The sequence below is a fragment of the Danio rerio genome, chromosome 18 (assembly GCF_049306965.1).
Source record: "Danio rerio strain Tuebingen ecotype United States chromosome 18, GRCz12tu, whole genome shotgun sequence".
In the NCBI taxonomy this organism is placed as follows: Eukaryota; Metazoa; Chordata; class Actinopteri; order Cypriniformes; family Danionidae; genus Danio; species Danio rerio.
Window position 1 is genome coordinate 53,197,501 of NC_133193.1, and position 67,500 is coordinate 53,265,000.

General features: G+C 36.0%; 3 protein-coding genes across 28 annotated transcripts in view; 1 reads left to right on the forward strand and 2 right to left on the reverse strand.

Moving 5' to 3' along the window:
- The window catches only part of abcc8b (ATP-binding cassette, sub-family C (CFTR/MRP), member 8b), a 47,385-nt gene extending 34,568 nt beyond the window's left edge, over positions 1-12,817 (reverse strand). For 11 of the 21 annotated variants that reach the window (XM_073929739.1, XM_073929740.1, XM_073929738.1 and 8 more), the window contains exons 1-6: positions 12,546-12,748; positions 9,282-9,441; positions 9,051-9,192; positions 6,147-6,268; positions 4,812-4,978; positions 621-863 (exon numbers count right to left, since the gene is read on the reverse strand). In XM_073929739.1, coding sequence (XP_073785840.1) covers positions 621-863; positions 4,812-4,978; positions 6,147-6,268; positions 9,051-9,192; positions 9,282-9,441; positions 12,546-12,578 — 867 coding nt within the window. In that variant the 5' untranslated portion in view covers positions 12,579-12,748. Of the gene's footprint in view, positions 1-620; positions 864-4,811; positions 4,979-6,146; positions 6,269-9,050; positions 9,193-9,281; positions 9,442-12,545 lie in introns of all 21 variants that reach the window. The other 10 variants (XM_073929746.1, XM_073929745.1, XM_073929744.1 and 7 more) reach the window with 5 other exon arrangements.
- Positions 12,818-15,018: 2,201 nt separating this feature from the next.
- scamp5b (secretory carrier membrane protein 5b) lies at positions 15,019-26,174 on the forward strand. Of its 6 annotated transcripts, XR_012393895.1 has the most exons (9): positions 15,019-15,185; positions 16,662-16,711; positions 16,817-16,936; positions 18,047-18,074; positions 19,352-19,508; positions 21,313-21,414; positions 21,558-21,675; positions 24,557-24,845; positions 25,058-26,174. XR_012393895.1 is itself a non-coding variant. In XM_073929755.1 (8 exons), the coding sequence occupies exons 5-8, from the start codon at positions 19,390-19,392 to the stop codon at positions 24,743-24,745; spliced, it is 528 nt and encodes a 175-aa protein (XP_073785856.1). In that variant the 5' UTR covers positions 15,019-15,185; positions 16,662-16,711; positions 16,817-17,202; positions 18,047-18,074; positions 19,352-19,389; the 3' UTR covers positions 24,746-26,174. The 6 variants fall into 6 exon arrangements, 3 of the variants coding, with proteins under 3 accessions (XP_073785856.1, XP_073785855.1, XP_001343683.1); XR_012393894.1 differs by lacking the exon at positions 18,047-18,074; XM_073929755.1 differs by having other exon boundaries at positions 16,817-17,202; positions 24,557-26,174.
- Positions 26,175-54,686: 28,512 nt separating this feature from the next.
- Positions 54,687-67,500, reverse strand: part of loxl1 (lysyl oxidase-like 1) — a 23,812-nt gene continuing 10,998 nt past the window's right edge. The window contains 6 exon segments of the mRNA NM_001043325.1: positions 54,687-54,837; positions 54,923-55,038; positions 57,735-57,830; positions 58,197-58,353; positions 62,075-62,212; positions 62,817-62,925. Of these exon segments, the coding sequence (NP_001036790.1) occupies positions 54,831-54,837; positions 54,923-55,038; positions 57,735-57,830; positions 58,197-58,353; positions 62,075-62,212; positions 62,817-62,925 (623 nt within the window). The 3' untranslated portion in view covers positions 54,687-54,830.

A 67,500-nucleotide genomic window follows, 5' to 3' on the forward strand; every position in this document is an offset into this window, starting at 1 on the left:
CTCCGCCTTAAAGCACTGATAGCCCTGCCCTAAAGGACTAATAGACATAAAGAACTGTTAGCCCCGCCCTAAAGGGCTAATAGACCAAAAGGACCTAAAGGACTAAAAGCTCCGCCTTAAAGGATTAATAGACCTAAAAAACTGATAGGCCCGCCTTAAAGCACTGATGGGCCCGCCCTAAAAGACTAATAGACCTAAAGAACTTTTAGCTCTGCCCTAAAGACTATTAGCTCCGCCTTAAAGCACTGATAGCTCCACACTTTAAAGGACTAATAGACCTAAAGCACTGATAGCCCCGCCCTAAACAACTAATAAACCTAAAGCACTGATAGCCCCGCCCTTAACCACTAATAAACCTAAAGCACTGATAGCCCCGCCCTAAACGACTAATAAACCTAAAGCACTGATAGCCCCGCCCTTAATGATAAATACACCTAAAGCCCTGATAGCCCCGCCCTTAATGATAAATACACCTAAAGCCCTGATAGGCCCGCCCTAAAAGACTGATAGCTCTGACCTAAAGAACTGTTGGCCCCGCCTTCGAGCACTGATTGCCCCGCCCTGAATGACTAGCTGATGATTAGTGCGTATAATATAAATGCTGATATAGTGGCATGTACCATCTGCGAGTCGAAGGCCTTGCGGAGCTGCTGGAAGTTGCTCAGAGCCCTCATGGATTTGGGCAGTTTCCCGATGGTCTTCAGGTCGATGGGCCGCTGGTGTGCGGAGGTGATAAACGTGTTCATCCACCAGTATGTGCTCTTGGACAGCAGGTTGACGAACGGCTGAAGAAAGCGAACGCCGAGATCCTGCAGGTCATCGGGAGGCTTGACCTCAGTGGGACACGCAAACCACATGTAGCGCTGGAAAAACCAAAACACAACCGTTAGACAACACTCAGACCAGGGGATGCAGTTTCATCCTCAACACTAGTTCCTCAACACTACAATTCGGCCTCAACTTTCCCTGTGTTTCAGCAAATGTGATGATTCTTGCAGACAAATCTTATTTTGGAAAAACTCAACAATACACTGCTCAGACTGACTCCCCTTTGGTTATGTTGGGGCTGTTTTTGCCCCATTGACTTCCATTATAATCACATTTATTGATTGTAAAGCAATGACAGCAGATACTCATGCATTCTTGATTGTTACTAGTTTTCACTGTTGGGAAGAGGTAAAACTTTTAATTTTAAACAGCTCTTGACTTCCATATTAGGAAAAACAAATAATATAGAAGTCAATGGCTTTTTCTGAATACCTTCTTGTGTATTCAACAAGAAAGAAACTCATAATTACTATTTAAGAATCAGTAAATAGTGAGTAAATTTCATGTTTGGGTGAACTATCCCTTTAAACCATTTGCATTTAGACAAGAGAATCAATGAGGCATTGATGGAGCCGAGGTTTATTTCCAGAACCTTTACTTTCTCTGTTCCAGCAGAGCAGCAGTTCCCCCAAAAATGTACAATTCTGTCTTCATTTACTCGCCCTTCACTTGTTCCAAACATTTATGAGTTTCTTTCTTCTGTTGAACACCAAAGAAGGTGTTTTAAAGAAATCTGGAAACGTAACCGTTGACTTTATTAGTAGAAAATACAAATATTATAAAAGCCAGCAATATTTTTTTCATAATATCCTCTCATAATTTCACTAATAATAACTACTTTAGGGTCAGTAAACAATGAGTAAGTTTTCATTTTTGGGTGAACTATCCCTTTAAATGATTTATATTTAGACAAGAGAATCAGAGAGGCAATGATGGGGTCGAGGTTTATTTCCAGAACCTTTACTTTCTCTGTTCCAGCAGTGCAATATATATATATATATATATATATATATATATATATATATATATATATATATATATATATATATATATATATATATATATATATATATATATATATATATATATATATATATATATACAGTTGAAGTCAGAATTATTCGCCCCCTTCAAAATTATTTTCTTCTTTTTTAAATATTTACTAAATTATTTTTAACAGAGCAAGGAAATTTTCACAGTATGTCTGATAATATTTTTTCTTTGGAGAAACTCTTATTTGTTTTATTTTGGCTAGAATAAAAGCAGTTATAATTTTTTAAACACCATTTTAAGCTCAATATTATTAGCCCCTTTAAGCTAATTTTTTTCTCGATAACCTAAGGAACACACCATTGTTATACCTTGCCTAATTACCCTAACCTGCCTAGTTACCCTAATTAACCTAGTCAAGCCTAAAATGTCACTTTAAGCTGTATAGAAGTGTGTTGAAGAATATCTAGTCTAATATTATTTACTGTCATCATTGCAAAGAGAAAATAAGTCCATTAATAGAATTGAGTTATTAAAACTATTAAGTTTAGAAATGTGCTGAAAAAATCTGCTCTGCCTTAAACAGAAATTGGGGAAAAACTAAACAATCGGTTTAATAATTTAGGGGGGCTAATAATTCTGACTTCAACTGTATATATATATATGCACATGAAATAAATATGTAAATGCACACTTTTATTTTGTATGTGATTGGTCAGGATTAAACAAACAGCAGTAATTTAATGATTCATCACTGCTGGAATTGTATCATGAAGCCGATAGTTCAGTCCTGTCCAGCAAACAGCCTGACTTTGTAATTGAGTGAAATGTTATTAAACAGTCATGAGGCCGAGCACGGTTCACTTATGAGACGGGATTATCCTCGTGATGAGTTATGAACGTTCATTTTTAGCAGTCATTAGTTCAAGACCTGGATTGAGTCTCTGTTCTCCTCAGAAACAACACAAACATCCCCATAAACAGCTTAGCAGAGCACGCGGAGAGTGCAGGATTTCCCCCATCCTGAGAGATCTGGACAAACAGCTGTCGGACGGCAACACTGCTTCATTGTGCAGCGCCTGCCGTGCCTTTTTATTGGGCAGTACAGCACAGTCAGGCCAGATTCTCAGCATTCTAATCTCACTTTTAGCCGCTGCACTGCTATTATGCAACAGAGAGGATCATGTCATACCAAAAACATCAGTGTCCTCACCGATAACTTTATTGTCTGACTTGAAGGTCGGTTTGGTTACTGCACTTTAGCAGAGATACTGCACTTCTTTTATTTCATAGATTTCACACATATTAATTATTTTCCAAATGCAATTTGGTTTATGTATTTATTCATTGCACATATAATTGAATATAATATTTATGCATTGCACACAGTTTAAAATTTTATTTATTTATTTATTTATTTATTTATTGCATACATAATTAAATATTATTAATTATTAAATATTATTATTATTAATGGACTGTACATAGTTTTGAATTAATTAATTAATTTATTTATTTATCTATTGCATATATATTATAATATATTATTTATTCATTTGTCAGATATCCTTTATTTTCTAATTGCAATAATTGTGCAATTTTAGTCAACAAAGATTAATTATCAGAATGTTTTTTTTTGCAATAATTACACACTTTAATTATTAAAAACATTTTCTTTAAGTATAAATAAACTTCTGACGCTTATCACAATGTAGTTTTATTTTTATAATACCAAAAATGTGCAATTAAATGATAAAAAAACACACTGACTTTAGTGCATTGCATCTATTATCAAATATATTGTTTATGCATTGCACAAAGTTTTGAACTCACAGCAAGAAGGTCACTGGTTCAAGCCTCGGCTGGGTCAGTTGGCATTTCTGTGTGGAGTTTGCATGTTCTCCCGTGTTGGCGTGGGTTTCCTTGGGGTGCTTCGTTTGCCACACAGTCCAAACACATGTGCTATGGGGAAATTGATCAACTAAATTGACCATAGTGAATGAGTGTGTGTGTGAATGCAAGAGTGTATGAGTGTTTCCCAGTGATGGGTTGCAGCTTTAAGGGCATCCACTGTTTAAAACATATGCCGGATAAGTTGGGGGTTCATTCCTCTATGGTGACCCCAGATTAATAAAGGGACTGAGCCAAAAAGAAAATGAATGAATGAATGAATGAACGAGTTCATTTATCTATTTATTTTATTTTATTTTATTTTATTTTATTTTATTTTATTTTTTATTTTGTTATAATTATTTTTTATTTAATTTTTATTAATATTTTTCTATTTTTATTTATTTATTTATACTTATTTACTTATTTATATCTATCAATTTAATTTAATTTAATTTAATTAAAGAAATTATTAATTACATTATAAATATTTATATATATATTCATATTTTGTATAATTTGTAAATGCAACAAGGTTATTATTGTTGTAAAATATTTGTAAAATGTTGTATTTCAATGTGTACAAAGTTACAAACTGAAAACGAAAAATAAAAATATTATGGAAAAAATTATTTATTTATTTATTTATTTATTTATTTATTTATTTATTCAATTATTCTTTAATCATTTATTTATTTTATATTTATTTATTTACAACAGCTGTACAATTTTATAATCAAAGATTATAAATTCAAAATAAAAAGAAATTCTTTCACATTCATTACACTTTTAAAGTTTATCAGAAGTTTAACTAATTATTTGCTATTAATTATCAATTTATTTAGCACGTTTTTACTCTCTTTTGTGTCTGTAATTTGCACATTTGAACATCTAAAACTCTAAAACTACAGTTGCCGTTTCTACATGTCTGTGCACTGCACTTTGCCATTTAATTATGAAAATGCACTCCTGAGGTCAGCAGTTTAACAAGAGCACTCGACCTATAGACGAGTTCCATTAAACACCGTGTGCATTAATCTGTCTATATTGCATTATTCTGCACAGATGGATGTCTATAATCCTCTATGTGACTTTGCACTGACCCTGCGCAGGATGACGTTGACCTCCACACCAAGCATCAGGCCGTACAGCAGCGCCAGCAGACCCGTAATGCAGAACCGCAGCTGCCGGAGGCCGATGCCGTGATCATCGTATTTCACAAACTTGATGGTTTTGGTGACAAAAGCCAAAGTCCAGTAGATCAGCAGTGCTGGAGGAGAAAATAGCAATGGTGGAGCAAACACACAAAGCAGACACTGGAGGAAATGCAGAGACCCTAATAACAGACCAACTGAATCAGTGAGTTTACAGGAGACTCACTCTAGATGGATCATTTGAATCAGTGAGTTCACGGAGACTCACTCTGAATGGATCATTTGAATCAGTGAGTTGTTTACTATAGACTCGCTCTGAATGGATCATTTGATTCAGTGAGTTGTTTACTAGAGATTTACTCTGAATGGATCATTTGAATCAGTGAGTTGTTTACTAGAGACTCACTCTGAATGAATCATTTAAATCAGTGAGTTGTTTACTAGACACTCACTCTGAATGGATCATTTGAATCAGTGAGTTGTTTAGAGAAGACTCACTCTGAACAGATCATTTGAATCAGTGAGTTGTTTACTAGAGATTTACTCTGAATGGATCATTTGAATCAGTGAGTTGTTTACTAGAGACTCACTCTGATAGAATCATTTAAATCAGTGAGTTGTTTACTAGACACTCAATCTGAATGGATCATTTGAATCAGTGAGTTGTTTAGAGAAGACTCACTCTGAACAGATCATTTGAATCAGTGAGTTGTTTACTAAAGACTCGTTTTGAATGAATCATTTGAATCAGTGAACTGTTTACTGGAGATTTACTCTGAATGGATCATTTGAATCAGTGAGTTGTTTACAGGTGACTCACTCTGAATGGATCATTTGAATCAGTGAGTTAATTACTGTAGACTCACCCTGAATGGGTCATTTGAATCATTGAGTTGTTTAGAGGAGACTCAATCTAAACGGATCATTTGAATCAGTGAGTTGTTTACAGGTGACTCACTCTGAATGGATCATTTGAATCAGTGAGTTAATTACTGTAGACTCACTCTGAATAGGTCATTTGAATCAGTGAGTTGTTTAGAGGAGATTTAATCTAAACGGATCATTTGAATCAGTGAGTTGATTACAGTAGACTCACTCTGAATGGATCATTTGAATCAGTGAGTTGTTTAGAGGAGACTCAATCTAAATGGATCATTTGAATCAGTGAGTTAATTACAGCAAACTCACTCTGAATGGATCATTTCAATCAGTGAGTTATTTGCTAGAGACGTGATGTTTCTCCATCTGGAGTGTGAAATCCTGCGCTCAGGTGTGTGTTTGTACCTATGAGCAGCTTTGGGAAGTTGGAGGTCTCGATGTTGTGGTAGTAGATGATGGATGTGATGGCGGCCAGTATAGCCAGACCAGCCGGCATGTAGAGGTGAAGATGACGAGACTGATTAAACCTGAGGAGTAAAACGGTGCAGTTAGTAAGTAATACACAACTGCATGTGTTAAAGTGGAACAAATCTAGTGAAAATCTTGGGCTGTGGACAATGTGAAACATGTGAAACATACTCTGGTGAGTCCACTTTCACTGTCTTTCCCACATCCAGGAGAGTTACGGTGTGGAGAAGCCCCAAAGAAGGGTCCCACCCAGACTGCTGATGCCCAGAGTGAAGCAGTGATGGTTTGGGCTCAATATCATGGCATTCCCTAGCCCTAATACTTATGCTAGATGAGCACTAGATCAATGCCAAGGACTACCCAACCATTCTGGAGGACCACGTGACCCAATGGGTCAAACATTGTATCCTGAAGGTGATAGTAGCTATCAGGATGATAATGCAGCAATTAGTGGTGGGCAAAGCGAGGCTTCGTGAAACACTGAAACAGTCGAAGCAAATGTGTCGAAGCTTCGAAACGTTACGAAACCCCACTCTACGGTGACACCTAGTGGTCATTTTATTTGTATTGCACTGAAACAGCTTCATCAAAGAACAGTTGAGCAGATTGAGGTATGAAATCCCACTTTGTAGCCTTGAATAAACAAGTGGTTTAGTCGAGCGGTTAGAGTTTGTGACCATCATGCGGGGATAGTGGGTTCAAATCCAGGCTGATACAGTTTTTTTTTAAATGTTGTAATACCAGTTGGTAATGCTTTGTTCTTGTATCGTTTTGTTTCAACATTGCTCTGACATCTGAGTAAACACCTTGGGTCCGTTCTTCGTATGTGGATTACTCAGTTAGCTGGATTTGGATATTGACGATTTGACATGATCCAGGATCGTTTCGTTCTTCAAAGCTGATCCGAGAGTTGTTGTCATAGCAACAGTTCTGCTAGCTCAAACCTGATCGGGAGCAGGTTCAATTCATATAAACAGGATTAGATCGGCTCAGTTCAAGCAAAGATAATACAGTAAGTATGTTCCCAATTCTGATATTTTCTTACAGTAGTAGTTATATTCACTTGGGAAAATGGTATATATTTTTAACTATATATATAAAGTTATAGTCATTAATAAAATAAATAAAGTTATATATATTAATAAAATTATGCAATCTGCACCCTCGAAATGAAAGTACAAAGACTGCCATCTGGTGCAAAGAGAAAACTTATTGATATGAACTTTTTAGATCGCTTTAGTACAAATTGTGTATAACAGAAATGCAGAATATGTGACTTTTTTAAAGCAATAATACATTTTAGCAGTCTGTTTTTGATAGTTAATGCCAGTTAATATGCCAGTGATTTGATGCTTCACAAAAGTTGCAGACGCCTTTAGCAATATGAAAACGCTTTTGTAAACAACCAGTTATTCTTTACACCGATTAAAAAACGGCTACTATAATAAAGAAAATCTTTTCTAAATGTAGAACTAAATACACTGATTTGCATTGAAATACATGATGAATACTCTTGACACATGAAAGTGTAAACCCTGCAGCTCACAACAATGTGGAAGGTTATTGCGTGTCATATTTAACAAACCGTTTACTGCTAATTTGATGTAATTTTGCTCACATGGATAATTGAATATTAATCAGATGATGTCATCATTACGCTGCTGTGCCGTCAGCCAATCGTTGCATTGCTGATCATGATTTCGAGGATCGATAGATCTGTCCTTCACAACACACGCAGCGATCTCAGATCAGTTTATCCAGACATTCTAATCTGATTCGCGAACTTGTTTGAAGATCAGTTATCAAGATTAAAAGATCCGGGATCTGCCAAATCATCTTAGATCATTTAAGCGAGGTACGAAGAACGCACCCCTTGTAAATAAATTTGTATTGTTTTGGTCATGAAACAGGGTTGTTGCTAGATCAGATAAAGTTGTGGCCAGAAGTTAACAATAAGTATTGATATTATTAATTAAATTTCCCATTGTATTTTATTAATGTCCATCCAAAACCTAAACCCATCACTGTACTGTAAAAATATTCATTATTGTTTTACAGTGTTACAAAAATAATGCTAAATTGATGGCGTATCCGTAGCTGTATCCTATCTAGACTACACTATAAAACAGAAACATGATAAAATACATAAAATCATGATTTTGGAGTATTTGTTATAGTCGGGATTCGAACCCAAAATTAATTTGAAGCACAGCTGCAACGTGCACACGCACAGTCCATGAGGCCATACAAGATAGCCATCTCAATTAAATTTGACCATGTTAGTCAAATGGAGATTCTCCAGGTCTCCAAACGCTTCTGAAATGATCAATGCTTTGAATCGCTTTAATCATGTGACCAGGTGTTTCGAAACACTTTAGTCACGTGACCTGGGTGTTTCGAATCATGCTTCGGTGCAGTGGTTCGAAACACTTGCGCTTCGGGATCCTGACAAAAAACGTCAGATTCATGTCAGCCATCCCTAGCAGCAATACACAGCAAGACTGGTTTGATTAACATGAAAGTGAAGTTGAACAACTTCCATGGCCTGCACAGTACCCAGATCTAAATATTATTAAGCACTTTGGGGTGTTTTGGAGGAGCGAGTCAGGAAAGGTTTTCCTCCACCAGCATCATGTAGTGACCTGAACACTGTTCTGCACGAAGACCGGCTCAAACTCCCTTTGGCCGCTGTGCAGGACTCCCAACACAAGCTGATACTGTTGTGGCCACAAATGGAGGCCTGACACCGTACTAATAGATTATTGCACTCTAAAACAAGACCTTTCAGTTCCATTGTCCAACCCCTGCATTATTACATGAATAACGTGAAGTGTTTCTGACCCGTCAGAGACGATTCCCTCCGCGATCTCACACACCAGCAGGAACAGCAGGATGGCGGTCAGCAGCCAGCGCAGGTTATGACCGGGGAAATGCAGCCATGTGCTGTGGTGGATGTGCACCTTAGAGCTCTGACTGCCCCAGCCTACACAACACAACACAATAACACACAACACAATAACCCAACACAATGTGCAGCATGCGCATAAAAGCATGTGATCCAGCTCCTCTCACCGATGAAGAGGATGGGGAAGGTGCTGAAGAGCAGGAAAACGTGAGGAACCACATCGAGAGCGTCCAGAAAGCATCCGTTATTCAGCAGACCGTTATCCACCTTATAGGCGGAGGAGTTATCAGAGCCGCAGAACGACAAGGTGGAGTTGGAGACGGGCGTCTGAGGAAAACACCACACACACACACACACACACACACACACACACACACACACACACACACACACACACACACACACACACACACACACACAAACGCACACGCACACACACACACACACACACACACACACACACACTGAGAGCTTTACAATGGGTTTATACTGCACTAACTTTCGTGTGGTACAAACCTTAGAACTATACACCTGACCGGAAACTGTGTGTGGTTTTACTTCACAGAAAATTATGCTAAGGTGTAATATACACCCACCGGCCACTTTATTAGGTACACCTGTCTAACTGCTCGTTAACACAAACGTCTAATCAGCCAATCACATGGCAGCAGCTCAATGCATTTAGGCATGTAGACATGATCAAGATGATCTGCTGCAGTTCAAAGTGACCATCAGAATGGGGAAGAAAGGGGATTTAAGTCGCTTTGATCGTGGCATGGTGGTTGCTGCCAGACGGGCTGCTCTGAGTATTTCAGAAACTGCTGATCTACTGGGATTTTCATGCATGACCATCTCTAGGGTTTACAGAGAATGCTCCGACAAAGAGGAAATATCCAGTGAGCGGCAGTTCTGTGGGTGCAAATGCCTTGTTGATGCCAGAGGTCAGAGGAGAATGGCCAGACTGGATTGAGCATGGTGTCAACGCCACAGCCTACCTGAGTATTGCTGCTGACCATGTCCATCCCTTTATGAGCACAGTGTCTCCATCTTCTGATGGCTACTTCCAGCAGGATAACGCAGCATGTCATAAAGCTCAATCATCTCAGACTGGTTTCTTGAACATGACGATGAGTTCACTGTACTCAAATGTCCTCCACAGTCCCCAGAGCTCAATCCAATAGAGCAGCTTTGGGATGTGGTGGGACAGGAGATTGGCATCATGGATGTGCAGCCGACAAATCTGCAGCAACTGTGTGATGCTATCATGACAATATGGAGCAAAATCTCTGGGGAATATTTCCAGCAGCTTGTTGAATCTACAACACCAATTATTAAGGCAGATCTGAAGGCAAAAGGGCTCCAACCTGGAACTAGTAAGGTGTACCTAATAAAGTGTATTTTTATTTATTTTTTGTTTTTTAAATACCTCATTCTGTGTGATTTATGAGCCTTTTAATGGTTTTGCTACAGTCAACCATACAACACACACACACACACACTTGCGTTGTGCCTGAAACACTGGGGTCTTCTGAGGTAAGCTAATCCTCACAGCCATGGTTTAAATAAAATAAACAAAAGCTAAATTGAAACAGCAGTGTGTATTTTAAGTCACCCTTCTGCACTTATTTATTATTATTATTATTATTATTTTGGTCTTTGGCCTTAGAGATTATATATATATATATTGTTTAAGGTCAATATTATTAGCCCCTTTAAGCTATATATTTTTGATAGTCTACAGAATAAACCATCATTATACAATAACTTTTCTAATCACCCTAACCAGCCTAGTTAACCTAATTACCCCAGTGAAGACTTTAAATTTCACCTTAAACTGAACACTAGTGTCTTGAAGAATATCTAGTCTAATATTATGTGCTGTCATCATGACAAAGAGAAAATACATCAGTTATTAGAGATGAGTTATTACAGTTTTTTTTAAGTCGCTTTGGTGCATTTCTCACAACACTCTTTACATTTGCACAACAGTTTGTGCATTTTTCAAAACAATTAGTGCAAACTGCGAAACCTAGCTGATAACCTGCAGAAGCGCGTCACTTGCTCAGAATGGAGAGCTCATTCCTCAAAAGCCAGTATTGATGTAAATGAAAGTGTCAGTGTCATCAAGATGAAGATTCCTGGTACCATTGAACATGAACAAGATAGTCTAATGGCTTTGTCTTGTTTTCATTAGGACAGTTTACTCTGTACATGTTTTCCCAATGCAAAAAAGTCAGACTTCTTGACTATGCTCAAGACAGCACTATATACTATATGCACAGCCATTTGAAGGCTACAGTAAAGTTAGAAATCACTGCATTTAGTGAGGTATCTGAGAACAAGACACTAAAAATGTATGTTTCATATTTTTACTCTATATGCTCGTTGCAATTCTAATTTTGTTCACAGCATTGTGCAAAAGCATAAATACCGCCTTTTTTACAACACACATAGACTCCCAATGGGCAGAGCTGTGCACGACTGTAAACAATATTACAGTGCATATTTGTAACTGAACCTACAACATACATATGTCTATAAATCATTCAGGAATTTTAAAATACATTTTTAGGAAAAAAGTAATCTTTTATATATATATATATATATATATATATATATATATATATATATATATATATATATATATATATATATATATATATATATATATATATATATATATATAAAATTAGCTTGACAAATTTTGACACCTAGTCCGACATTTTTGTAATGACTTAAGTAATGCAATGAGGACTATTAGTTTTAGTTATAGAGTGACTATACATGACATAAGTGAATGATAATGTTATAAACAGCAGAGGGTTGTGTGAAAGCAGTTGATGCATGTCCAAAAGCATTTGCATTGTGCTGGAAGGAATGAGAAACTGCTACTGTGATGTGCACAGACGACTAATTGTTTTGAGGAACGCAAATGTAAATAGTGTGAGAAATACACCAAAGCCAGTGAGAAAAACAGTATTTAAAAAAATACAAATTGCAAAAAGAATCATTCCACATGAAAAAAAAAACAATAATAAATACTTTAGTGCTTTTGAGCTGTACTATAGTAAAGTACTTCAATCAAACTGTTGTGGGTAGTTCAATAGTTGCTATGGTAACTCAAGAACTACAATAATATAAACAATTGACCCAATACTGTAGTTTACTACAACTATATAGGTATAGTATACCACAATCACCACAGTTTACTGTAGTAAAAACTAAAGTATACTACAGTGTTTATTACAGTGTGCTGTAAGTGTTGTGAACAATAATACATTTACTATAGCATGGTTAAAACACTATAGCTATATGCAAAACATAAATAAGCAAATTGAACGTGCTTTAAATTGGATAAGTGGACGTTTGTGATAGTGCCTCAATGATTTGAATTCAATCGAATTATTAATTAGAAAGCAACTTAAACTCACCGGTCTGTAGGCTCGCATCATCTTGTATATCATGTTATTATTTAGTCCCACGATTGTGTTGCAGAACTAAAGCTGTTTTCAACTTATCCAAGCTGTCCGAGCAGAAACAGAGGCATCCTGAGAGCTCTGCGCTCTCTGAATCTCTCATCTGAATGACACGAGATGAGGATGATGATGATGCTCTGAGAGACAGATTATGAGCGAACACACACACATACACGCACGCACGGTAATCTCCACGCGCATCCTTCTCTAGTTGCATGCAGTTCATCAGATATTATGTCCCCAAAATAACTAGATAGATAGATAGATAGATAGATAGATAGACAGACAGACAGACAGACAGACAGACAGACAGACAGACAGACAGACAGATAGATAGATAGATAGATAGATAGATAGATAGATAGATAGATAGATAGATGGATGGATGGATGGATGGATGGATGGATGGATGGATGGATGGATGGATGGATGGACGAACAGATGGACAGAGGATGGATGGATAAATGAATGGATGGATGGCAGGATGGATGGATGGATGAATGGATGGATGGACAGATGGAAAGATAGTTATTTTTAATAGTGCGTTTAAATGTTTCCGATCATATACATATTGGATGAATATGTTTTAAATAGTCTTAAAGTTATATAAACTCAATTCAAAGATTTAAAAAATATATTCAAAGATGATTTCTTACTACTTTTTAAGTTAAATGATTGTAAACAATTTATTTGGGCTGAATTTAAACAAACTGATTAAGTTGAACATTCCTACATTTAATTGTCTGTTTAAATTCAACAATTTTGCAGACATCATCTTTTTTAGTGTTTATTTTATTTATTTATTATTTAATTTTTTCTGTTTTTTCAGTGTTTATAAATACAGCATTTGCAGCAGCTATCAGATCATTTATGGAAACTCTGCCCCTTAGTGGCAAAATAATGCAAATACAGGAAGGCTTTTCCCCTTTTTTAATTGAAATAAAGCAAAGGTTACTGTAGTTTTACAACAAATAGATATATTTCAGTCTTGCTACATTCGATTTTTAACCCTTAAGGTGTCTGTTGGTGTTTATTGTGTTTTTTTTCTATGCATTAATTTATTCAAAAATACATTAAATTCAAATTCAACTCAAATTTTCAAATACATTTAATTCAAATATAGGCCATTTTAATGGATGTAAACAAAATAAATGTTCTAACATATTTTCTGTTTTACATTTTTAATTTCTGTTGCTTCTGAGAATCCCAAAATGTCCACATATTGATGAATAATGTAATGACAGCTGTTTTAATGTTAAGTTATGATGGAATCGCCTCCTGTTAAAGTTATGAAATAGTTTGACACAGGCAGGAAATGTTGATAGGCCAATGACATCACCTCATTGAGATGGTATGTATGTCTCTATTTGATGAACATGTATTTAGAGGATTATTAATTTTTACATTTTGTAGAAATGTTATCATTAAAGGCTTTTTATCATCCTAAAGCACCAAATACATTAAGCAATATTTAAAAAAAAAGAAAGAAAAAAAATACTATTCTTCCTATTTTACCATCTAAACAAATATTGCCTTGTCATTAAAACTGTCCCACCTGAGTGTTTCTTTTTGACATCATTTTTTTAAATATGTAAATACATCATTTCTTTGCATATCTGAATGTTGTTCGATTAAAAAAAAAAAAAAAAATATATATATATATATATATTTTTTTTTTTTAAATCAAACAACTTTTTTTGCAGAGTAGTTGTTCAAGTATTAATAAACAGTGAATCAGTTGTGTTAAAGCAATTTTAAGGAATAAATTTATTATTTTGCAATATTGCTTGAATGCAAATTATTTTTATTATTTGCATGTGCAATTGTTTATTATTTGTATTGTGTATTTTGAAAAGTAAGCTACCAATACCCACTTAAAGCATATATTTTTTAAAAAACGACATGTATCTTATTCTATTCAAAACGATACATCACTGTTTTAGATTTAAAATATATGTTGTAAGTAGATATTGGTAGCTTTTCATAATAAAACAAGTGCAATAAATAAATAAATAGAAAGAGTATGCACTCAAACAATAATGCAAAATTAATCTTAGTGAAAGACGTGCCTTTATGACATCAGTTTCTATATGCACATAGTTAATTTCTTTGCATGTCAGAAGGCACATATTTCACTAACACTTAACATTTTATTGCTCATATTATATATATATATGTTATTTTAGCTTACTTAAAATCTCCTTTCGTTAATTTGAGAACGCATTTATTTAAATGATCTATACAGGTAATTAAACCAAACAATCAGGCAAGTCTGGAGGTCAAAGGTCTCAGTCTTTAACACGTCCACCAAACAACTTCAGCACATCGGAGAGCAACCGCGTTCCAGCCCGCTGATTGGCCAACGAGACGGAGGAGGGCGTATTCAGAACATAATTCTGCAAGTCTATTGGCTAAACCCTTTAAGCGCAGTCTGGGAATGCGGGAACTGTTTACTATCGCTCAATGAAGATCGCAGGAATCTTGAAGAAAGAAACAGCGTTAATAATCGAGCATCTCCGCTTGCTTTAGTGTTTATTTAGTGTATTTGAAGGGTGAAGTCATGGCATTGTAGTGCTGGCGGTGTGTGTGCAGAAGGTAAGGCGATTACCGTCCTCTCATTCACTGTGTTAATGCAGCTCAGGCTTAACTTCAGCTGACATGACGGAGGAATAAATGAGAAAACCGAGAAGCTAACACAGAAAATGACGGTTTATGAACAATGAACACTGAGATATGATGCTATCCGCGTTTGTTTATGTGTCATTATAGAAAACACACATATATCTTGGATCATTTTAATCCAGAACTCTTAACACAGTGACTTTCAGCACTTAAATCATTGAAAACAGTTTGAGAAACAAACAAAATAAACCTACACTTGGAATAGTTGCTGTATTTCTTTATTTTCTGTGTTATAAATGCTCAGAATTTAACCTTCTGTCTAGTATTTATGCTACAAGGCTGTTGAATGATTGATTCTGATTGGTGAGGCGTTATTTTCAAACGCACAGCTAAAGTAGATCCGGCAGGTTTGGAGCGCATTGCAGCTCCATATCACTACGCTCAATGATTAGAGTTGTTTCAGAGCTGCAACAGTCAGAGATCACATCAAAACACAACAGAAGGCCTTGAAGGAGATGTGGAGGAGGCTACTGCTACACACAGGAGCTAAGAAATAAAGTCTGAAATACAACATTTGAGCAGTGCAGACCAGAGTATAGGCAGAATCCGGGCTAGCTTAAGGTGTAAACTCAAACTTTGTATGGTCACCTGTTTCTTGATATATTGTAATAAGTACAGCAATTGTGATATATACTCTCTGGCCACTTTATTAGGTACACCGATCCAACTGCTCGTTAACGCAAATTTCTAATCAGCCAATCGCATGTAGACATGGTCAAGACGATCTGCTGCAGTTCAAAGTGAGCATCAGAATGGGGAAGAAAGGGGATTTAAGTGACTTTGACCGTGGCATGGTTGTTGCACAACCTGGTACTAGTAAGGTGTACCTAATAAAGTGGCCAGTCAGTGTATATACACAAAATATATTAGCTTCAGTCATTTGAAATTAATAGTATTCAATTAAAAAAATAGGTTTAATTTAATTTAATTTAAGTTATATATATATATATATATATATATATATATATATATATATATATATATATATATATATATATATATATATATTAAAGCATGATCAATAAGTCATGACATCATATGTTTTATGTTAAAATATAACTTAAGAAAATAAGTTACTCACACTTACTTAATAGTGCTTTTTATTGTCTATTTTATTTAAATGAATGTAAAGTACTGTACATATTATTTATTATTTACTTAACTTTGTATGTAAACAAGCTATCTTAAGTCAGTGTAATATAATTTACAGTTAAAATGACTAATAGTAGTTTGATTTCATCTAAAAAAAAATAAGGCAGCCTAGTCATTTTCAACAGTGTAGATACTTTACTTGCATTTAATATTCTCTTTGTGCATTTAAAATCACCTTTGCACATTTTATTTGATCCAGATCCCATTTTCTGACTTAAATATGTGTTTCTCTTGTAGATTGAAAGCTCTTAAGAACAGTTTGCTGTCAGGAAGTTTCACGATGGCTGGTAAGGACGTTAATTACACCACTGATTTAATAATTGCATGAATATCACGTAATAGAAAGCCTTACTGAACGCCAGTGCATCGCTGTGTGTGTGTTTGTCCTGCAGAAAACAACTTTCCACCTCTGCCGGGCTTCATTCCTCTCAAGCCGTGTTTCCACCAGGACTTTGAGGAGATTCCTGACCAGCACCGCACATTGTGCAAGAGATTCTACTACCTGTGGATCTGTGAGTCTAAAACACAGACACACACACACACATGAAATCAGCCCACAAATTCCCTTTCAGCTGCAACCCATCACTGGGAAACACCCATACACTCTCAATCACATTCATAATCTATACGGACAATTTAGCTTTCCCAATTCCCCTAGAGCGCATGTGTTTGGACTGTGGGGGAAACCGGAGCCCATGCCAACACAGGGAGAATATGCAAACTCCACACAGAAATGTCAAGTGAACCAGCCGGGACGTGAACCAGCGACCTTCTTGGTGTGAGGCGACAGCTCTACCCACTTATGAATAAACAAATAAATGTAAATGTAAAGACTCTGCTGGCATCAGTTATGCAGTGTTTTGCAATATTATTCACCCTCCTGTAAAATTGTAATTATTCTTTTAAATATTTTCAGACAGAGCACAGGCATTTTCACAGTATTATATATATAATATCTACACACACATACACTCATCATTCTTTGTAAAACAGCACTTGTATATAATAATAACTCACATTATTTTTATACGTATGTTTAATATAACATCAAAATTATGGCTGAAGAATTTAAATTAACATTAATGGTGATTCATACTTGATTATTCACCACATTTGTTTACTGTATTAATGAAATCAATATGCAGATTTAGTTTCAAGCAGCTATTAAGGATTGTTTCAAATATTATAGGGACAAAACACTGAAACAAAGCATACTTTAAATTAATTAATGTCATTTGTTACTGTAGATAGTACCTGAAGCTGATCTCGTTATCTTTAATAGTCCATTTTAATGTGTCCAATTATACAATTTGATAATAATAATACTACAATAAATGCTTCTAAAAATACAGCTGTATACAGCATTTGCAACAGCTATGATACAATTTATAGAAACTTTGCGTCCTTGTGGTAAAATAATGGAAATGCTGAAAGGTTTAATACTGTAAATATGATTATAAAAAGAAGAAAAAAAAGGTTATTGGAGTATTACAAGTTACAAAAAATATATAAATAATTATAGAAATGTTATCAAATTTATCATAAGGTTATTTATCAACTTAAAGCAAAAAGTAATAATACTTTAATTCATGTCATTAAATTATTGTCATCTTTTGCTGTAGATATTACCTGCAGCTGATGCCTCCAAAGGTATTTATCTTTTCTTTTGAGTGCAAAAGGCATGCTTTCTAATGTTTTTTAATGAAATAAATGTAAAAAAGAAATGTATTTAGATTGCATGATGTATTTTATTTTATTTCTTTTTATTTTGTTATTATTGTTTAGTAAAAAAAAAGTATGTAATTTTTTTGCATGGCATAGAACACATTTTTTATTATTTATTTATGTATATATTTAATTATTTATTTTAAATATTGAAAATATTTAGCATGGCTTGGAACCAAAATATGTTTATTTATTTTTTTAATACTTTTATCTATTTATATTTATGTATTAATTCAATTGTTTTTACATTATTTATCTACTTATTTACTTAAATATTAAAAGTATTTTGCATGGCATGGAAACAAAAATATTTCTTTCTTTCCTTATTTGTTTGTTTGTTTGTTTATTCATTCAATCATTCATTTATTTATTTAAATATTGAAAATATATTGCATTGCATGTAACCAAGAATATTTATTCATTCATTCATTCATTCATTCAATCATTTATTTATTTTATTATTTATTTAAATGTTGCAAATATTGAAAATATTTTGCATGGCATGAAACAAAAAATGTTTGTTTTATTTATTTATTTATTTATATTTATTTAAATATTGAAAATGTATTGTATTGCATGGAACCAGGAATATTAATTAATTATTTAATTTATTTATTTATTTACTATTTACATAATTCATTCATTCAATTATTTATTTATTTTATAATTTATTTAAATGCTGAAAGTAATGAAAATATTTTGCATGGCATGAAACAAAAATGTTTGCTTATTAATTTATTTTGATTTATTTATTAATTCATTTATTTATGTTATTATTTATTTAAATGTTGAATATATTGAAAATATTTTGCATGGCACGGAACCAAAAATGTTTGTTTGTTTGTTTGTTTATTTATTTATTAATTAATTAATTAATTTATTTATCTACTTATTTTATTCATTCATTCAATCATTATTTCATCCAATCATTCATTAATTTTTTGATTGCATGTCTTTTATAATGCCTAACCTTCCTCCTGTCGGCCTGATGTAATACTCTGTATGGTTAAAGCATTTACTGTTGACAGACAGCAAACACAGATCAGTCATTTCTCTCTCTCTCTCTCTCTCTCTGAAGAGACACAATGCAGACTTTATTCTCCTGTGCACTTTTGAGAAAGGAAGATTTCTGCTTTCCTCGTCTCTCTTTCAGAAACCCATTTTCATGTGTGTATAAAAGTAACGTATGCTCATGTTTTCAGTGTACGGCGTGACCCTGCTGGTGAATTTCTTCGGCTGTATGGCGTGGATGTTTGGTGGCGGTGGAGTCACAAACTTTGGCATGTCGATGATTTGGGTGATTCTCTTCACACCCTGCTCTTATGTGTGCTGGTTCCGGCCCATTTACAATGCCTTCAAGTGAGTTTATCATCAGATTATAGAATTGGACAGACATTATATTTCCTAGATTTAAATATTTCCTTTTATTTCATTCATTTATTTTCTTTTCGGCTTAGTCCCTTTATTAATCTGGTCACCACAGCGGAATGAACCGCCAACATGTCCAGCATATGTTTTACGCACCCTCATTCACACACATACACTAGTACGGACAATTTAGCTTGACCTATAGCAGGTGTTTGGAGGAAACCCAAACCAACACGTGGAGAGCATGCAAATTCCACACAGAAATGCCAACTGACCCAGCCAAGGCTCGAACCAGCGACCTTCTTGTTGTGAGGCGACAGCACTACCTACTGCACCATCGCGCCACCCTTGCTTGTATTTATCATTGCTTATTTTTTATTGTTTTATTTATTATTGTTTATATTTATTAACATCCATTAATACTGGTTAAAAATGTATAAATATATTTAAGACTTATTAATAAATATACATTATTAATGTTTCAGTGTTTAATATTGATAATAATTTTAATATTTAATAATTATTTAATAATTTAATTAATCTAAAATAATTCGTTAATGTAAAATTTTTTTAAAAATATATATATAATTGTTAAAAATTGTGATTTTTAAATATTACTATTGTTATTTTTATTATTATTACTATTTATAATAGCTTATTTTTAGCAATTTACAAAGATTTTAACTAAGAAATTTTTTTTAATTATTATTATTATTATAATCATCAATTATTGTTATAAATTGTTTTTACCTATTTATAATGCTTTTATTGTTTATTATTTTTGATCGTTTGTTTTTAGAAATTTATTTAGCTACAAAAACAACATTAACAATAATAATAATAATAATAATGGGCTGCATGGTGGCGCAGTGGGTGGCACCTTTGCCTCATAGCAAGAAGGTCACTGATTCGAAACTCGGTTGGGTCAGTTGCGGTTATGGAGTTTGAATGTTCTCCTCGTGTTGGCGTGGGTTTCCTTAGGGTGCTCTGGTTTCCACCACAAGTCCAAAAACATGTGGTCAATTGGGTAGACTAAATTGTCCAAAGTGTGTGTGTGTGAATGAGTGTGTATGGGTGTTTCCCAGTGATGGGTTGTGGCTGGAAGGCAATCCGCTGTGTAAAACAAATGCTGAATTAGTTGGTGGTTCATTCCGCTGTGGCCATCCCAGATTAATAAGCTAAAAAGAAAATGGATGAATATTAATATTTAATAATTAATTAATAATATAATTAATATAAAATAATTTATTAATATTTAAAATAAAAATGTAAAATAAATAAATATAAATGTTAATAATTGTGATATTAAATTATTATTATTGTTATGATTTATAATAGATTATTATTAGCAATTTACAAAGATTTTACATTAGAAAAAGTAGTTGTTATTATTATTATTATTAAAATTATTATTTTTACTATTATCAATTGTTCTTACCCAATTATCATGTTTTTATTGTTTATTTTTTAGTCATTTTATTTTTAGAAATGTATTTAGCAACAATAATATTATAAATAATAATAATAATAATATTAATAATAATAAAAATAAAATAATAATAATAATAATAATGGGTTCAGTATAAGTTTGCATTATTAATATTAATATTATTATTGTTGTTATTAAATAACTTCTAAAATAAACAATGCAAATGTGAAATAATATTAATAAAATACATTTTATAAATTAATAATAACTCTTAATTTAATTATTATACATTTAGCATAGCAGTTTAATATCCATTTATTAGTTTATTGAATTATTTGCACAGTATGTTGTTATTATTTGTTTCAGGACTGACAGCTCGTTCTACTTCATGGCGTTCTTCTTTGTCTTCATGGCACAACTTTTCATCGCTATCATTCAGGCCATCGGTATTCCAGGATGGGGTGTTTGGTAAGAGACTTCAAGCGCAACTGCATACACATAATAGGCATGAATACAATGCAGCATTCTGTATCCTAACACACAGCCCTGCCTGTTGATGCTGGAGTATTGCATGTAGTTTGCATGTTGCTCTGTTCTCCGTCCTGTTCTAGTGGCTGGTTGGGCACCATCTCCTTCTTCGGCACCAGTATCTTTGCTTCCATCATCATGTTGATCCCTACACTCATGTTCACCGCCGTCTCCGTCATCTCCTTCCTTGCACTAACGAAGGTACACACACACATTACAGCACTTGTTACAGTGGGACAGACGTCTCTGCTACACACATATACACACACACACATTACAGTACATATTACAGAGGGTCTGACGTCTCTACTCCACACATATATTCACACACACACATGCACACACACATATTACAGCAGGACATAGATCTCTGCTCCAAACAGACACACACACACACACATATACATATACCAGCGGGACAGATGTCACAGATACTCACACACACATAATACAGCAAGACAGACATCTACACTACACACACACATGCACTCACACACACATTACTATGCTCTACATGCGCTCGCACAAACACACATCTATTACAGCCGGACAGACTGTGTGTGAGCCTCATTTGCTGTGCAGTCGTCTGTGTGCCAGGAGATGCAGTCTAGAGAAGACTGCGTGCGTGTGTGTGTGTGTGGGGGGGTGAAGTGTCATTAACTCTGCCGCTGGAGCATGTAGTGCTTGTTAATTAGATCTGAGAGTAAATAAATTATTTACCATAGTATCTGTGCCTGAAGAGACAATATAAAGCCAGTAAAAATGGCAGTAAACAGCCTATAAATCTTGGCACGTCCAGACTGTTAAGCCCAAAAGCCAGGGTCTGTCATGGTATGGGGTTGTGTCGGTGCCCTTGGCAATGGTAACTGATGCTCCATTAATGCTGAACAGTACAGAGAGATTCTGGAGCAAAGTATGCTGCCTTCTTCTCCATGCATGCTTCAATAAGACAATGCAAAGCCACATTCTGCACACATTACAGAGTCCTGCTGCGGAGGAACACGATACAGGTACTGGACTGGCCTGCCTGCAGTCCCGACCTGTCTTCAATAGAGAATGTGTGACGCATTTTGAAGCGCAAAATATGACAACGAAGATCCCGTACTGTTGCCAACCTTAAGACTTGTTTGCAGGAAGAATGGGACAGAATTACACCTGCATCACTTGCTGTCTTTAATCCTTAAACTCGGTCCTGGAGGGCCGGTGTCCTGCATAGTTTAGCTCCAACTTCATTCAACACACCATCCTGGAGCTTTATAGTACCTAGAAACAGCTTGATTAGCTAGTTCAGGTGTGTTTAATTGGGGTTGGAACAAAAACATGCAGGACCTCACCCTAAATACCTTTTTTTAATGCGTTGCAAGAACCAAAATTGGAACACGTGTTTATTTTGTGAAAAAAAAAAACTAATAATAATAATGAGGAAAACATTAAATGATGTTTGTTGTATTGTCTGCAATGAAATACAAGCCAGTGTAAATTTAGGAATCACTAAAATAAATCTCAACTTTTCTGATTTATATATATACACTCACCGGCCACTTTATTAGGTACACCTTAACAACTTTTTTTAAATTTTTTTTTTATTAATATACGAAAGTGAGAATATATAATCACAGTATGTTAACAAGAAATCAAAGAGACAAAAAGAGCAACAATTTTGGAAAAAGAAACAACAACAGATAACAAAAAAATAAACAAACAAACAACAAAAAAACAGGAGGGGTAAATACATTACAAGTTAAAGAAAAAGATTATATAATTTACAAATTTCAGTTGTTTTTAAAGCCTTTTTTGTAAAAGAGTTAGACACTGTTTCAAAGTAATACTGCATTTCAGTAAGCATCTTAACAACTTACTAGTTCCGGGTTGGACCACTTTTGCCTTCAGATCTGCCTTAATCCTTCTTGGCAGAGATTCAACAAGCTGCTGGAAATATTCCTCAGAGATTTTGCTCCATATTGTCATGATAGCATCACACAGTTGCTGCAGATTTGTCGGCTGCACATCCATGATGCCAATCTCCCGTTCCACCACATCCCAAAGCTGCTCTATTGGATTGAGCTCGGGTGACTGTGGAGGACATTTGAGTACAGTGAACTCATCGTCATGTTCAAGACACCAGTCTGAGATGATTGAGCTTTATGACATGCTGCGTTATCCTGCTGGAAGTAGCCGTCAGAAGATGGAGACACTGTGCTCATAAAGGGATGGACATGGTCAGCAGCAATACTCAGGTAGGCTGTGGCGTTGATGCTCAATTGGTACTAATGGACCCAAAGAAAATCTCCCCCACACCATTACACCACCACCACCAGCCTGAACCGCTGATACAAGGCAGGATGATCCATGCTTTCATGTTATTGAGGCCAAATTGTGAGCCGAGCATTCGAATGTGTCAGCAGAAATGGAGACTCATCAGAGCAGCAACGTTTCTCCAATCTTCTATTGTCCAGTTTTGGTGAGTCTGTGTGAATTGTAGCCTCAGTTTCCTGTTCTTAGCTGACAGGAGCGGCACCCGGTGTGCTCTTCTGCTGCTGTAGCCCATCCGCCTCAAGGTTGGACGTGTTGTGTGTTCAGAGATGCTCTTCTGCAGAGCTCGGTTGTATCGAGTGCTTATTTGAGTTACTGTTGCCTTTCTATCAGCTGGAACCAGTCTGGCCATTCTCCTCTGACCTCTGGCATCCACAAGCCCACAGAACTGCCGCTCACTGGATATTTCCTCTTTTTTTGGAGCATTCTCTGTAAACCCTAGAGATGGTCATGCATGAAAATCCCAGTAGATCAGCAGTTTCTGAAATACTCAGAGCAGCCCGTCTGGCAGCAACAACCATGCCATATTCAAAGTCACTTAAATTTGCGTTAACAAGCAGTTTGTACTGAAGTACCCAATAGAGTGGCTGGTCTCATATAAAACATTAGTGAATATTGCAGTGTTTCCATTCACTGCGTTGTAGGTTTACCCAGCTATGACGACTTCCGCTACTGAGAAACTCGGATATGTGAAAAGGGTTTGTTGATATTCTGAGCTCAACTGAAATAATCTGCCTCTAATATCTGACTAATACATTATTGTGTGCAGGTTCATAACTTCTACCGTGGCAGTGGAGCCAGCATGAGTAAAGCGCAGGAGGAGTGGGTGTCTGGAGCCTGGAAAAACCCTCATGTTCAGCAGGCAGCGCAGCAGGCGGCTCTGAGTGCAGCAACTGGAGCCATGCAGAACCCACAGTCCCCGCAGTACTCCACCCCAACATATGACAACACCATGTAGACCTCCACCAACACAACACCATGTAGACCTCCACCAACACAACACCATGTAGACCTCCACCAACACAACACCATATAGACCTCCACCAACACAACACCATGTAGACCTCCATCAACACAACACCATGTAGACCTCCACCAACACAACACCATGTAGACCTACACCAACACAACACCATGTAGACCTCCACCAACACAACACCATGTAGACCTCCACCAACACAACACCATGTAGACCTCCACCAACACAACACCATGTAGACCTCCACCAACACAACACCATGTAGACCTCCACCAACACAACACCATGTAGACCTCCACCAACACAACACCATGTAGACCTCTACCAACACAACACCATGTAGACCTCCACCAACACAACACCATGTAGACCTCCAGCAGCACAGTACTGCTTGGTTGTTGCAAAAAGGGATACAGCTGTGGCCTGAATTTAATGAGAGTTACAGTATTAATATTATTTATTAAGTTACACATTAATTGTACACTGAGTGGTTTAGTGGTTAGCACTGTGGGCTCACAGCAAGAACGTCGCTGGTTCTAGTCCCAGCTGGGCCACTTGTCATTTCTGTGTTTGGACTGTGGGGGAAACCTGAGCACCTGGAGGAAACCCACGCCAACATGGGGAGAACATGCAAACTTCACACAGAAACGCCAACTGACCCAGCTGAGATTCGAACCAGAGACCTTTTTGCTGTGAGGCCACAGTGCTAACCACTGAGCCCCCGTGCTTCCTCATATTATTATAATAATATAAATAATTCTCATTACCTCTCGGCTGCAGCTGTATCTCTTTTAGACTTTACCGGTCTGCTGAAATCCAGAATCTTTGAAAAGTGGAAATGTCAGGGAGTTTTAAATATTAATCATGGGAATTATGAGTTATAGCTGCTGTATATGTTCTAAATTTGGCATTTAAACTGACTAAAGTCAATATGAATCTTATGAAAATAATAATTCAGTTATTGTTTTTTTAAATGTAATAATTTTCCTGCGGCTTAGTCCCTTATTCATCAGGGGTCGCCACAGCGGAATGAACCGCCAACTATTCCAGCATATGTTTTACACAGCGGCTGTCCTTCCAGAAAAAATAATTTCTGCTCCATAAATGACTTTTAAACATCTGTGTTAATTTATCATGATCTATTAGACAAATGATTGTATTATTTAACTAATTAGACATGTTTTGTTTTCATTTCTTTACCATGTATAATGTGTGTGTTGAAAATGTTTAGTTTAAGGGCCTCTGCTGTTTTGTCAGGTCCCGTGTGGTGTAAATAGTATAAATGCATTACTGTCAATTACCTGCAGTAACAAAAGGGATTTGTGAATTCTTTACTATTTTTAAGGAGAAATTAGACATTTTCCTTGTGATATAATACTAGTGTTAATAAAGTATCAACATCTTAAAACTTTTGTTTGTTTCTTTGGAATTTAAGCCCTGTTTTTTATCATTTAGATTTTATTTTGTTATTGTAATGTTAGTTAGATATTATATTATATTATATTATGTTATGTTATGTTATGTTATGTTATGTTATATTATATTATACTATATTATATTATATTATACTATATTATATTATATATTAAATTAAATTATATAATGTTATATTATATTATATTATATTATATTAATTTATTTTCTTTTCAGCTTAGTCCCTTTATTAATCTGGGGTCGCCACAGCTTAATGAACCAGCATGTTTGAAACAGCGACTTTCTTGCTGCGCCACTGCGTCACCTATTATATTATATACTTATTATTCTATATATTTCTAAACTATTATTTCAGTTTTATTTTTGTAATATATTAAACTAAATTCTCATTTTTTTGTGAATATAGGCAATGTATTTTGGTGCAGTTAACAAAACAGATTTATTAAACAGATGTATGTATTAAAATAATATTTTAGTCACCAAACATATTTAGAAATTAAAAGATAATACCATTAAATTTAAGCAAAATATTGCAAAAAAAAAAAAATAAAAAATGCAACCTACAAAATGTCAACCAAATTTTTCTTTTCTTTTCTTGTTTTTTTTTTTTTTTTTTTTGCTTCTCTTGATATTTCTTCTTTTTTAAAATTTATTTAATATTTTTCTATACCACATGTATTTTGTGGTACTAGTTTTTGGAGCGTTATCATTTGTGAAGGCTGTACTTATATATGCTGAGCACTGTGTGTTTTTTTATTATATGTCCTGATAAAAATACTCTGAAATTGCTTTTGAAATTCACAAATAATTTGTATTAAATTAATATTATATTTTAATTTGAATAATCATTATTTATATCTTCCAAAAATAAATAAATATAAATTCAAAATAATAATAATAATAATAATAATATATATATATATATATATATATATATATATATATATATATATATATATATATATATATATATATATATATATATATATATATTTACATTAAACAACTTTGGCTGATTTCATAATGCAATAATGTATTATTATTTTAAATATATTTTTTAGATCATGTTTATTTTATTTTACACAACAAAAAAGAAATATTACTGGTACAGTAGGGTATCTGCACATGACCTTTTCATTTTCAGTCAGCCAAAACAACAGCTTGAAAAACTAAACGCATGCTGAAGTCTGTTTAACAAATTATATTTTAATTACATTACAACATCGATGCTGTAAAAGAAACTATAAAAATAGTCACATTCATCTTTCCCAGGAAGTTTATCAGTGGCTGAAAAACACTTTGCTTACTGTATATCTCAGTATATCTCTATGTGTCAATGTGAAATCAGTGTGTGTTCCAGCAGGGCGCAGTGTTGCTCCAGCCTGAGATGTGTTGAATTCTCCTTCACAGAGATGCTTTCCATTCATTGCTTTTCTTTCTTTCTTTCTTTCTAAACCGGGATTCCCCAGACGCCCCTCCAGCCCTGACTTGCAGATTGCAATTGGACAACAACACTACTTTGTCAGGCTAATAACTTGATTCTCAGTTAGGTGCAAATTTAAGCAGGCAGATTTTCAGCGTGGACATCATCCATCCGCCGAGCACGTGTGCCCGCATCCAGATGAGATGTGCTGAAACTACAACTAATGGATTCTTGTGCTCTCATTTATTTTCCTTCCCTCAGTCCTCATAGTGTGCTGCAATGATAGGATCGTTCACATTAGCGCCTGACACACGAGGAATCCCACAAGACAACAGCACGGCCATAAAAACATCACCGAAGAATCTCCATTTGCAGGGCGACATCGTAAAACCTGCAGATCCTATTATGAAGATGAGCGCATTTTCCGCCTTCCAGTTTAAATCAAGTTGTTTTATGAAGTATAACCAATAAAGCCAATGGCGTCACACTGAAACATATGTTCTTTATATCGCATCAATCCTGGACTTGGCCTGGGAAGGTATGGGGAGTTCAGTGCTTCTACATTGCTCAACCAGGAATGTCAAGGTCATGGAGTGCGTTCATTTTAAATATGCAGCCTGTAGTCGTAGTTGTTTTGTGTTTTGCAAGCCTTTCAGTTTAAGTATTAGTATAAGATTAGTCTGGAAATGAGCCACAAATAAAGCATTGTTGTTGTAGTTAAAGCATGAGATAGATGTCTACATAGATATTTAAATTAGATGCCGCCTACACTGTTGTTGTCTATTGGAAGGAATGCGTCAATAGAACCGCCATTTTGGTACAGGGTAGCGCTCCTTTGAAATGAATGTGAGATCAAGGTGCAGAGGAGGACTGGCCATCTGGAGCCATATACACATATATATCACATAACTCCTGCGTTCACTTCTCATTCTAACAGAGGGAGCGATTCGTTTGTGAATGAATCCCCGTTATGAACGAATCCCTGCAGCTCAATGCGCATATCAAACCAGCATAAGCCTAGTATTTAGCGCTGCTTTGCCTTATGGTCACTGCAGTACGTGTCTGTATTATCGTCAATAGAGTTACTTGTTGAGCACAAATGTTCATATCATACAAAATCGTAATAAACAAAATCTTACCTACACTCTCAGAAATAAAGGTACAAGAGTTGACACTGGGTAGTTTGGGTTACCAAACATTTGTACTTGATATATTGGTACCATAATGGTACCTCAAAAGTATCCCTGCTGAAAAATCCAGCTTAAACCAGCCTAGGCTGGTCGGCTGGTTTTAGCTGGTCGACCAGGCTGGTTTTAGAGGGGTTTTGGCCACTTCCAGGCATGGTTTCCAGCCATTTCCAGCCTGGTCTTAGCTGGTCAGGCTGGGAGATGACCAGCTAAAACCAGCTTGACCAGCCTAGCCAAGCTGGGAGTCCTGCCAAAACCAGCTATGTCCAGCTTAAACCAGGTTGGTCAAGCTGGTTTTAGCTGGATTTGGCTGGTCATTTTCCAGCCTGACCAGCTAAGACCAGGCTGGAAATGTCCAAAACCCCTCTAAAACTAGCCTGGTCAACCAGCTGAAACCAGCCAACCAGCAAAGGCTGGTTTAAGCTGGATTTTTCAGCAGGGATATATTAGTACCTACAAATTTTAGGAGGAACACTTCTGTACTTTTTAGATACTAATAAATACCCTTTAGGTACTAATATGGACATTTTAGGTACAAATGTTTACCTTTTGAAAAGGCACCACCCCAGTGACAGCTCACTCGCATACCTTTATTTCTGAGAGCGTATGATTTGTTCTGCCTTTACACTTTGTTTTCTTTATTTGCTCATTACTATATCTGTAAACGTTCAGCATCTTCAGATTGCATTTAGTGCATTTAGCGATATCTAGTGTATATTTCTATGAACTCTCCACAAGAAAATGCTATGCTCATTGCTAATCATTGTATTAGGTGTAAAACTGTGGCTTTACAAATATTATGTCAATCCATATGAACATTTCCAATAGTTTTACAACAAATAGAGCCAAAAATATGTTGTTTAAAACAAAAACAACATATTTTTGGCTCTATTTGTAGTAAAACTATTGGAAAATTTCAAATTAAAGAGTAGTTTAAGGTACGCAATTTAACCATGCTATTGCTTTGCATGGTAGCATTGTTTACATTCTGCTCTCCAATATGGCCTCCAATATGAAAACACTAAATTTCTGTATTATATTATTTTTAATGCTGTTAACTTCTTAGATTTAACGTTAAACTATGCTAATCTACACTCTCATAAATAAAGGTACGTGAGCTGTCACTGGGGTGGTACCTTTTCAAAAAGTAAACATTTGTACTTAAAGTGTCCATATTGGTATTTCAAAATGATATATTAGTACCTATACAATTCAAGAGGAACACTTTAGTATTTTTTAGGTACTTATATTTACCCTTGAGGTATTAATATGGACCTTTTAGGTACAAATTTGTATCTTTTGAAAAGGCACCACCCAAGTGACAGCTCACGTACCATTTCTGAGAGTGTAGATTAGCATAGTAAGTTAAATCTAAGGAGTTAACAGCATTAAAAATAATATTGATAATACAGACATTAAGTGTTTTCATATTGTAGGCCGAACTGGAGAGCAGAATGTAAACAATCCCTACTGAAAAAACAGCTTAAACCAGTCTAGGCTGGTTGGCTGGTTTTAGCTGGTCAACCAGGCTGGTTTTAGAGGGGTTTTGGCTGGTTAAGTCCAGTTAAAACCAGCTTGACCAGCCAAGCCAGGCTGGGAGTTCAGCCAAAACCAGCTATGACCAACTAAAACCAGGCTCGTTAAGCTAGTTTTAGCTGGTCACTTTCCAGCCTGACCAGCTAAGACCAGGCTGGAAACCAGCCTGGAAATGGCCAAAACCCCTCTAAAACCAGCCTGGTCAAAACCAGCCTAGGCTGGTTTTAGTTGGATTTTTCAGCAGGGATGCCATTAAACTGAGCAAAACTAGCATGTTTTGCTGATTACTGCTGCTTAAAATGATCAGTTATTGTCATGTTTTGGGCTGTAACATAAAAGTCATAACAAATCAAGTACCACTGTTTGCAATTGGCCAAAATGAAGCACAACATCAAGACTATCTTGACAATATTCATAATTTCTATCACTTCCAGTTATGCTAACATCTTAATGTGTATTTTATCACCTATTACTTTTCAACATATTGCACCCTTAAGTCCTTTTTTATATGATTTAGCATCTTCCATGTTTAGACATAGTCCTCACTGTGCTTTAGACAACACAAATAGACAAAAAAAACATGTTTTGACTGTATGCTGTTGTTTACTTACATAAGCTGACCAAATATTGTGCACTATGGCATTTGTCTTGTGAACGTGGTAGATAAAATAAAAACTGCTGCACTGTTTAAATAAGTTATTGAACATACTATAGTGACACAGCAGGCAATATTTCCTGTATGAGCTAATTCTCGTGTAGATGGAAATTACTGTATGATCTGCCTGAGGGTTTAACTCTTACTTCACGATTCTCGCAAAACATCTGTTCTTCTGCACTGCAGCGTGTGTTAGAAGGAAATTAGGTCATTCTGATACTGGTTCCAGCTGAGGTAGTGCTAGTAAAGTAGACATTTCTCATGTACAAAGACGTTCCTCATTTATTTACTTTAATGGCAAACGTAAAAAACGCGGAATATGGAGAACTAAGCCCCGCCTTTTAAATAAAAGCGCCAATCATCAATTGAGCCTTCAAGTGTAATTTGATTGATAGGTGTTCTGACCAATCAGAGCGCAGATGTTATGATGAGCCTCGTTTACCGTCTGTTTTGTTACCTCAGACAACAATTAGCGTGGTTAGGTTAGGTTAGCATCGGTGGAGATGAACAGTTTGCAACGGGTATGTAGACTGGCTGAGGAATATGCTCGCTTTATGTCTACTATTGTCTGTTTCAGTTGTTCAAACACACTTTAATGATGTTTGTTTTGTCTTTGTTTTGACAAAGGCTCAAATCTTTCGTTGGTTTTGTGAGAATAAGTTACAGTAATCCTTTCACAGTTTAAAATTAGGTTATATTATTGTTTATACAACTCAAAATCATGGCATTTTACACTCTTTAGGTAATTAAAATGTGCGTTAATCCACCCTACTAAAGGCCTCATAGACTTGAACTTAAATATCCCTTTATTGGCCATGTTACTGTCACGTGACCTACCCAAGCCAACATTTTGGAAGATTTATGTTGTAATATGTAACTTACGCATAACAAATTTAGCAATGCATCTTAGGTTGTTGTGTGTTTTCGATATGCTGTAATAAATTTAAGTATTGTTTTTTACCATACATATGTAGACATTGCATGAAAATTTACTTGAAAGTCTTGGAAAAATCATGGAAAAGTCATGGAATAAAATGTGTATGAACCCTTTATGTTGTATTTACATAGTATATGTCCATGCCATGTAGTGTGTATGTACAATTAAATGCACAGATACATGTCTATATTTGAGCACATTTATTTATATGTAAAATATGTAATAAAGTCTGTCATTTGTAATTCAAATTATGTATAAATATTTTTGTAAATATTTTGCATTGTGTACTCTGTGTGTGTGTATATTTATGAATGTAATGAGCGCACACATTTAATGTAAATAAAAACTTTTATTTTGGATGTGATTGTTTGTGATTAGCTGTTTGACTGAAGTAATTAGAATTCAAACAAACAGATAAGAAACTACTAATTTACAACATTTAAGCTGCACATTTTCCCCTATAGCGCATGTGTTTGGACTGTGGGGGAAACCAGAGCACCCTGAGGAAACCCACACCAACACGGTGAGAACATGCAAACTCCACACAGAATCACCAACTGAGCCAGCCGGGACTCGAACCAGCGACCTTCTTGCTGTCAGGCGACAGTGCTAACCACTAAGCCACCGTGCCGCCCCTTTCTCTTTTTCAATAAAACATTTTTTTAATAGTTATTGGCTATATTCACTGTGAAAAAATTAAAATTGCGCACTTATAAACAACTGTATAATTGTATAAGACTCTCGTATCACCGTGTTGTTTAGTCCTTCAGGAAGTCAGTTCAGCTTTCAGTGCAGTTTTCTTGGCTTGGCTGTGAAGGCATGATGAAGTGCTGGTGGCTGGACATGACTTCATCTGTCTGTTTCTGTGTTCTCCAGCAGCTGGTCTACAGAAACGCTGCGCTACCACCCCAAAAACAACAGCCATCCTTTAGAGGAGCTGCATTTCATTCTGGACCGACCTGGGCTGCGTTTCCCGATAACGATTGATCTTAGCACTTAAGAGCGTTTTCTACGAGTCATTTTGCGAACGTTCGTTATTGTTTCACGTGCGTTTCCCAAAAATGCACTTAACACAATTGCACGTAGCCCAGCTTTAAGTGCAACTTAGGAGTCGCTATCCGTTTGTTAAGTGCTGAAATGTCACGCTATAGAATGGCTCGTTATTGTTGCACATGTTATAGCAATCCATATAATTCTTCTTCTACTTGTGTGAATGTATATTCAACTCGAATAACATAAAAAAAAATATTTTTGAGCCAGTTTAAAAACATAAATTAACTGGAAATGTCGTACTGTAAAAACACTGTCTTGCTCCAATCTCGCATAAAACTAATTCTAACAGTCCTTGCCGGAAATGACATCAGCATCATTTTCGATATTTATATGAAACCTTAATTAAGTAGAATTATTTATCAATTTCTTTATCAAAAATTGCTTATCTCACATCAAAATAAATAAATAAGTAAATAAATAAATAAATAAATAAGCTCTTACATTTATTTTTGAAAAGTTTAGCCTAATTATCCCCACCTGATGTGCATTTGCTAATAGGACAATAATATAGCCTACTACCCTCGAAATGTCCATATACAACAGTGTATTTTTTTTTTTCATTCTAACATTTATTATGTAATTTTTATTTTTTTCTTTATTCATTATTATTTGTATATTGAATTGTGTAATGTGTAGAAAATATAAATGAATAGAGATATACGTACAAATAAAATGAATAATGACTTTGAAGAGAAGTAAATTGTAGGTGCAATTTGCCGGTTGTCCAGCAGGTGCCCTCATAACTCTGTCTCCTTACGATGCACTTAAGGCTTTACGATTACTCCAGAGCACTCGTAGATCCACTAAGATTTTCAAGTGCTACTTAAGTTACGATGCTTTTGGGAAACAGACCGTAATATTAAGATCAGTCGTACGATCATTTCTACGAACTTCTTAGGCTTACGATGCTTTTGGGAAACGCAGCCCTGATTAGGGACGGGACGAGAGCTGAGGTTTGGAAAAGTTCACAGAAAATACTATTTCTATATAGTAGAATTCAGAATTATTATCACTCTGCTGATTTATTTATTTATTTTTTTTCTATATTTAATATTTCCCAAATGATGTTTAAGAATAGAACAGTATTTCCTATAATATTTATTCTTCTGGAGAAAGTCTTATTTGTTTTATTTCGGCTAGAATAAAAGCAGTTTTTAATTGTTTTAAAGTCATGTTAAGGTCAATATTATTCGCCCCTTCAGCAATATTAGTGTTGGATTGTCTCCAGAATAAACCACTGTTATACAATGACTTGCCTAATTACACTAACTTTACCATAATTACCCAAGTGAAGCCTTTGTAGTGTTTGCTCAAGCATGAGGAGTCGAAGATTCAGGAAGATCAAGAAGATTTATTATCTTCAGAGCTAAACAGCTCAGCATGCCACATGGTTACAACACAATGGCTGTTTCTCAATATGCGTTCTTCAGTGGTCTTGCGTCCTCGTGTTCTCGTGAAACGTCATCATCAGCTGCCTAAGTTCAGTTCCAATACTCAAGACCGCAAGTACGGAGGACGCATGAAACTTCCCGGATGTGTTCTTGATATCGAGGACGCACCGATGCAGACTTGAGCACCGAACTCGCTCTGGAAGTCCCAGAAGTCATTGCGACTGAAGGTGGGAAGCGCAGCATTTTATCTAGATTTATTATTAAAGTTCAGAGATATGAATTATTTACCTCAGGAGTTTCCCTAAATGAAACGGTGACAGTAAACATCACCATGGACATCTTAAGGAATAAACACATTAAGGGTGTTTTCTCCCTTCTCAGCTGTAACTTAGATCATTTCTATTTGCAGTTATTGCTGTGGCACCTCTTGCATGAATGTTGTATGTTCTCAGGGCTTACCTGTACTCTGCTTTGCCCAAAGATCCCATCCCCAGCCAGGGGGTTGTAGTGCTCACCAGCGCTCCACCTCAGCGTGTAGCAGGCTGCCTTTGTGCCTAATAAACTGGCCTTATTTTGCACGCTCCCCCGGTGTATTGTCTGCCCAATCTCACAAGTCTCATACACCAGTCTTTTCAGATTCTTCCTTTAACAAACGAATGAATCGCCCACTGTAAGCGTGTAGACTGCTGAATCACTTATTTCCCCTCACACTTCCAATAATATCCAGGTAAGCACAGCGTCTTCTTGACTCATGACTTCAGGATCTGTTTGTCTGTGTTAAGCCTAGTTCACACTACAGGATTTTAAACATCAGCAGATCGCTGTGCTGTTCACACTACATGATTTGACTTTGTGTCTTTTAATCTCTGTGGTGTTCACACTACACAACACTCCGTGAACGATCCACAAGAGGGGGGTCACACACTACATGATCTGACAACAACTCATTCCCCATCAGCTCATTCAAGCTACCAAACCACAGCCAATGAAATGTTGAGGGAGGAGTCGTCAGAAAAAGCTGAACACTATTGGCTGCTTGTGTGCTGATGACATCACTGACCGCGTTTCAAGCTTTGGAGAAAGCATTTAAAAACATCGTCAAATCAGCTGATTTATCAGCGCATTAATCACTCATCTGCAGGTTCCAGTGGAGAGATACACAGAGAGTTTTTAATTTTTGTAATTTTATAACTCTTTGAAATAAAACTAACATATTTATAACACCCTGCCGCTTTCTAACTATCAGTGTATTTCTTTCTGACATTGTTATTTTTTTTTATTACAAAACAGTAAAGAACTGAGCATTTCTGCCTTAAATTACCATATTGGTCAAAATGACTGCATGCATGTCTGATACTTTTCACTGTGACTTTAAATGTGTGCATTTTCTTGCCTGGCAACTTCCTGCTAACATAAACAAAACTTTCTGATGGCAAAAACATCAATTTACTTCAGATATCTTTCAAAACAGCAGATTCTGTGCCGAATAGCTCCTGTTTGAAAGTGAAAATGAAAGCCAAGACCTTTAAGTGTTTTAGTATCTTAACTACATATTTATAGGCTGTATTACCAAAAAAGATGATATTTTTAGGGTAATGGTGTCATTAAATATGATGCCAGACATTCAAAGCTTAATTTTAATATCTCAGTAATAGCTTTGAATGTAAATATGTTGTGACAGTATGGCGTTTATATGAGAACGGTCAGAATGAGCAGTATGGTAATTCTAATAGTTACAGAATTCTAGCTCCACTGTTAATATAGTCTACTCTCATGTCTGTGCTAATGCAGAATGAAGCGAGTGCACCGATGCCCATTCTGACCAATCACAGATGTTTCTGCTGAGCTCCTGAACACACAGCCATTCAGCTCATGCTGATCTGCTCTCTCATTGGCTGCAGCTCGTTACTACATCTGACCACACGTGGGGTTGAGTCGGCCGACTGCTCTGGAATATTTAGCATGCTGAATGTTGGATTTCCGTCTGCGAGGTGTCGGCGATGCGTCAGCGAGCCTCGTTGATGCGTTGTTCAGTAGTTCACACATAAAGAGCGGCGAGCGCCGTGCACCCGCAGATTTCTTCCCGATCACAGCCCGAACTGTTGGCGAGCTCGTTAACTTCCAAATCGGGCTCAAATCAGGCTTAAAATCCTCTAGTGTGAACTAGGCATTAGTAGGCGGGGTGCAGGTTTAAATTTTCCCGGGTTTGCGCCCACAACAACTATGTTTCGTAGTCACGTCACGCCGAAATGGCTAAAGACTCAATATAAAGACGATTCATTCTAACCACTGTGAGTCGATTCTTTTTTTTTTTTTAGATGAATCAATAGTTTTAAAAACTGTCCACTTTCAGATTTAAGCCTTAGCTGGATATTTCACTTCACTTAGATCTGTGTTACACACTACATGGAAGCCCATTTTCGAAAACCCACAATAAGGGCTCTTTAATATGGAAATATTCCCTCTATCGTGCGCCGTTCCTTTAATTTAGAACACAACTTAAATCAGCATTTAGGCGTGATAGTCAGGCTCTCTCCTATTGATGTCGTCAATCTGGCAACCTGCGCTTGCATTTGTTTTGATCCAGGAATGCAATACCTAGTTCAACCACTGGGTGTCAAGCTTACATACCGCACCTCTAAAATCAAATATATTGTGTTCAATAGGGAGAAAAAAAGTTGTTGTTTTTAATTCAGACATTTAAAAAGAGCATATTTTAGAGCATTAATCATAGTATCGTGATATTTTTATTCAAGGTTATCATACCGTCAGAATCTTCTAGTAGCCCATGCTGCTCTGACCTCATCAATATAGTGATAAACACTCTGGCCAGGGACACGACTGGGAGTTTGGAGGCTGTAAATATGTCTGTAGGTGGAACAGGATGGAGGTCAGGAGTGTGGATGTGCTGAGAAACTGAGAACAGAGGAGCTTTATGTGCTGCAACTCAAGAGGAGAGAGCTGTTTCACACACTCACACACACTCACAGATGCACATGCATATACACACACACGAGCATGCATACACACACACAAATGCACACAGACACACATGCATATACACTCACATGCACGCATACATGCAAACTCACTTGCAGACACAAAGCACATGCACACACACTCACAGACACATGCACTTGCATATATACACACACATGCACATATACACTTGCTCACATGCATACATACATGCACACATTTACTCACACACAAACACACACACATATATATATATATATATATATACATACATACATGCACACACAACACACTGAAATGCTTGCTATAACTGAACGTACACACACACACACACACACACACACAGGCAGACAAACACACATACACATGCATATACACACAAACACACACACATGCACATATACACTCACTCAGACACACACATGCACACATTTACTCACTCACACATTCACTCATACACTCACTCTCACACCTATATATATATATATATATATATATATACACACATGCACACACTTAACACATACTGAAACGTGCACACATGCACAGAGACAAACACACACACACACACACACACACATAGGCACATAGACACTAAAGCACCCTCTTTCATACTCGTATGACTGAACACACATACACATAGACATACACCACACAGAATTGTTACACACACACACACACACACACACACACACACACACAGAAACCCTCTTTATCATATCCATATTATTAAACACACACACAATCACACCCTTAAACAAACGTACACATTGAAAAACACTCTCTGTCACATACATAATAGGGAATTGCACACACACAAATAAATATGCACACACACACACACACACACAAACAGGAATGTTCAATCACACCTATGCGACTGAACGTACATACATGCACACACTGAAACACTCAATATCACACCCATGTGACTAAAAGTACAGACACACACACACACACAGAGAGAGCGCAGGAATGTGTGTGTTATGATGTTTAATGTCCTCTGTCTCTCTCTGGTGCTCTTTTCTCCTTCTCTTTATGATCAACACACTCTTGATCTCCACAATCACAGAGCTGCTTTAAAAGCTGAAAGTCACAGAGGAACTTTCAGACATAAACATCTCTGGAGCCTCGTATCTGTTCTGGGACGGAATGAAGTGAAGCTAGGAAAGGTCTCGATGCAAATGAGCTGCTTTATTTGCAGATTAATATATACAAAGAAGGCTCAAAGAAATGTTCCTACATCTGTTCCACTCTTGAAATGATTGGAATTATGTTATCTGAATAAATATTGTGGCTTAGTGGTTATCACTGTGGCCTCACAGCAAGAAGGTTGCTGGTTCGAGTCTCGGCTGGGTCAGTTGGTGTTTCTGTGTGGAGTTTGCATGTTCTCCCCGTGTCGGCGTGGGTTTCCTCCGGGTGCTCCTCAGTTCAAACACATGTGCTATAGGGGAATTGACTAGCTAAATTGGCCCTAGTGTGTGAGTGTATGTGTGAATGAGTGTGTATGGGTGTCTCACAGTACTGGGTTGCAGCTGGATGGGCATCCACTGCGTAAAACATATGCTGGAATAGTTGGAGGTTCATTTTGCTGTGGAAACCTTTGAAATACAGACTAAGCCAAAGGAAAATAAATGAGTGAATATTCCTCTGTTGAATGCTTGGTTCTGATTGGCTGATGTGCATTTTGTGTCGTTATTTTCAGATATTTTAGAAAATAATGCACATTTTAGGTATTAGTACTATTTTAGTAGTAATATTACGGGCCCAACTTTAAAATATAACATTTAATTGAAATTTTGTAGCTTTTTTTTTTTGCAATTTTAAATTCAATTGAATCTAATAGTTAATTTAATAATTATTTATATTTAAATTATCTTTCTATTCTTAAAGATGTTTTGTGACCAATGCATTCTTATTTTAATGCATAAAACTCTTTTTTTTTTTTTAATGCACCGAAATATATTGGCCAAATTCATAAGCATATATATATATATATATATATATATATATATATATATATATATATATATATATATAGTTACTACAGAAATTAAGCCAATATGATTATATACATACTTATAAAAAAATTACTCAGAAATTGCTTTTAAAATTCACAAATAATTTACATATGATCAGTTTTGAATTACATTTATATTTTCATTTAAATTATCTTTATTTACATCTGTCTTATTCATACTTGTTTATTATATATAGTACACACACATATGTAAAAACCCCACTTATTTTAAATGCAACTAATCACAATTTAATTTTTGCCAAGCATAAATATATAATATAATATGATATAATAAAAAATATAATATAATATAATATAATATAATATAATATAATATAATATAATATAATATAATATAATATAATATAATATAATATAATAAATATAATATCATATCATATAATATAATACCTTATAATATAATATATTATAATTTATATAATAAAATATATAATTGTCCATAGTGTGTGTGTGTGTGTGTGTGTGTGTGTGTGTGTGTGTGTGTGTGTGTGTGTGTGTGAATGAGTGTGTATGGATGTTTCCCAGTGATGGGTTGCAGCTAGAAGGGCATCCGCTGCGTAAAACATGCTGGAATAGTTGGAGGTTTATTCCACTATGCTGAAGGAAAAAGAATATCTAAATAGACACAGAGTCCCATTAACCTTAGAGGCAAGTCATTTCACTGTGCCGCCATCTTTGAAACTCTTCTTGGGACGTATGCTCTGGCGTTCTGTCTGAGAGGGGAAACATCAAATTCTCCAAAACTGCTTGCCAAGCTTTCGATTAAGTTACATATAAGGAATCAACAATATAATAAACAACAGCTGTGTCTTTAGTTTCATTTCTAAACATTCAAATCAAACAAAATCTGCACATTTATGTCTGGTTCAAGCCCCACCCCTCGGAGACTCATCAGTCTACAGTGATCTCTGATTGGCTCCTGTACTAGAAGGCGGGGCTTCCTATTCCTATTTACACTTTTCCCTATTCAAAACTATACGAGTGACACGTCTTGTGTATTTGACAGTACAGATACACACATTTATTTTGTCAAAACAAACTTTAAATGCCCTTTATTTACATCTATATAACCTTATATTCAACACTGAGAACTTTGGCAGACCGTTTAATGCCATGATGTAGTGTATATACCATACCTCTAGACTGATTTCCGCTGATCGGATTGCAATAACACTGTTATTTTCTTTGAATAAAGACATCTGGCAGATCCATGTTTTCCAGACAAACAATCGGTTTGCCCTTCATAATCTTGTGTTACATCAGCTGTTGTTTGCCTCATATTGTCTGCTTGTTTACAGCATTCATCACGTCCTCGCAAACAGATCTGTAATCCAAACTTTATTTAAACTCTCAGCCGATGCCTCTGGCTGACTTTTAGACTCCTTTGTTTTCCTTTAATGATGGGACTCGTTGTTTCTGAATTATAATCATGCCTGTGAGGTAGTCGCACACTACAATAGTATTTCACAGCACAGTGTGCACTGTTAAGCCACACAGTTTTCAGGAGGTTTGCTTTGTTTTTGTTTTGATTGGATCTTACATATAATGTACTTTTAAGGAATTTTGTTTTCAATTTTAATTTGACGAATGTGGTGTAATGGTGTGGGGGAGATTTTCTTGGCACTCTTTGGCTCCATTAGTACCATTGAGCATGGTGTCAACGCCACAGCCTACCTGAGTATTGCTGCTGACCATGTCCATCCCTTTATGAGCACAGTGTCTCCATCTTCTGATGGCAGCAGGATAACGCAGCATATCATAAAGCTCAATCATCTCAGACTGGTTTCTTGAACATGACGATGAGTTCACTGTACTCAAATGGCCTCCACAGTCGCCAGAACTCAATCCAATAGAGCAGCTTTGGGATGTGGTGGAACAGGAGATTGGCATGATGGATGTGCAGCCGACAAATCTGCAGCAACTGTGTAAGTACTAGTAAAGTATACCTAATAAAGTGGCCAGTGAATATATATATATATTCAAGTGATCATTTTCATACTAATTTCTATCATAATTTTCTGCTGGAGAGCGTTTTAAGTCTTATAGTTTGGCTAAATACTGAAGATATATTAAAATACACTGGTTTAATATATATTTCACAGTTGTTTTGAAATAAGTTGTTTTTATAAATACAGTCAACTCAATTTTAAATGGACATTTCGATATGAATCCATTGTTTAAAATGAATTTATTGTTTTTTCATGGGATTGAAGTTCTTTCCGTGCATGCTGTCAAACACTTTGTTTACTCCACTGTCATAAATCATGCTTTTACAAACTGTTCACATTGCAACAAGTATTGCAAAATAATAATTATAACAATAAAACATGATCTGCTCTTTAAGAACTCACATTTTTAAAATGCATTAAACATGGCTGGTGAATTCGAGCATCATTTGGTCTGTCGAATGTTATATGCACAAATCCAATGAACGTTTTGATTATTAAACTTAATGCATTATTATTATTCACACGCTGTCATTATTCAGTTGGAGTTCAATAACATCATCAATAACTAAAAAAATCCATGCAAAACCCTAGTGCAGCTGAATTAAAAATCAATGTCCTTGGGGAAATATCCTACAGTCATGAGATTTAAACGGCCTCTTTTAATCCAGCAATCACGGTTTTAACCCCCTGCGCCACATCAGCATCTGATGCCATCGATGAAGAACCTGTGAAATAAGCAGGTTACTAAACTCTCCCCGTTCCCAGTCATTTGTCCCACTTGTCAGCGAGTCTATAAACAAGCGTATCCACTATTCTGCCCACTGTTAGCAGCAGCAGCAGCAACTCTTCTAATGAGAATTTATTCCCCATCGCTGCCTCAGGAACGGCCCATTTGGAGCTGAAGGTTGTGGAAAAAAATCATCTCAGCGGACACGATGTGGGACTCCCTGGGTTTATTCTGCCATAACAATATATACAGAGGCCCAAAGAAGTATTTTTACATCTAATCCACTATTGAAATGTCATTGTATTGAATGTTAAAAATGATATTTTACATAAATAAATATTTCTCAGTTGAATGCTTTAGAAAATAATGCACACTTGAGGAACATGTTTGTAGTAATACTGAGGTCCATCCTCAAAATATAACATTTAATTGAAAATTTGTAATTATAATTATTTGTGCAATAAACTTTAATTATTTGTGCAATGGTTAGAATTTAAGTTAAACATTTAATAATTTTGAAATGTTTATATTTAAATAATTTTTCTATTCCTAAAGATGTTAAACCCTTATTTTACTCTTTAAATGCACCAAAATATATTGCCTATATTCATAAGTGTATAATATTATATATAATAATTGCATGTAATTGCAATGGCCAATTTAGAGCTGAAGGTTGTGGAAAAAAATAATAAAATCATCTTTTCTGAGGACGTGGATGTGGAATCTGGATTTATTCTGCCATAACAACATAACAATATATACAGAGGCCCAAAGAAGTATTTACACATCTAATCCACTTTTGAAATGCTGTTGCATTAAATGATGTAAAAAAAAAAAAAAAAAAAAAAAATATATATATATATATATATATATATATATATATATATATATATATATATATATATATATATATATATATTTCTCAGTTGTATGCTTGATTCTGATGAGCATTTTGTGCTGTAATGTTCAGATATTTTAGAAAATAATAAACACTTGAGGTGCATTACTATTTTTGTAGTAATACTAAAGGCTCATCTTCATAATATAAAACACAATAAAAAAAAATATATAAATAAATAAATAAATATATATAATATATAAACATATATATATATATATGCAATCACTTCAAATTCTTTGCAATAATTAGAATTTAAATAATACATTTAATAATTTTTAATTATTTCTCTTTAAATTATTTTTCTATTCCTAAAGATGCTCGGTGACCAAACTCTTATATTAATGTATATAACTTTAATAAAGCAGTTTTGTTTAAATACACCGAAACATTTAGCCTATATAAGTATATAACATGATATATAATATATGCATTTAATGGCAGTGCTTGATTTAAAGTGGGACTTCTTGGGTTTATTCTGCCATAACAACATAACAATATATACAGAGACCCAAAGAGGTATTTCTGCATCTCATCCACTCTTGAAATGCTGTTGCATTAAATCATAAACATTATATTTTACATGAATATTCCACTGTTGAATGCTTGATTCTGATTGGCTGATGAGCATTCTAAGCTGTGCTGTTGTTTTCAGATATTTTAGCCTCGGCTGGGTCAGTTGGCATTTCTGTGTGGGGTTTTCATGACATGTGCTATAGAGGAATTGGAAAAGCCGAGTTGTCCGTGGTGTATGAGTGGGAAGAAAAGTGTATGGGTGTTTCCCAGTGATGGGTTGTAGCTGGAAGGGCATCGGGTGTGTTAAACATATGCTAGATAAGTTGGCGGTTCATTCTACTGTGGAGACCCCTTATTAATAAAGGGGGTAAGCTAAAAAAAATTGAATGAAAGCAAAATAAAAGATTGTTCAGACAGAAATAATTGATTTTCTTCTGTGGCCCGATACCAATTAATCCCCAGATCAGTAACGGTTCATGGCCCACTGTTTTAGAAAATAATGCACACTTGAGGTGCATTATTTTTGTAATTATAGTAAAAGCCAATCCTCAAAATATGAAATTTAATAGAAATCTTGTATTTTTTTTGTATTGCACTAGATATAATTTAAATAATACATTTAATAATTATATTAATAATCTATATTTAAATTATTTTTCTATTCCTAAAGATGTTCGGTGACCAAACCCTTATTTTAATGCATATAACTCATTAATAAAACTATTTTGTTTAAATGCACCAAAATATTTCACCTACATTCATAAGTAAATACTATTATATATAATAAATGCTTATAATAGCAACAGCCCATTTGGAGCTGAAGGTTGTGTGTGGAAAAAAAATCATCTTCTCCGAGGACACTGATGTGGGACTCCCTGGGTTTATTCTGCCATAACAACTCACCTTCATCATTCCAGGACCTTCAAAATGTAATGGCACACATAAATAGAGATGATGAGGAGTTCATTAGCCCAGCCGAAAAGCCTCCGCGCACCAGCAGAACCGTTTGCAACCAGCCGTCATTATTAAAGTAAACAAGCCGCGGTGAAATATCTTCACGCTTTTGTTTTTCACCGTAAGTGAGAGTTGAATTATTTAGCAATGGCTCTCGCTCGGGCTCTTCACATCCCAACAGTTGAAGATAATCTCCCTCTGAGTCCGAGTTGTTAATCATTTGATTTAATGGAGGAGAACGGCTCGAGTCTGGAGATAAATCAAGGAGACCACCACGTCGTTTCAGAGCAGAACAAACTCACACACACACACACACACACACATCTCAGGTCAATGCGTGCTGTCAACACAGTCTGTTTACGCCGCCGTCATAAATCATGCTTGAGGAAATATTGAACAGCAGATTAAAAGCTTCATTGGATTTGTACATAAAGCATTCGGCAGACCAAACGATGCTGGAATTCATTAGACGTGTTTTATGCACCCGATTAATCTGTTTATGATCTCCGGTTTCCATCATTGAATAGCAAAAAAGGTTGATAATTTTATCTTGAAGAGTCAGTCATAAGGGTTTTTGTTAAAAAATAAAACCCATTCTTTAAATTAAAACTGCAAAAAGTTGTTAATCAAAACAAATCGCTTCATGAGATCTGAAAAGAATGACTTTAATGAGTTGTTATATTTTGGAAATATTACATTTAGGTTTTTTTATGACTTAACAAGAACAATAACTTATTAAAGAAAAGTGGTGGAATAGAGCACTTACAGTTCATCACAGTGAAACTGGTTAGAAGACAAATACATTAACGTTTTGCAGTGGCCCAGACGGAGTCCTGACATAAACCCAATTGAGAATCTGAAGAGGGTGGAGATCCTCCAACCTTATCGCTAGGGCCAGACGGATTCTGCAAGCATTTTTTGCTATTTCTGCGCAGAATTTTGGTAAAAGTCTGTGGATTTATGCGGAATAATTTTGGGAGTATCATTACTAAAACCTTAATATAGGAAATAAAAGTAATACCTATTTATCTTGTAATGCAAATTTAATTAGATTCACTTTATTTGGTAAACAAATCATATAAATAAATAATATATCTACAAAAAAGACAGAAAGTATTACTTTACAAACTATATTGTAAATAAATCATACAAATATTTTCATATTAGTCAATAATTATCCTGAAATTAATTTAAAAACTGAATAAATATGAATTTACACAAGTAAATAAACAGAATCAATGATGTGAGCATACTTATCGCTAATGATGAATGAAACAATACTAGTGGACACGACACGTGCACAAATTTGGTCAGCAACTATAAGAAGCGTTTAGTTTGCTGTAATGGCAAATAAGGGCTTTTCTGAATGATTGTATGATTATTTGTGAATAATTTTGAACATGCCTTTTGATTAAATGTAGATAAATGCTCAGAAATATATATATCTTTTCACATTGATGCCTCTTGTACATTGTCTTATTATCTTTTGGGAGAAGCCTGGGTCATTTACTGTTAAAAGAAAACTTGCCTGTTGAATAAATCAGTCAGAATTTGCCATGGGTGTGAATACATTTAGACTTGATAGATAGATAGATAGATAGATAGATAGATAGATAGATAGATAGATAGATAGATAGATAGATAGATAGATAGATAGATAGATAGATAGATAGATAGATAGATAGATAGATAGATAGATAGTGGGTGTTTATTTTTAAACACAGAAAAAACAAGCAAATAAACCAGCTGACCAATCAGAGCAGAGTTTGCTTATGGAATATGGGAGGGGCTTACTGACCTGAAGCTCAGAATTGAATTAGACATATAGAAATAAATGCAAAGTGATTGTAATATGTAAGGCATTCATTCATTCATTCATTTTCTTGTCGGCTTAGTCCCTTTATTAATCCGGGGTCGCCACAGCGGAATAAACCGCCAACTTATCCAGCAAGTTTTTACACAGCGAATGCCCTTCCAGCCGCAACCCATCTCTGGGAAAATATGTAAGGCATATTTTAAAAAAGTACAATGTTTTCTGATTTTAGATGCATTTAAACTTCTTGTAAAGGGCAGGGAAATACAATATTAGGACACTTGTTTTCATGACAACCAATTTACACTAACAAGAGAGTCTTTATATGAATATACCATTTCAAGAAAATGGAAATGTGTTGTTTGAGGGCTTGGATTCAGACTTTAGTGACGCAACATCATGTAACGCTTCTGTATTCATGTTATTAAGCTTTTTATGACTCCATGGGTAATTTTCATCATTAGGAATCATTCCAGTTTCAAGTTGTTTTTTTGCTAATTTTGACTTTAAGGTGTCCCTGTTACAGCCCAATTACACAAGCATGTGCTGTGCAATGTTAATAAATCTGTATTTGTTTAGTAGACATGCACAACAAGGAGAGCGTATACACTTACAAGGAATAAAAGCAATAGATCTGTATATGAAAAATGTCAGAATTGCAAAATATAAATGTTGAAAAAAATGGTCTTATATTAATATTCTATACATTTAAATACAGAAAAACATCTATAAACGTACTTGCTACTATCTCACAATTCAGATTTCTCCCCTCAGATATTGAGTTAAAAAGCTGGTCATGTTGTATTTTAAAGGATCCTAATTTTAAGTTTCCCACTATGGGTTCAAATGCATCTAAGGTGATAAAACATTTGTATTTGTACATTTTTATTTGTACATTCAATATTATAATCATTTTGCAGTGATGATGCGGATATGATTCATTGGAATCAGCTTCTCATTCTGTAAACCACTCCCACTTCTAACTCTGCTTTGATTGGTCTGCTGGCCAGGTCTATTTTGTTTGGTCTTTGTCATAAATGAAGCACTTATTTCATGCTGTTTGTATTTTGAATGTAGGTGGGGATTATGCAAATGAGTTACTTTAATTGCGTTGATGTAGATGAGTAGCAGCTAAAAGATTCAAACACAGCGATTCATTAAAGGGCACCTATTATGCAAACATCACTTTTATAGTGGGTTTAAACACAATGATGTGTCAGCAGTGTGTGAATATTGTCAGCTTTAATGGTAAAACATACTTAATTAATTATTTTTAGAATTATTGTTGATGAAATCCGCCTGCAGAAACACTTTGATTGACATTCTCCCTTTGTACGTGTCATCAGAGATGGTAAGCCCCGCCCACTGGTGCCCACTAGTGCCCACTAGTCTCTTTCATTAGCATAGGACGTTGGTCTTGTTTTTGAATCTTCCACTATGCTGACACACTGGCATTTTTAGCTCCGCCCTCTTCTGAAAAGAGCACAATCTCATTTGCATTTAAAGCGACAGTCACAAAAACGCTATAGTTAGGATCAAAGCTTAAAAGGGTTAGTGAACATTATCTGTGTGCTATTTTGAGCTGAATTATCACTAAAAAGTCCAGAAATGTATTTCAGATCTTGTAAAAACCAGTACAATAGGTCTCCTTTAAAGTAATTCAGAGCTGACTCTTTCTTTTAAGATATTATATATTTATTTATTACGCACAAACATCTTTGCAGACTGATTGCATTGAAGGACAACTACAAAACGAACACCATAATACGATATTTTTCCAAAACCCATGCACATGACCTGCTCTTTGCTTCCAGAAATCAGCCAGCTTGTGCTGCTTTGCTGTGAGCTGAAATGCCAGATTCGTATGTGATCCTCCTTTTGCCCTTCTAATCTCCTGCTCTGGCATTTATATTTTCTCCGTCATCTCCCGCTGAAGGCTTGCAGACCTCATGACTTGTTCTGTTCTCCAGGCTGAAAGAAAGTCAGCACGTGTTTGAGAGCCAACCGCACGTATTACTGCTCTGTTTTTAATCTGATGTCATGATGGAGGAATTCGCTAATAGGTCTCTGACTCGGTCTTTACCCCTCGCGTTTGGCCACATTTACTCTCTGAAAACACAGAGGCATGTACTGTAGGCTATAAACTTGCACACTTCACCCTCTGTTTTTTACATCACTGAGATGCTGAAATAATACATGAGTCATTGGATTTGCTATTTTATTTTAAGCTTAGTGGTTTTGCAAACAATTAATATGAGCTGAATTTAAACACACATCGAACCCTATCTTACACCAGGCGCAATGAGGCGTGTTTGGAGTGATTTGTTGCTATTTTCAGATCAGCGCAACAGTAATATTCATATTTTGCACCATGTTGTTTAGATAGCACATTCTTTTATGTCACTTTGTGGACGCATGTGTCTGAAAAGGGTTGTATTAGCACTGCTTCCAACTAATTTCAATGAAAAGGCGCCAAGCTCTGCCCTAAAAGTCGCTAGATTACATCATACGTCAATTTGCATATTACTAACGGCATCACGTTCTACTGTTTCTGATTGTTTATCAGCCTGTGGTTAATATTGAGGTATTCATATTTGCTCTACACTTTATATATGCATGTCAATTTAATTAAATGTATTGATAATACTACCGACTAATAGTCGGTGGGTCTTACAAGGTGGCTAAAGACCATAGCTTCTAGCTCAGGGGTCAAAATGGTGCCCGCGAGGATCACATGTGTTGCCCGCTGGCCTGTTCTAAAAATAGCTCACCATAGCACCACTTACCAGTAAGCTCCATCTAATATAGAAGTAATCATTTAAAAATGTAAATATTTGCAGAGAAATATAAAGATAAAGTGTTGCACATTGATACATTAAATACAGGGTATTTCCTACCCCGTTAAATCATTGTTGAAATTTGTTATTTGAGAAGTGTTTATCAAACTGGTAGCCCTCCACGTTGATCAGTACCCAAGAAGTAGCTCTCAGTTTCATAGAGGTTGGTGACCCCTGCTCTAGCATAGAGCACCTTTAGAGGTCAGAGGAGTGAGGTTTACCTGCACAGCACTGCACTAGCTGCCCTCCGTTACACTCAACCCCCCTAAACCGGGTCACGGCACCAATGTAACCCCGCCGGTCCTACACCACCCAAACCGCTCCAAGCTGGTATTGAACCGGCGACTCTTCGCATTGGGAGTCGGTTGCTCTTACAAGGAGGCTAAAGACCATGGTCTTTAGCGTCTGTCGCCAGAGCACCTTTAAGCCTGGTTTTTACTACTGGGTCAAGTGACTGGTGTAACTTCTTCTGCTGTCTACTTCTGCTGCTGTTTCTGTTGGTCCGCATTAACACTTCCGAAATGCTAGTTGGCAGTGAGGTGTTCGTGTCGAGTTTCTTCGCCGGTATTTTGTTTTTTCTCAACGCTTCCTGAATGTACAAGTGGCTCAAACTCGCTCATTTTGAGGCAGGAACCGGCGGACGTGCAACAACTTTAACTATGAGGTAAACACGAAACAAAACTTTCCATCCGGAGCTCCTTCACGGGACTCCACACTTGTAAACAATCGCTTCATCGGGCTCACGCCGCTCCCACAGCTCTCGGTGCCGCCCAGACTCGTCAGCGCTACCAAGCCGACCAATCACAGAGCTTGCGGTGCGACATGTAGTTAAATTTTTTTGAGAGGTGCACATCAGCAACGCCGTAACATACGCATCAGCTTGACACAGAAGTATAAATCAGCTTTTAGAGGTCAGAGGAGTGAGCTTTACCTGCAAAGCACTTCACTAGCTGGCCTCCGTTACACTTGAGGTGTGAAACAGGTTTAAGGTGACGAGTTGTCATAAGCATGCACAAAATCACATTCACATTATAAAGGATTCATAACAGTCTTATGAAGGCCCCTTCAAGTAAAGTGATACCAAGAGTTCCTACTACTGGCTAACTCTTGCTGCTGGCGCTTCAGTAAAGTGCAAATACAGATGGGAATCTTTCCCTAAAACTGCCACTTCAGCGCTTTGATGAGCGTTTGGAGAAACTATTTATATTCCAACTACTTTAATTGACTTTAGATAGTCTAAACTCAAAATAAAACACTCAAACGGCACTTCAAAAAGCTGGTATACACTTCAGCCTTTATTGAAAGATCCAGTATGAACTCTAAGACAGATGATTCGGAGCACAGACAATAAAAAAGCCACAATGATTGATACGTGCACCTGTGTTGAACCACAAAACCAGATCACAACCAGATGCAAATTAACCGTCGACTATAAACAACGTTACAATAATCATTTATACAGGGTATAAAGAGATCCGATAAAACAAGGTCTGTTCTGCATTACGTCTGGATCTGGATAATAGACAAAAGCACTGTTCCCAGATTGTAGCATGAAATAAACAAACTGGGATTGATTTCAGGCTGAATGCATCAACACAGCATATCCCACATAGCCTCGCAGAAGCTACATGTGTCCTGTGCATTTATTGATATTGCGGCATGCGATTCATATGAGGATTACGGGTACATTTCAAGCAGGATCCATTCATCTGTCTTAATGTACAATGAAGGTATAGTTTACAGTAAACTGAATGCATTGCTAATGTAAAACCATGGTTAGTTGTGATGGGGAACATTTGATTCTGTTACTAATTGTTGTTAAACTTATTGTTAAACGTTTAATCCATGACATTTTCCACAGTTTTGTGCTTTAGCTTAATAAAATGAATCTGTTAGTAATGAAAGACAATGCTTACATATGAGAGTGAACGTTTGATTCTGTTGCTAATTGTTACTTTAAGAGTTTCCTCCACAGTCCAAACACATGCGCTATAGGTGAACTGAAGAAACTAAAATGGCCATAGTGTATAAGTGTGTGTGAGAATGAGTGTGTATGGGTGTTTGCCAGAACTGGGTTGCATCTGGAAGGGCATCCGCTGCATAAAACATATGCTGGAATAGTTGGCAGTTCATTCCGCTGTGGTGATAATTAAGTCGAAGGAAGGAAAAGTTTGTCTTGGATGTGCAAAATGTACCCGTAATTCTAGAATCCCCAAGATATGCAGGCGGATGGATGTTTGTCATGTCCGGCTCTTCAAGTGTAGTGTAATAAGGAGCTGTATTTGTCTCTCTTTACGAGGTAGGTACGGATGGTATTACGATCGTCAGTAACATCAAGTTATGCAATGTCAGTTTAGCAACAGTAGTATCATCTAAATCTGTTTCCCCCTTTAACAAATCAAGACATTAATCTTAATTTTAGATATGAAAAAGGCTTTTCATAGAGGTGTTTTGTCTTGTTTCTAGTGCAAAAAAAAAAAAAAAAATTAATAAAAGTCTAGACAAGCACAAAATATTAAGTTGTTTTCGGAAATAGAGTTAAAACTTAGTGAGTTTTTCCTTAAAACAAGCAAAATAATTTGCAATAATTATTTCAAAGCAATGGTTTATTTTGCTTCCCCCGTTGGCAGATTATTATTTTATTATTTTTAGTAAGCAGATTATTATTAGCTTGTCTAGAAAATGCTTCTTGATTTAGGCATTTTCAGATATTTGGACTAGAAACAAGACGAAAACTCTTAATAAAAAGCATTTTTGCAGTGAGTTTCTGGAGCGTAACACCGCAAGTACAGCATTTCCCTCCAGGACAGTACATAAGAACACTTGGTATGATTGCATTATGATAAAATAAAGGCACTTTTACCTAGCTAAAGTCATGCATCGGTGGGTTAACCGGGTGATATGAAGCGTAAACCTGTGGCAGCTGACCAGTGTTGGTGGATAAAGAAAATATAGATGGGTTCCAACATGCACATCAGTGTTCACACAGTACTAATCTCACAGCCGAGGGAATTATCCTGAGTTCAGTATTAGATTAGATCAGAACTCAATACTACAATAGAACAGCTCAAGTGAAGTGGGTTTGACTGTTAGGGAATGCAAGAACTGGTTAAAATTGTTATTCATGTAACCTAAAATGGTTTGAACTGCCAAATGCAAATGCTAATATTACTGATTTTGAACCATATTATAGTAAACATCAGTATTGGGGAATTAGTTTGTTACTATAGTTGCTGTGTCATCATGGCAACTGTAGAATTACCACAGCAGATCACTTACTATAGTGGTTGTGTTACCATAGCAACTGCAGAATCACCACATCAGATCAATGACTATAGTCGTTGTGTTACCATAGCAACCATGGAATCACCACATCAGACAAACTACTGTAGTCCTTGTGTTACCATAGCAACTTTAGAATCACCACAACAGATTAATTACTGTAGTTGTTTTGTTACCATGGCAACAATAGATTTCCCAGAACAGATTATTTAAAGTACTTCACTTTAGTTTGGTTCGAAAACACTAATATTTACTCTAAATTACTATAGTATTTTTTCATTTGGGCATGTGGTTACACCAAAGAAAAATGAAGTTAAAAGGAGTAAAAATGACCCCACTTAACCTTCACTTAGATTAGCATTTGTAAGCTTATTGCATATTTTAGCTTATTGCTAGCATGTTTAAAAAAGTTGCTGGCATGTTTCTGGAATGATAGCATGTTAAAACCAGTTAGGCACATGCTTTAGCACTTAGCTAACAAGTTTTAGAAAGCAATCATGTTATAAGAGTGAGTAACATGTTGTAGCACAACAAGATTTTTAACATGTTTTAGGGAGTTGTTGACATGTTTTCTCATATTGCTAACATAAGTTAGCATGTCTTGACAAGATGCTACCAAATTTCAGGAAGTTGATGGTCATGTTTGGTAGCTTTTTGGTATGTTTTAGCACCTTTTTCTAGCAGTTTTTTCAAACTACTTGCATGTTTTTGACAATACGCTACCAAGTTTCAAGTTGCTCATGTTGATATTTTGTTTTTAGCAGTTTTGTCAAGCTACTAGCAAGTTTAACAAGATGCTAATGTTTTTAAAAGAAAGTTAGCACACTTTGAATTCTCTTTCAAGTTATTAACATGTTTGAACACATTGCTAACCCGTTTAAGCAGTTTTAGCCACTCTGCTAACATGTTTTAGGAAGTTGTAAGTAGGCTTTATGAAGTAGTTTGCATGTTTTGTTCATTATCATGTGTTAACCCTTTGCTAACATGTTTTTTTAGCCTGACAAGATCATATCAAACTCTATCCACTAACATGTTTTAACTCATTGCCAGCCTGTTTTAGTTAGAACATGTTAGTGTTAGCTTTAACAAATTACTAGCATGTTTTTGTCACATTAGTAACAGGTTTCTTTTCCTCATATTGCTAACATGCATGATAGCATGTTTTGACAAGATATTACTAAATTTCTGGATGTTGTTCATGTTGGCATTTGTTGGAATGTTTTAGCATCCTTTGTTAGCAGTTTTGTCAAGTTACTAGCATGTTTAACAAGGTACTCATATTTTTTTTTTTATAGAAAGTTAACACACTGACGTGTCTTTCAATATACTAACATGTTTGAACACACTGCTAAACTGCTTAAAGCAGTTATAAATGTTTAGGTTAATGCTAACATGTTTTAATAAAGTAGGGAGCTAGCAAATTTCAAGTTAACTCTTTTTGACATATTGCTAATTGATGAAAGATAGGAAGTTATGCATATATTTTAGGAAATTGTCAGCATATTTTTTTCACATTGCTAACATGTTTTAGCACTCTGCTAACATGTTTTAAGATGTTGCTAATAGGCTTTATGAAGCAGTTTGTATGTTTTGTTCACTATCATGTTTAAATCCTTGGCTAGCATGTTTTAGCATGACAAGATGCTTTCAAACTTTATCTGCCAACATGTTTTAACACATTGCCATTGCCATTTAGTTAGTCATGACATGTTAGTGCTAGCACTTTTGTCAAATTGCTAGCATGTTTTTGTTGCATTTGTAACATGTTTTAAGATTTTGCTGACATGTTCTAAGAAAGTTAGCATGTTTGGACATGGTATAAGTACAATCATCTCAATATAAAGCTTCCAGCTTTTGTTTTCAAGGCTTTTATTTTCAATGTGCTTTAATTCCAAAGCCATTTATGTTTTCCAAGCCTTTCATTTTAACTAAAACCCTTTATTCTTAGTTAGCTGGATGATGCCTGACATACCTGCTTGAGTAGGCCTTAATTCAGTGCCACGGACAAAGAGAGAGACTTGAAAAAAATAAGAGTATTGTTTCCAGTTGCTGATTTTCCTGATCTAAATTACAGAACTGCAGGTCAATAGTGCCATACCCGCTCTCACTTTGCATTCCAGCAATGAAACCCACTTAAATAAGTGCAGGAATTAGACTTAATTGAGGGCAGCGAGAGTGTGTTTTTATGAAAAAGCAGGGTTAATGGGGTGCCTGGAAAGAAAATAGACATTGCTGCATGATGTGAAGTATGGGATTCCTCAGTGTATGTGTGTGCGTGTGTGTGTGTGTGTGTGTGCTTGTTCCTCTTGGCACGAGCTGAACCCAGGTTCACAAGAACAGCACATAAATGGGAGCCAGGACAAAAACAATAAACGATCACAGCGACGTCAGGAATTCCATTCACATTGCAATAGAACAGCGCTTACATGGACATTCATCCACATCTGACACATCATGACCTGTAAGAGCAGAAGAAAGAGCAGTGATAGTCTGCATTACTGACACTGGCCAATTATCATCCAGCAAAGTGATCTTGGTACTCACTGGGAGATTTTGCAGTTTGTGGTCTTGGCGTAGCGCCCTGTGTAGTGGATATTGCACCTCACTATATTGTTGGTGAAGTCCGACTCAAGCACCAAGTACTTTGGATTGACCTGGAGCTGGAATGTAAAGCGAAGTCAGACAATCATTGCTGTGAAGAAGTAAACGCAACCCATGATATATATATGTGCTCATGTTGTGGATGATATTGATGGTGGTGGGGGGTATAAAATCAATAATAAAAATAAGTTTTTTCAACAAAAATATGAGCAGGAATTTGTCTGTACGTGCAAAAATAAGTGCACCCCGATATATATGTGGTAATATCTTTGACAGAATCGAGGGGTGTAGGTAGTAGACGTTCAATAAAACAAGACAATAAAACTTCTTTAAAACAAGACTTTTTTTTTGCTTGTCTTGAATATGCTTCTTAATTTCAGAGTTTTTAGATATTTGGACTAACAACAAGACAAAAACTGAGTAAGAAAAGTTTTTTTTTTTTTTGCAGTGTGAGCACTAGCAGAGGCATTTTCCATTACTCCAAAGAGGGAAATATCTTGTGTCTACACTGTAAAAAAATAATAAAAAATAAATAAAATAAACGTAATAAACAGTACATTTCTGGCAGCAGGGGCTCCAGAGTATTACCGTTAAAAAATGGAAAATACTGTCAAAAATAAAAAATGTAGATAAAAAAAAAGTAATTTCTTGTTCCATGATTACACGTTATTACTGTCATTTTACAGATATTAAATGTAATTGTACAGGTTATTACTGCCATTTTACTAATTATTACTGTAATTATACAGATAATTAATGTGATTAAGGGTTATCACTGCAATTATACAGATTATTACTGTAAATACATAATTTATTACTGTAATTATACAGATAATTAATGTGATTAAGGGTTATTACTGCTATTATACAGGTAATTACTGTAATTATACAGATAACTAATGTGATTAAGGGTTATTACTGCAATTATACAGATTATTACTGTAATTATACAGATTATTACTGTCATACAAATTATTACTGTAAATACATAATTTATTACTGTAATTACACAGATAACTAATGTGATTAAGGGTTATTACTGCAATTATACAGATTATTTCTGTAATTATACAGATTATTACTATCATACAAATTATTACTGTAAATACATAATTTATTACTGTAATTACACAGATAACTAATGTTATTAAGGGTTATTACTGCAATTATACAGATTATTAATGTAATTATGCAGTTTATTGCTTTAATTTAACAGATAACTAATGTGATTATAAGGATAATTACTTTAATTATGCAGGTTATTGTTGTAATTATACAGATTAATTAATGTGATTTATAAGGATTATTACTGCTATTATACAGGTAATTACTGTAATTATACAGATAACTAATTTGATTATAAGGGTTATTACTGCAATTCTGCAGGTTTATTAATGTAATTATGCAGATTAATTAATGTGATTATAAGGGCTCTTACTGCAATCATGCAATTGTTAAATATGAGTTTATAGTCCTTGAAATCAGTCCATAACCATCTTCAGACTGTGTGTTTAATTAGGAACCTGGGTGTGCGAGGTGCATGCTGGGAGTTGTAGTTTGTTAAAGTAATGTGTGTGTAGTTTTCCAGCTAGATCACTGGTGATCATCACAGTCTGCATAGCAACATTGTTAGAGTAGTAAAATAAACATTTCATAGTTGACAGTGCATGCATTATATGCAGCCTACAAATAATAATCTATTATTTAACATTATTAACCCCACGTAATCGTCATATGATTTCTATCTTCACCAAATCAATTTGACTAATTTTTTGTTTTCTATTTTTACAGGAATAATATATAAATATTAATGTAAAATTACGTGTTACTCCCTAAAAATACTTAAAATTTCCTTTAAACAGCAGAAAAATACTGTGATACCAAATTACAAGCAATAACTGTAAATTTAATGTGAGAATATCTGTAAAACATTTCACTGTATAATGGAAAAACTGGAAAATTCTGTAAAAACACACAGACAATTACCTGTAAAATAACCTTTATCAGTGGAACACGTGCAAACAGAAATGACACGTCTCACTAAAGTTTTGTCAGGAGTGGTTATCTGATGTGCATTAAACGCTGTTGTCCAACGTGTCTGTACGATATTGATGATGTTGGGTAATGAGTTGGGTTCGCTCCCGCTGCAAAGCGTACACCCTGTGCTCATAAATAAGACAGATACAGGCATGCCTCGCTGTTTCTGCAAGTGCATCCTAGACTCTCACTTTCTGACCCTCAGCAAAACAACAGCACAATAGCTGAAGCACAACTGTGTTAAAAGAGGTCACCGCTACCTTCTGCTCCAGGGCTAAACTCAGATATCTTTTCATAGCATTGCTGGAGAATTGCATTTTGAGCTGGATCTGCTGGGAGAATCTTACTTAGAGTTTTTGCCTTGTTTCTAGTGCAAAAATCTAAATATTCTTTAAGCAAGAAGTTTTTTCTTAAAACAAGCAAAATAATCTGCCTATGGGGGAAGCGGAATAATCTTATGTCAAAAGGAAAAACAAGATCATTTCGGTTCCCCCATTGGCAGATTATTTAGCTTGTTTTAAGAAAAAACTCGCCTTATTATAGCTCATTATTTCTGAAAACAAGACAGTATTTTTTGCTTGTCTAGAAAATGCTTCTTTATTTCAGAATATTTAGATATTTGAACTAGAAACAAGACTAAAACTCTAGAAAAGAAAAGCACTGTAGGGTGAAACAGGAGACTGTGTGTAAGTGTTTTGTTCTCCTTTGAGAATGTTACCTTCAGTATGTAGTTTCCTGGCTGAACATCAGTGATGTCAATCCATTGGCAGTCGATATCTGCATTGTATGTGTCGAAGCAACCCGGACTGAGACCCTGGAGAATTAAAACAAATGAAAACGTTCAGTATAATACAAATACAATGGCTAATAATTCTTGGATTAAAAAAACTAAAACATAAACACATAGCAAACCACAGTTGCATAGTTAAGCATGAAAATCAAAGGTCTTCAGAGTTTCTATTGCACCGCAAGAACGCAAAATGACTCCATATGAGATCCCACTTTGGTGTGAGTTTCCCCTTCAAAAATATATCTAAATTGGTGCATTCATTCATTCATTCATTCATTCATTCATTTTCCTTCGGCTTAGTCCCTTATTTATCTTAGTCTGTGCTATGACAAAAGTTGCAGAACCCTGCTATAAATAACGTCATTGCGAGTAGCAGCAGATGATATTGACCTGTGTGTGTGCAGTGCAGGCGTATCTCTTCAGATGGCCGAAGTCGCAGGTCGTGTCCTCCAGACAGAAGCTGGCTTTGTGTCCCTCCGCCACTTTTCGGCCACTGCTGACCTCCAGCAGATCATAGTGACTGAACTCGTCCATACTGTGGTAATGCCTGATGGAGACAAGAGACATGCAGTTGAGGTCAGAATTATTCGCCCTCTTGTCATTATTATTATTATTATTATTATTATTATTATTATTATTATTATTTTCTTGCTAATATTTCCCTAATGATGTTTACCAGATCAAGGATTTTTCCACAGTATTTTCTATAATATTTGTTCTTCTGGAGAAAGTCTTATTTGTTTTATTTGGGCTAGAATAAAAGCAGTTTTTAATTGTGTTAAAGTCATGTTAAGCTCAATATTATTGGCCCCTTCAGCAATATTAGTGTTGGGTTGTCTCCAGAAAAAACCACTGTTATACAATGACTTGCCTAATTTTCAAATAAAATTTTTTGTATTTTCACTTTAATTTTAAACATAAAGTAATTAGCGTTTTATCATTTATGCAAATTAAAATAGTTATTTTTTTAAATTTATCAATTGCTCATTTGTTAAATGTTTTGTTTTTAAATGTTTAAAAAAATTATTAGTTAAAATATTAGTAATGTTCTGTTTTTGATAAGTAGATAACGTTCATTATCTTCAATTTATTTAAATGCTATTTTATTAGTGCATTTAAAATGCCTGTGGGGTGGTGCGGTGGCTCAGTGGTGTCGCACTGTGGCCTCACGGCATGAAGGTCATTGGTTCAAGTCCCGGCTGGGTCAGTTGGCGTTTCCGTGTGGAGTTTGCATCTGATTTGGATTCAGATTCGTTCAGAATTTTGGCTGTGCGTGCGTGTGTGTGTGTGTGTGTGTGTGTGTGTGTGTGTGTGTGTGTGTGTGTGTGTGTGTGTGTGTGTGTGTGTGTGTGTGTGTGTGTGATTCAGAGTTTTGGCTTATGGCTGCTGGAATGTCTGTCATCCCGTCATCAAATAGGTTTTAATATGTTTGGCGCACACACACACACACACACAAACACACACACACACACAGAGGCTGATGATGAATGCAGTATCCCTGTGGAAAATATGAGCTGTGTCCATGTCAGAGGAAAGTACCTGTGCTTTAGCTGTTTCGCAGCTCTTCAGGTATGAGCAGCTCTTTCCAAAACACACACACACAATACTGAACAAAAGCGGTGTGGAGATTCAGATCTGCTCATTTAGAAGATCATCATCATCATAATAATGTCTTTACTAACACACAACACACTGCACTCAGATGCTGGAGAGTCAGTGTGTGCTCATTCACTTGTTTGTTTTTTGATGGACTTGTAAGGGAGGATAGGAATGATAATAGTAATGAATAAAATAGTGCCTGAAGCTCCAAAAAAACTCAATATTGCAATTTCACTTGGTGATACCAGACTGTTCATTCATTCATTTATTCATTCTTTCTTTCTTTCTTTCTTTCATTCATTCTATTTTATTTGTTCGTTCATTCATTTATTTTCTCCTTAATTCATTGATTCATTCATTGATTCATTTATTTATTTATTTATCTATTTATTCTTTCATTCATTCATTCATTCATTCATTCATTCAGTCTCTTACTTTCATTTGTTTATTCATTCATTCATTCTCTTTCTTTCATTTGTTCATTCTCTTTTATTCATTCATTAATTTATTTTCTCTTTCATTCATTCATTCATTCATTCATCCATTCTCTTTAATTCGTTCGTTCATTCATTAATTCTCTTTCTTTCATTCGTTCATTCTCTTTTTCATTTGTTTGTTCATTCATTTATTTTCTCATTCATTCATTCATTCATTCATTCATTCATTCATTCATTCATTCATTCATTCAGTCTCTTACTTTCATTTGTTTATTCATTCATTCATTCATTCTCTTTCTTTCATTTGTTCATTCTCTTTTATTTATTCATTCATTAATTTATTTTCTCTTTCATTCATTCATTCATTCATTCATTCATTCATTCATCCATTCTCTTTAATTCGTTCGTTCATTCATTCATTCTCTTTCTTTCATTTGTTCATTCTCTTTTATTCATTCATTAATTTATTTTCTCTTTCATTCATTCATTCATTCATTCATTCATTCATTCATTCATTCATTCATCCATTCTCTTTAATTTGTTCGTTCATTCATTAATTCTCTTTCTTTCATTCGTTCATTCTCTTTTATTTGTTTGTTCATTCATTTATTTTCTCATTCATTCATTCATTCATTCATTCATTCATTCATTCATTCATTCATTCATTCAGGCTCTTACTTTCATTTGTTTATTCATTCATTCATTCTCTTTCTTTCATTTGTTCATTCTCTTTTATTCATTCATTAATTTATTTTCTCTTTCATTCATTCATTCATTCATTCATTCATTCATTCATTCATTCATTCATCCATTCTCTTTAATTCGTTCGTTCATTCATTCATTCTCTTTCTTTCATTCGTTCATTCTCTTTTGTTCGTTCGTTCGTTCATTTATTTTCTCCTTCATTTATTCATTCATTCATTTTCCTTCGACTTAGTCTCTTTATTTCTCAGGGGCCGCCAACTTATCGGGCATATGTTTTACACAGCAGATGCCCTTCCAGCTGCAACCCAGTACTGGGAAACACCCATACACTCTCATTCACACACACACACACACACACTCATACTCTATGGACAGTTTAGTTGATCAGTTCCCCTATAGAGCATGTGTTTGGACTGTGGGGGAAACCGGAGCACCCGGAGGAAACCCACACCAACACGGGGAGAAATAATCTTGTTTTCGAAATAAGTTTATTCCTCTTACCCCATTGACTGAAGGGAAAGCTCACTTCATTTTGACATTAATTCTGAAAACAAGACCATATTTTTGCGTGTCTAATAAATGCTTCTTGATTTAAGAATCTGGATATATTTGGACCGGAAACAAGACTAAAACTGTAAGTAAGACGAGCAATGTTTGCAGCGCAGTACAGATCGTGTATGTTTATCTCTGAGAGTTTCCAGCAGAAGAAGAGCTGTTTGGCCATGAAGGAGCTGATCTGTATTTGCTCACACACACATGCATCTCAGCTTTGACATGTTTGATATGGAGTGGAGATTAAACGTGTCCTTGGCGGAGATGAAAATCACACAGATCACACACACAGAGCTCTCAGAGGAGAAAGCTTTATTTATTTACATGCATGCAAGCAGAACTCAAGCTGACAAACTCACTGCTTTATTCTCGCCATCGATTCCTGATTAAACCTGAAGTGTTAAAAGCGCAGCACACTCAGATAATTACTCGTGCTGCTACTTATTCAACATGAGTTTTAAATAGGGTGGCACGGTGGCTCAGTGGTTAGGAATGTCGCCTCACAGCAAGAAGGTTGCTGGTTCGAGTCCCGGCTGGGTCAGTTGGCGTTTCTGTGTGGAGTTTGCATGTTCTCCCCGTGTTGGCATGGGTTTCCTCCGGGGGCTCCGGTTTCCCCCACAGTCCAAACACATGCACTATAGAGGGATTGATGAACTAAACTGGTCATAGTGTATGAGTGTGCATTGGTGTTTCCCACTACTGGGTTGCAGCTGGAATGGCATATACTGTAAAACATACTGTATGCTGGAATGGTTGGTGGATTATTCCGCTGTGGCGAACACAGATAAATAAGGGACTAAGTCGAAGGAAAATGAATGAATGAATGAATGAATGAAAATGAACACAGTTTTTATGTTTTATGAGGACAACTTAATTATTTTATGTTCAATCTACTTAAATTTGTAAAAACTATTAAGCTAGTTTCATAGATTTGTGTGGGGACGGCATGAAGGAATTGTGTAGATGTGGACTCACTGATGGCAGCTGTGCCACTCCCAGGTGTGTCGCGGCCGGTTGGGCATGAAATCTGCCGTGCCCTGGTTCTTCACCCGCTGAGGGAAACGCAGCAGAACTCGAACACTGTAGTCTGTGGTTTCAGCATTATAGGCAGAGCTGAGGAGGGAGAAAACAAAGCAGGAGTCATGAAAACCTCAACACATCGTGCAACTCTGAGTGTGCCTCACACAGGTGAGTGGGCTTGACAAACCACCTGTAGAAACACTAGTATCTCTATAAAAACACTCCCCTCTAACTCTATATCTGAGCACATTTCTTTGTGTAATTAGCACTCTTTCTGTGTTTTGCCTCTTCTTGTTAATTGTAAGCCGCTTTGGACAAAACGGTCTGCTAAGTGTAAATGAAGCATGCTGGATTTATAGTGGATAAAATAAGTATTAAATACGTCTTGAATTTCCCTGATGAATATTTTCTGAAGCAGAAATGTGGTGAAAATTTCATGTCAACATCACCTTTAAAAATATGTCTTCTTTGAAAAATGGTGATGCATTTACTGTGTATTTGAGATGAGCTGATAACAGCCGGCTGGAGTTTATACGATGTGACGCCACCCAAGCTTCTGCATCTGTCGGCCTGCTCATTGGCTGATTGCGGTGTTATTGCAGGCACTGGTGTAAACTGTTGCTGTGTAAATACAGCCTGTCTGGCTTTGTTTGGTGAGAAACGGAAGAATAAAGGGTGTAGTGTTGAGATTTCTCACCTGGCCAAACATTTCTCCTCTGCAGCACAGCGTAAGGAGTACATATGGGCTCTCTGGACGTATGTGGAGGCCTGGACGTAATTCGGGTCAGGAACCAGGTCAGGCAAACCTAAAGACAGGAGACACCATCAGAGTCTGTGTGATTTACGAGGTGTTGTCTTCATGGGGACCAAAAAATGCCCCCAAAAGGTCAAATTACTGGTATTGCTATACTTGTGGTTATTTGAAATAAACATTTGGATTAAAATGTACTTCCACACACACACACACATATATACAGAGAGAGAGAGAGAAATAAATCACACAGAAGGAGAAAATAATCTCTAACTCTTCTCAAGCTGGCTTTCCAATAGTCTTTAGAAACCCTACAAACAAACCGGTCTGAAAAATGTCTAAAATCGCAAATCTGATCAGTCTGACCATCTGAAATGTGCCCCAAACCACTCTGGAACTACCCAAAAACCAATCTGATCATGTAAATTTTCCAAAACCACTCAAACAACTGGTTTAAAGACTTCCAAAACTCCACTATGATGGCAAAAATGTCCAGTTTGACCATTTGAAAGGTGTCCAACACTACTCTAAAACTATTAACTGAACTGACCATCTGAAAAATGAAAAATAAATAAATAAATAAATAATAATAATAATATGAAAAATAATCTCTCTTAAAATGAACAAACAGATCAGCCTGGCCAGTTGAAAAATCTCCAAAACAAGTCTTAAACCACCAAACCAACCATTCAGACCACTGAAGAGTGTCCAAAACCATTCTAACAATAAAAACTCATCAGCACTGACACCAGAAAAGTGCTCAAAACCACTCTAAAACCAACAGACCAACCGGTCTGGCCACATGAAAAGTTTCCAGAACTGCTGAACAACTGGGTGGAACTCCTAAATATTCAAATTACAGTACAGTGGAGAAAAAAGCTTCATGTATGATTTAAATAGGGTTAAGTGTATCTAACTCTTCTCAAGTTGGCTTTGTGATGGTCTGTAGAAACAACACAGTCTGAAAAAAATGTCCAGAACCACAAAACTGACAAGTCTGACCACCTGGAAAGTGCCAAAAGCCACTTTAAAACAACCAAACCAACCAATCTGACCATGTGAAAAGTTTCCAGAACCACTAAATACATTTGCTGCACACCTGGCAAGGTCCCAAAAACAGTTAAGAACATGCGACTGATCAAGTCTGACCACCTGAAAGTGCCACAAACCACTCTGAAACTACCAAACCAACCAATCTGGCCTTGTAAAAAGTTTCCAAAACCAATCAAGCAATTGGTTTGACCACCTAAAAAGAGTCCCACACTCCACTATGATGGCCAAAATGTTTAGCTTGAACATCTGAACTGTCCAAACTTAAAACTAACAAACAGATCAGCTTGGCTCGCTGAAAAATCACCAAAACAAGTCACAAACCACCAAACCAACCATTCAGACCACTAAAAAGTGTCTAAAACTCATCAAGATTGACAACAGAAAAGTGCTTAAAACCACCAGCCCAACCAATTTGGCCACATGAAAAGTTTCCCAAACTGCTGAAAAACTGGCCTGAGCACCCAAAAAGCCAAATTAAAGTGGAGAAAAAAGCTTCATATATGGTCTAAGTAGGGTTTAGGCTGGTCTCTAATGTTTTTTAAACTGGGTTTCTGATGGTCTCTAGAAACCCTACAAACAAACCAGTCAGAAAATTGTCAAAAAACACAAAAACGACAAGCGTGACGATCTGAAAAGTGTCCAAAATCACTTTTAAACCACCAAACCAACCATTCTGACCAAATGAAGTTTCCAGAACTGAGCTGACCATCTGAAAAATTATCAAGTCTTAAAATTAACAAATAGATCAGCATGGTCAGCTGAAAATCTCCAAAACAAGTCTTGACCAAACCAACCAACAGACCACTGAGTAGAGTCCAAAACCATTCTAACAATAAAACTCAAGACTGACGCCAGGAAAATGCTCGAGATCACCAAACCAGCCAATCTGCCCACATCAGAGTTTTAAAAACTACAGAAAAAAGCTTCATATATGGTCTAAGTAGGGTTTAGGCTGGTCTCTAACCCTCCTCAATCTAGCTTTCTGATGGTTTCTAGAAACCCTACAAACAAACCAGTCAGTAACATGTCAAAAACCACAAAACTGACAAGTCTGACCACCTGAAAAGTGCCCAAAGCCACTTTTAAACCACCAAACTAACCAATCTGACCTGAACTGACCACCTGAAAAATAATAAATGCTCAGCCTGGTCTTAAACCATCAAATCAATCCATTGGACTACCGGAAGAAAGTAAAAATAATCACAGTAAAACCACCAAGAATATGAGCATGACCACCGGAGTGCTGTTAAAATCTCTTTTAAAAACAATTGAACTTTCCTGACCACCTAAAAAGTGCCCCAAACTCTTCTACAATCATTAAAAACTCCATCAGCTCTGCAGGAAAGCAGAATACGCTCGTATTATTGTACATTTCTTTCGTCAGCTGGGTAATGACAATGTCAGGTCTCGCAACACGCTGTCCCGAGGACAAATGTGCTGCTTTAATGTTCTGAGCTGTTCTGATGTTACATACCTTTAAATGTAAAAGGAAGTGAAATATTTGAAAAATGTCTGTATCCACATAAGAATACCTTTGAAAAACACACATGAGATGAAGAGGGGTTTTCATGAGGTAATGCTGGAGCCTCGCAGTATAATGCATCAAACACTGTTTCTCATCTGGTTTCAAGGTCACGCAAGAAAAGAAGAGAAAAAGAACAAAGTGTTGCATGGAAAGAGAGAGAGAGAGAGTACAGAATGAGGGAGAGGTGACAGCGAAACGAAAATGAGATCACTGCTCTGCTGGATCCAAATTGGGCCTGTGACCAAGTCTGCTAAAAAAGAGAAAAAAGAAAGATGAATAAAAAAGAAAAACAGAGCAAGCTGTGACAGCTAATGTTCATAAACTCCCAGCCAAGCTGTACAGGAACTGCTTATCACCTTTATTTACACTTAAAACGCTAGCTGGCCGCGTTCACTTCATGTCTGAAAAATCTTATGAATATAATAAGTGTGCAATGGAAGTCCTTAGGTGACATTAACATTTCTTCAAAGGCAATGCCACAACATATCTGCTTTCCTGCTTTGCATGTAATGGATTTCAGAGAAAAGAGCCCTGTTGAGAAGAGCAGCACTGATAGACTCAAACATAACTTACTGGAGTCCTGCCAGGCGTCTTAACTCTTTCGCCCCAAAGCAATAAATAAAAGAAGCTAGCCACCACCAGAATTTTTATATGGCTTTCACCAAAATTTGACTGCCTTCAGAATATTTTCTGCTGCATGTGCATATTTCTGTGCGCATCATGTGAGAAGTAAAGTGCATTTACATGCAGGCTGTTGTTATCGCAGAATACAGCACGACACATTTATTAGGGTTGATTCTGTCCAAACAACCGGCTGGATGTACTTTATCCTGCTTATTACACAGCGACTTGCCACAAAAGCCCCTTTCACACAGTGATACCAGTAAATATCTGGAAAATTTCCGGAACGACTTTACCGGTATATTCAAAAAAGCGCTGTTCACACAGGCGAGGACGTTACGGAAATTTTCCAGAAAAGAGCATTCACACATCCATTCCCAAATACCGGTAAATTCTGACATCATTCACCACAAATGAGCTTTAAACGGCTGCGCTTGTATGTGTAAACATTTGACTACATCACAAACTCTGTGGATGATCAATATTGTGAACAACTTTCGCAGGATCACTTTCGCATGTCGAGATGTTCATAATATGTGCGTGTGCAGGCGCTCATAGGCTGTATTACAGGCACACGCAAAGCTTGAAGGTAAACAAACAACGGCTTATCATAAGCATCTCATCGATGATTATTTACACAGTTGGCATTAAGAAGAACATATAAACGTGACCTGACTAACTTCTAGCAGCTAAATGTGTCTGGAAAAATATTTAAAGGCTTTAATTCTCATAAACCGCGCGGATGTAAATGCGTCTGACTGTTGTGATTGGCTAAAGCAGACGTCTCACGTCAGCACGTTCCAGACGTGCACGCGCTCTTTCCGGCAATCTTCCTTCTGCATTCACACAGCGCAGCATTCCGGCAAATTGCCGGTAATGTTACAACTTCTCTTTCCGGAAAATAGCCAGAACGAATTTACCGGTATTTTCAAAAAGGACCTGTTCACACATACACACCTTTCGGAAAGGTCTGTATGTGTGAAAGGGGCTAAAGTGCGGTTTATTTATAAACTAATTTCGAGAGGATCACATGTTTATGATTAAACACAGCTGGTTCTGCATCAGCTCTGTATATTGCGCCAATCAGTTGAATACTGACTCACTAAAAATAACCAGAGTTTTCCACTTCAGTCATCTTCGTCCCCCTTCCACCCTTACTCCTCTCCTTCTTCTCATAGGGCGGCATGGCGACCCAGTGGTTAGCACTGTTGCCTCACAGCAAGAACACCACTGGTGATCCTTCACCAGGCCAGTCTGTGCTTCTGTGTGGAGTTTGCATGTTCTCTCCATGCTCACTTGGGTTTTCCCTGGGTTCCCTGGCTTCCTCCCATCATCCAAAAGACATACACTATAAGTTAATTAACTACTCCAAAGTATCTTAACCAGCTATATTTCAGCTAAGCAGGGGAGTTCTTGAGACCTACCTGAGCT

What these genes read in the sequence shown, in the direction of transcription:
- scamp5b (XM_001343647.9), top strand. An exon ending in ATTCCAGGATGGGGTGTTTG is followed by an intron (nt 21,415 to 21,557) that starts GTAAGAGACTTC and finishes GTCCTGTTCTAG; the next exon opens with TGGCTGGTTGGGCACCATCT. An exon ending in CCTTCCTTGCACTAACGAAG is followed by an intron (nt 21,676 to 24,556) that starts GTACACACACAC and finishes TATTGTGTGCAG; the next exon opens with GTTCATAACTTCTACCGTGG.